Source organism: Babylonia areolata, chromosome 19, assembly GCF_041734735.1.
Source record: "Babylonia areolata isolate BAREFJ2019XMU chromosome 19, ASM4173473v1, whole genome shotgun sequence".
Taxonomy (NCBI): domain Eukaryota; kingdom Metazoa; phylum Mollusca; class Gastropoda; order Neogastropoda; family Buccinidae; genus Babylonia; species Babylonia areolata.
This window is the reverse complement of record NC_134894.1, coordinates 43,099,722-43,164,721: the sequence shown is the minus strand read 5'-3', so window position 1 is coordinate 43,164,721 and position 65,000 is coordinate 43,099,722. Positions and strand designations below refer to the sequence as shown.

Genomic DNA, 65,000 nt, shown 5'->3' with positions numbered 1-65,000 from the left:
ACTTTATTATCTCCAACTGGAGAAATTTGGTCAGGTGCATTATCACAACATAGACAAGTAAACAACATGGAGACCATAACTAAAAGCCAACAACAGCCCCTACAAATATTACGAAGATACAAATGTAAAAAAAATATATATATATATATCACATACATCGTTTCATACATACATCCACACACAATGCAGGCAATAACTAGTATTCTTAATGTAAAAACAGAAAGAATTAAGAAACATTATTTGAATATAATTATAAACATAGCCTACTATACTGCACATTGATTATAATAGACAGATAAGATAAGAATAAAGATAAATTGCGGAAAACCACAACCAGATAATCAGCACACACCCGCACCCCCCCCCCACACACACACACACACACACACACACATACACACACACGCGGATAACCTGATTAAACAAGAGTAATAAACATATGTTCTCAAATAAAAGTATTTCACATATTCGCTTTTAAAAACATTGCAAATAATTATTACATCGTAATTATTAAACAAATATATTTAGAATATGAACGTTAGCATTAGACATATTCCACTGTACATTCATCCTGCATATTGCACATTATTCTTCCTACATATTGCACATTCATTATAACCAATTGTCACGTTTTAAGCTCAGTAAAACACACACACACACACACACACACACACACACACACACACACACCACAATTAGAACAAGGTACAGCCTATCATGCACGGACTTTCACACGTCTCACATGAGAGTGCGCGCGCGCATACACACACACACACACACACACACACAGTTCTCAAGAATTTAAAAGGTGGATTGAACGTGGAATAAAAGTCTTCAGAGCTCTGGATTTCAACTTAAAAGTTCTGTAGCTTTGTCCTGATGGCAACAGCTCATAATACTTTGCTAAAATATGGGTGTCGTCAGTTGCTATCTGCCTGCTTTTTTTTAACCACTCGACTTTCATACAGCTCTTGCATACTAGCTTGTTTCACTCCCACAATTTTACTGCATACACTCATGACATCGTTCAAAACACACTTACTCCTCACTCCCAAACTTCCATACCAGCACATAAATGAAACTGTGAGCACGGACTCGATACAACATCGATAATAACTTTGAAGAATATTTGAATTTATACCAACATTTCTAAGCTTCTGTAAACAAAAAAATTATAGACTGACATTTCTTATGAATGGAATCAACATTTCTGTCAAAAGTCAGCTTATTGTCTAAGATGGTCCCTAAATATCTATATTCATTGACCCTCCCCACTGTTTGACCATCAATAACAAGGTTAGCTACAGGCAGGGGGTCTTTCCGAAAATCAATTAACATTTCTTTTGTTTTCAATACGTTGAGATCCAGATAGTTTTTCTCACACCATGAACAGAACTTTTTAATTTCACTGAAATAAATAGCATCAGAGTTGGACAGATCTTCAATTGCTGAATCATCGGAATATTTTATGACAGGAGTTTCCTCCGTGCCTCTGCAGTCATTTGTGTACAGTGTAAAAAGAACAGGGAACAGCACTGAACCTTGGGGTGCACCAGTAGAAGTAGATTTTAGAGAAGAGTGGGCAGAATGAAAGCGGACGGACTGAGTTCTATTGAGAAGAAAACTTACTATCCAAAGAGTAAGCTTCGGATCAACATCCATGCCTAGCAGTTTGAGGGCAAGGAGATGAGGTTGTATTGTGTTAAAAGCAGAAGAGAAGTCAACAAAAAGGATACGAACAAAAGATCCCGTGTTATTCAAATGAAGGAAAGCATTATGAAGGAGAGTTATGTCTGTAAGTGTGTGCAAGTGTGTAGATGTAAAAAGCAAACATACACTCTGTGCAGCAGTGGGTGTATCTTAGTGTGCACATGCATGCAAGTACACACATGTGCATGTGTGCTTGTGTGTGTGTGTGGGGACGGCGGGGGCGTGGGGGTGGTGGAGGCGGAGGGGGGACATCATGTGATGTACATTTTTTAGCTATAATGTGTGAATATCTGTGCGCATGTGCATGCAAATGAATTCAAGCGTATGCATATGAAAATGTATGAGTGTGCACCCACAAACACACCTTTTTGTCACATGACACAAATGAACTGGTACAGCTTTTATTCATAAAACAGTGGAAAAAGAAAAGAAATAGAGAAGGGCATGATCTGAAATATAAAAAAAAAATCTGATAGTCACACACACACACACACACACAAACACACACACCACACACACACACACACACACACACACACACACACAAATGCCCATGCTCTGGCAGATACACAAGCAAACAAGCATCTGCGCAGCTGATTTTAAAGTACTCAATTATGTAAAGCTCTAACAAAAAAAAAAAAAAAAAAAAAAAAAAAAAAAAAAAATGACATGCAAGCAATACCCTGTTGGAGCGATCATCATGAAAACTGAATGGTTCTGGGGTACAGGTGTGAAGTCATTTGGAAAAAAAAAAACAAAAAAAAACAAACATAATGAAGTACAGTATCTAGGCAATGACATAATCAATGGAACATTTTTCGAATCATTGAAACTGTTCGTTTATGTTTTAATTCAGAGAATGAGTGAATCAGCTATAGGGTTTGATTCCCTCTTCCACCCCTCACCCCCTTACCCTTCCAACTGGCAAAAGTCACACTTGCGTAATCAGGCAGGTGAGCAAAATAAAGAAATAAACAGGTAAATGGATAGATGATGAATAAACATATAATGATATAGGCGAGTAAATAATGTTTTGATGAAACGAATCAAGAGAGGAATGAAGCTTGTAAAAAGATGTAGAGATCAGAGGGTAGGAATTATGGACATGATCGGTCTCTCTCTCTCTCTCTCTCAATCAAGAGAGAGAGACACACACTCACACACACACACACACTCTCTCTCTCTCTCACGTACTAAAAGAAAAGCAGAAAAAAGCAAAGACAGAAAAAGAAAAAAAAAAGATTAAAAGAAGAGCAACACCAAGGGGACACAAAATCAGTAATCATGTTCCTAACCAGAACATAAGTGGGTCTATATGTGAAAGTAAATAAAAATGGGGGAAAAAAAAAAAAGTGTTCCAAACCAGTGTATTAAAGGGTCCATATCCGAGCATTGAAACAATCATATTAGTACATCCATTTCATGCAGCACTGCCATTAATACCATGTTGGGAGCTTGCCCATCAGTTAAGGCAGTGAAGGTGGTGTGCAAGCACTTTGTGTCACTTCATTTTTTTTCTCTGCCTGCCTCTCTCTCTCTCTATCTCTCTCTCTCCTCTCTCTTCATCTAATCTACAATCTGACAAACAAACAAACAAAAAACAAAACAAACAAAAAAAACCCAACAAAAACCAAAACCAAAAACCCATCTTCAGAAACATGTGGGCAGAAATCATATCAATATATTACCTGGTAAGTGGTTTTTGCAAACCAAATCTAGTTCAAGATGAATGTATAGCTTCCAAGTAGGACAAAATGTGAAGCGTTAAAACAAAACACCAATCCTAAATCGTCATATACTCAAAAAGATTGGGGTGGGTTTTTTTTTGGTTTTTTAAAAAAGTTTTTGGAAAAATTAATAAAATCAAAGCAGAAGCTGAGCAAGAATGGTTTGTCACAAAGCGTCATCATATGCTAATATGAATTCAGGAATGTTTGCAATCTGAGTGATGATGACAACAATTGAGCAATATTGCTGACATCCATACCTGGATCATACCCCCAAAATGTATGAATCAAATCAAAATGATTGCTTTAAAATTCAGAAATGGACCACCATGATTGTGTGCATGTACATATGTGTGTGTGTGTGTGTGCGCGCGCGCATGCGTGCGGACTTACAAAAGCACCCTGTAATTATTTTCTACACACCTGGAAGCACTACGACTGTATTGAGGACCTACAGCATACAGCTGACTTCATTGCAGAAACTGGAGTGTCCATATAATGAACGAGTAGAAGATTTTCCACACTTGCTCCACATACTCAACCCAAAGCCTTCATGTCTATGCAATTATCGTATAAATTTTGCGTCCTACTTATGTCTCACTCCCTGTGTGCCCGCTCATGGACCCAGCAAATCTTTCTACCCACCAAATATTAACAGAGAAATCTTTCAGTGCTGCACAGTTAAAATCAGGAAAGGCTTCTGGAAGATTTAAAGAGCAAAAGTGTAAGTTCTGATTGTGATGAGGAGGAAAGAGGACTGGGATAAACTTTATTTCATTTTGATTTTATGTAAAACAAAGAAAAACCAAAACAAAACAAAACAAAAAAAAAATAACACCAACAACAAAAAACAACAACCAACCAACCAATAAACATACAAAAAAACAACCAACCAACCAATCCCCCCCCCCCCCCCACTACCCCCACCCCCACCCCGCCAAACTGATCATAACAAAACCGAGAAGCAATTAAGGTCTTTTGTTTCGTGTTCATGTTGTAAGTATGGGGGGTGGGGGTGGGGAGGATGTACATACATGATAAAGCGATAAGAAAAGGAAAGAAGATCAACAGTATGCAACGCTGCCATAAATTCCTACACATTATGTGGAAAGGTCAGGGGTGGGCGCAGTGGCAGCAGATTTCACTGACAAGAATATGGAGTTACTTCCCATGTGTCATGACAAGAGTGAATGAAATGCCAGCACTTACCGAGCTCTGAATCATACTTTGCCTCACCCACAGTTTGATTTCAAACATAGTCTACTCACAGACAGAAATATGAAGTGACAGAATGAATGAAATGTCAACATTTACCAAGTTCTGAATCACATATAGCCTCACCCACACTTTGATTTCAAACATGGCCTGTCCAGACAGAAATATGGAGTTACTTCGCATGTGTCATGACAGAATGAATAATAAAAAATCATAGCAACGCTTACCACACTCTGAATCATATCCTTACTCACAGTTTGATTTCAAACACAGCCTATTCATTGACAGAAATATAGAGTTACTTCCCATGTGTCAAAGACAAAATGAATCAAATGCCAACATTTACCAAGCTCTCAATCTCAAAAACACAGCCTGCATGCACGCCCAACTCTTTTCTTCTTCTTTTTTTTCTGATTGTGGGGGAAAAACAATAACAGTGGCTTGGCAGAGTTAACAGTTCACAAATAACAGGCCCAGTTAACTATAGGAAAGTAATTGTATTGCATCAACAGTAATCAGAAGGAATCATAGATGGAAGAAAACAATTCAATAACATACATGGGTGGCAGCAGGGGTGAGGGGGGAGGTATACATGGGAGGTATATCAAATACCAGACACTGAGCTGAGACAGACTGACATACAGTTGCACCTGTACTGGTACCATACAACAGCACAACAACTGGAAAGACAAAGGAATCCGCAGTTCAATTACATACACTAGATTTACACTCTTTGTTGCAGTGGTTTCGTTGTCTGAGCATTATTTACACACAAACAGATGTTATTTTACAACACGACTTTTCTTTTAGACCGAGGACACAGGATGAGACGATGAATTTACAGCACATAACATTAAAAATCAGAATGTGTACGTACCCTACGCATTTCAGGGACTATCGTTCGTTTCAAGCAATCTTCATTTTTCACAGATTTGCTGGGTAACCGGTGCATACATAGAATAACAAAGTTACAAGTAATTTACTTAACGAAGGCACACAACTTTTTTTTTTTTTTTTGTCTCTCTCAAAAAATTGTACTCTGAGTAGAATATTAATTCAAAAGAATAGAAATAATGTGACATTCGCAGGTAAAAAAAATTAGTCACACATAGACACACGCTGTCTTGAATGTACACACAAACACACACACACATACAGTCATTCATCATATTGGTATATGTACATACATACATACATACATACACACATACTGCTCTATGATACCATGGTCTTTATACTTTCCTCCATACATTAAGAATCATCAGAAAAAAAGCAACAACAGAAGACAGGTCATATTTGTGATTTGTGTCTGTTGTCATGGTAATAAATGAAACAGTTTCAAATTCAGTTTTCTCACTGGGGTATCACTGGAAAACACATGCCCTTAAGATAAAAACATGAACACACTGGGACCAGCAAGTCACGACAAAACCACACCAAACCAAACACCTTTACAAAATGAGCACACCAACCACCTGCACAACAATCCATCCAAGATGTACAATTCCGCATAGATACCCAGCATTACATATATTTGTATTTGTATTTCCTTTTATCACAACAGATTTCTCTGTGTGAAATTTGGGCTGCTTTCCCCAGGGAGAGCGCATTGCTATACTACAGCGCCACCCATTTTTTTGTATTTTTTCCTGCTTGCAGTTTTATTTGTTTTTCTATCGAAGTGGATTTTCCTTCAGAATTTTGCCAGGAACAACTCTTTTCTTGCCGTGGGTTCTCTTACGTGTGCTAAGTGCATGTTACACATGGGACCTCAGTTCATCGTCTCATCCGAATGACTAGCACTATGGTCCAGTGGAGGGAGAGAAAATATTGGCGGCTGAGCCGTGATTCGAACCAGCGCGCTCAGATTCTCTCGCTTCCTAGGCAGACGCGTTACCTCTAGGCCATCACTCCATATAAAAATATAATAAAAAAAGGGGATAAAAAAAAGTGAAGGTATCAAAGCATCAAACAATACTCTCCTATAATATAAAACACACTGAAACTGCAAAAGTGTATAAATTCTTGTCTAATCGTAGATCAAACCACCACCTGTGACAAAGGGCTGAAGAAAAATGTCAATATTGATCCCGTAAAAACAACACACACACACACACACACACAAGGGAACAAAATTAGGCACAAGTACACTCATATTCATGCACAAAAACCAAGGACAAGCGTCTGACATTGATCATTCGTCAGTTTTGTATCAGAGGATGAAACAAACACACAAAATACTCTTTGCTCTTCAGATTTCTTTTTCTTTTTTTTCTGTGTGAGTTTTACAAACCATGAGACAAAGTTTTTAGTTGCTGTCATAATATGCACAGCATGTGACATAACCTAACTTTGAAAAATTAAATGCATTTGAAAAGTTACCCCCCCCCCCCACACACACACACACTTTTATTTTATGGTTAACACATTAATTTTTGTCATTTTGAACATGCTATAATAATTCCACAAAACATAACTTTCCCCACAAAATTATACAACCCCACAACTCCCAGTTTCTTTAGCATGTACAACAATGTTCATATCTAAAAAGATGACTTTTTCATTTTTTGGCAAACTGAGTACAAGCCATATCTTTTCATTAACCATTAGGCCCCATGTCACTGACTTTTCAGTCCATGGAAACCAAAGAATGCATTCCCTACCACCAGATCAAATCACTTCTGTCATTCTCTACACTCATGTAAATATAGGATGGGGTGAGGCACTGAGCTATAAACACTTTGCTGATTTATCTGTGACACCTGGTTGCTTCTCTTGGACAATGTATTATTGGATATATTGGATATTTCCAAACTGCTGTGGGCACATTTCAGTTTCGCTTTCTCAGTCAGTAATCTTCTTGCTTGTTTCTTTTAGCTTGCGGGCTTTTGCCTCTGCAATGTTCGCCAGTGTTCTCAAGGGGGTTGAGCGTGTTTTTGGTGATGCTGTGCATGTTTTGTGTACAAAGTATGGCGGTGACAGGTCAATCAGCTGTTGCATGGCATGGCTGGTCAACAGAAACAGCAGTACAGCTGCACTGATGGGGTAGAAAGCGTTAATGTTGCTGAACAAGGCCCAACCAACCCAAGAGTTAGGCACTGGAGATAAAACCATGGACAGCAAAGCACACCACAATGTCCTGCGTCCTGTCTCACCCTTACGAGAACTTGGAGGAAACAGAGGGGGTGAACATCATCAAGATAATCCTTCATTAACTTTGCTCCTGCCAGAGGTAAACCCAAGAAGACTACCGCAAAAAAAAAAAAAAAAAGAACATGGCATTGACAATTTCCAAAAAGAAAGAGAAAGAAAAAAAGAAAAAGAAAAGAGAAAGGGTAAAAGCTGAAGTACACTGCGCCACACTTGTGGAGCTAAAGTTCTAGTTCTTAGGCTGAGTAACAAGGTGCATGATAGCGCTCACACTCTGGTTTCCAGTCCAAATTGCTGTTGGAACAGTCAAAAACACAAAGAACTGGAAACTGATCCTTCCAGGATTCACCCCCCTAAACCATGCAACCTTCATCGAACCAAGACATTAGCCCTGAAAAATGTGACATTCAGGACATCAGCCAGTAAGTCATTAAAATTTTTCAGAAATTGATTCCCTGAACTCAGTGAGCACACTGTCAAGACAGCTCACTCCTAGTGGCTTTAAGAAGGAAGTTACATCCCTTGCCACTTCTGTTGTTTGGTAGTGTCTTTTTTTTTGTTTATTTGTTTTTTTTAAAATTTCCTCTGGTCCTGTTCTGGCAATTTTAGCCACATAATTGCATTTGCTGGGGAGAGGAACATTTCTGTGTTTAAGCTGAAGTAAAATATTTCCATGTTCCAAGAGACAAAAAAACAACAACTTCTTGTTATCAAGGAAAGAGAAAAGAAGCATTCTCATGTCCAGAAAGAAAATGAACATTTCCACATTCAGAGAAGGAAAAACAACAAAAACCACTGCCTCAGTTAAGAGATGTGAGACACATGTTCATGTTCAGAGAGAAATGAAACATTTTTGCATTCAAAGTGATGAGACACATCTTCCACATCCAGAGAAGAAGAAAAAAAACAATGTCACAGTCAGAGATGTCAGACACATTTCTATGATCAGAGAGAACAGAAACATCTTTTGTGTTCAAAGCGATGAGACACACCTCCATGTTTTAACAAATCTGCATAGCAGATACTCTGTACTGGTGAAACAAACGTTCTGGTTATGGGTATATAGGTAAAGGAAGTCAATGCTGGGCCACATTCAACATGAATGCTCTAATATCTGGGCAATTACAAACTAATAACAAAGCAAAATGAGTACATGGGCAAAAATATTCATTCACACTTACACATGTAAATACAGAGAGTTATTTCTAGAAGAAAAAAAAAGATAATGACAGTGATTGGAAACAGAGCAGTACACACAGCAGCTCTCTCTCTCACACTTGTACACATACGCACACACAAACACACACAGAACAAACCAATATGTGTTTGGCACATGACTGTGACATGTGACTTATTCATCTTGTCTTTACACAAAAGTCCGCAAAGGTAAAGCAAGCACCCCACCAAGGACCAGCAGGATTACAAGACATGCTCATAGGACTCTAGTTTAAAAAAGAGAAAAAAAGAAGAAAAAAAAAAAGCTTCCATCGCTTAACAACTAGAGTTCTGATAGGCATGACATCCATGCTGACAGGTGGGGTCAACTTCCATCCTGAGGGTCCTGTGGTTCGGATCCTGTCCAATCCTTGTGGGTTCAGAACACAGATTTTCCCCACATCCTAAACCAACAGTTCTGCTGGCTGGCATCTGAATCCCCTTCAAAGGTCTATGTATACAGATGAGCTATGTACTTGAAACTCCCTGTATGCCATTGTGAAACTTCTTCTTCTTCTTCTTCTGCGTTCACTCGTATGCACACGAGTGGGCTTTTACGTGTATGACCGTTTTTACCCCGCCATGTAGGCAGCCATACTCCGTTTTCGGGGGTGTGCATGCTGGATATGTTCTTGTTTCCACAACCCACTGAACGCTGACATGGATTACAGGATCTTTAACGTGCATATTTGATCTTCTGCTTGCATATACACACGAAGGGGGTTCAGGCACTAGCAGGTCTGCACATATGTTGACCTGGGAGATCATAAAAATCTCCACCCTTTACCCACCAGGCGCCGTCACCGTGATTCGAACCCGGGACCTTCAGATTGACAGTCCAATGCTTTAACCACTCGGCTATTGCGCCCGTCCATTGTAAAACATTCTGTGGGTAGTGGAAACAGAAGTGTACACACCCAGAGTGTTCCTTCCCAGAGAATGACACACAACTGATCAAACGTCAGGTGTAACAAGTGATGTACATGACAACAGTTCACTTGCACAAACAGGTGACAGGTGCTGGCAGCTCACAAACTCAGAAGGAGAATCAACAGTTTCGGCTGACCCAATCTTGCTCCTCTACGAAAAGCGAACGATGTTGTTTTCTGTTCCAGCTCAGTTAGCTGGTCACTGTTTTGACGTGCTTAGCAGAAAAAGGGTCAAAACATTCCATGGGTGGGCTGGAATATCCCTGAATGCATGCTCAGAAATCATGCTGATAATCCTTGAAGCTAAATCTCCCTCCCATCATATTCTAAAAAAAAAAAAAAATTTAAGTGCAACAAGAAAGGAAGAAGAAAAAAAAACCCACTATGGTGGCAAATGGTCATCCCGGTGTTTACAACGTCCCTACCCTGGATACCAGAACACAGTGGCCCTATTATAGAGTGCACATGGGTAGAAACAAAAGAAAGAGAATCTGAATGCAGAATACAGCTGCCTGTCACAGACTGCAAAGAAAGAAAAAAGGGAACTAACTCTCTCAAAAATATACAGACAAACGGACCAGAGGGCACAAAAGGAAAATGCGTGATTAAAAGAAAACAAGAAAAAAAATGTTGAGGGGATACCATCTGTGTTTCTGTTTGTGTGTGATTCAGTGAGCATGTATACTGGTGTCTACGGAAACATGCATTTAAAACACACACACACACACACACAAACACACATATACATATACACACACACATTTAACAGAGCAAGATATGGCAGAACTCACACATATGTAAGCATCAGAACAGAAGAGAACAAATTATGCTAAAATTCAACAGTGGATACTGAAACGTTAAGAGTTAAGAAGAAAGCAAAACCAGACAAACAAAAATGCAAAGAAACCCCCATCTTGACAAAACCAGACAAACAAAAATGCAAAGAAACCCCCATCTTGACAAAACCCCCATCTTGACAAAACCAGACAAACGAAAATGCAAAGAAACCCCCATCTTGACAAAAACAAAGAAGGTCTTAACTGTACAATAATAATTTAAAAAAACAAAAAACACAACCTGAATAAGCAGTTGCAGAGTTTCAGAACAGGGCAGAACACAGTGGAACAAGTTCTCAATAATGGGATCTTCTCTGAAAAAACATCCACAATGTCAGTGAGACCTGTTTGACAATGTCATTGAATTCAAGAATGCCTCTGATAGGATGTGGCATGACGGCTCTGGCATGTGTTCAGAGGATTTAACATCAAAGAAGGGCTTGTCCACATCATCAAGGCCCACTATCAACACTCCAGCAAAGTTCTCCTAAACAACAAACAGTGTTTTTTCCAGATGTGCTGGTGTCAGACAGGGGTGCCTACTTTCACCAGTACTCTTGTGGAGAATCATGCAAGAGACTCTCCATGATCACCACTCTTCCATCAGTTAACAGGCCAATCTGCAACCTCTGCTTTGCCGACAATATTGATCTAATGGGGGACAGCAACAAAAAGCTCCAAGATCTGTCCAACTATCATGCTGCTAAAGTCTGTGCATCTGGCATGGAAGTCAGCATGCAGAAGTCAAACTTCGTGATGAACAGCACAAGCAACAACAGCCCCAACATCACCATGCATGGTGAGCCACTAGCAGAAGTGCCTGGTTTCAAGAACATGAATGTGACCCTGTAAAAAGATGGCATCTGCCCAGCAGGAATATGCTTTCAGATTGCCGTAGCAACTGCAGCTATGATGGCCAGACTCAACAGGGTATGGAAAAGCAGCATCAGCTTCCCCAAGTACAAGCTCTCAAAGCTGTGGTGCTCTCCATACCACGAACACCAAAGGTGTGAGACCTGGATACTAACAGCAGAGACCAATTCAGGATTTAAAGTCAAATACCCAAGGAAGTAGCTCGGCATCTCCTACAAACAGCACAAATGACTATTTGCAGAGCAAGGTCACAAGCCTTGAGGGCCCCCAAGAACTTCTCCTCACCACCAATCAAATGGAAAGTATTGTGGTTTGGCCATGTCACACATCATGACAACCTATGAAAAACCATCATGCAAGGCACTGTCAAAAGCAGATGCAGTCAAGGGTGGAAACAAAAGAGCTGGTCAGACAATGTTGTTCTTCTTCTTCTTCGTTCGTGGGCTGCAGCTCCCACATTCATTCGTATGTACATGAGTGGGCTTTTACGTGTATGACCGTTTTTACCCCACCATGTAGGCAACCATACTCCGTTTTCGGGGGTGTGCATGCTGGGTATATTGTTTCCATAACCCACCGAATGCTGACATGGATTACAGGATCTTTAACGTGCGCATTTGATCTCCCGCTTGCGTATACACATGAAGGGGGTTCAGGCACTAAGCAGGTCTGCACATATGTTGACCTGGGAGATCGTAAAAATCTCCACCCTTTACCCACCAGGCGCCGTTACCGAGATTCGAACCCAAGACCCTCAGATTGAAAGTCCAACGCTTTAACCACTCGGCTATTGAGCCCGTCGGTCAGACAATGTGAAGGACTGGACAGACATGACCATGCCAGACACCCAGTCACCAGCCGACACCTATCCACCTTGGGGGATGTCAGCCTCTTCTGTCCTCTAGGTCCTCCCCTCCCCTCTCTCTGATGCCAGCAAAAGTCATGGTACTGATGATGTTGATGATGAAACCTAGCACTTACTACTATGAACTGTAATAACTGTTCATCTGTTGTTCTGTGCATATCAACACTATTTCCTCTCAAAATGGATAAACAATAATGATTTTGATTTTTTAAAAAGAGATCTTTTTTTCAAATCACACACAAAAAATGGTATCATGTATCCAATCATGTTGGTTTTTCTAAATCAACAATAACAAGCAAATCAAAACAATGGATGAAAATGCAAAACAAACAAACAAAATATTCCCCCCAAAAAAACAACAAACAAATAAAAAGCTTGAAAGCAAAAGAAACAAACCAATTTCTTGTACAGTCTGTTCCAGAAATATACACCCTATGTCATCTCAACCTCCAAGCTTGTTCAGGCAGTTTAATACATTTCTGATTAAGCAAAATCTGCTAAGTTGCTGCCCTTGGACCAAGCAATTTGGACTGCATCAGTTAATGCTAGACGTTCAGCGGTGTATAAAAAGTTCATTTGCCATAATTTCAAATAAATTTTCAAACATGGCACCCAAATTTAGTTCACAGAGTAATTTTTCCTGACACTCTTGCATGGTGAGGTCTTACTTTTGTCTGCTGTCTACAGCAACAGTTGACACGAAAGTAGTAGTCACGGCCAGCAATTTGTCAGCTGCATTCCACAAACGGAATTCAGTTGCAGTCAGAAACGTGTGAAACCAAGAATGACAGTGAAAGGACATGGAAACCCAAATCATAAAAGAGACACAAGACTACAATCTAAGCAGTTACAATGGTGCTCAGTTGTGCTGATAGCTGGTGAAAAATTACTGGAACAGACTTTGAAAAAACATATTCAACAGTATACAAGGAATTTAAATTAGCACATATACAGACAAAAAGAACAACAGCATAAAAAAAACCAACAAAAAACCCCCAAAAAACCCTATAAGAAAACAATGAGAACAAAAATCAAAATTACAAGGTGACATAAAACTACAATTCTCTTTACACAATTATGTCATTTAAATAAATGATCACGTTTCAAAGAGCCATACTTTCAACCCAGAATGTGTCAATACTGAAATAAGCACCGTCATTCCATACAAAACATCAGTCTAAAATTCTGGAATCAGCACTAAGAGCTGTGTTAATATGTATGGTGTTTCCAGTTAAAGGTCTAGGCATGGTAACCATTGTTTTTCCTTCAAGCTGTTTCCCAATACATTGTATTATTTCATTTTATAGCTACAACAGTCTTTGTGCAGGAGACTACTTTCTTCTGTTTGGCAGAGACAGAAAACAAACACATCCAAAAATAAACGTACACCCACATAATTATAAAGGAATGTTGGAGGGGAGGGGGAGTGAACAAAACAAAATTAAAAAAAAAAAAGAAGAAGAGATTTTGCTGTCTTTTTTTGTCTTTGTGACACAATGAAGCAGCTGTCTATATTTGTCTGAGTGGCACAATAAAACAGCTGACTATCTTTTGTCTCAGAGAGATATTAAAGCATCTGTCTACATTTGTCTGAGTAACACAACGAAGCAGCTGTCTATATTTGTGTGAATGGCACAATAAAACAGCTGTCGGTTTTTGTCTCAAAGAGACATTAAAACATCTGTCTACATTTGTCTCTGTGACACAAGTAAGGCCAAACAGTATAATAAAGCCAGCGATAAAATAAGAACGTCGGCCAAATATATCAGTGCTTCAAAGTAAAATGAGGATGTGTGACCACCACTTACTCTCCGTGTATCAACATGAAGCACAGTCTAAATAACTTGACACTGATGTTCAAAATCATTTCTGCCTTATACAAAATAGAAACCAAAACAGACTTTTGTTTTGTTTCATAACATATATTAGCTTAGAATTTGCGTAGTAGAATACAGAAAACGGAAAGAGGTTTCATAATCTCTGCTCAAAACTCACAAATCTTTTACAAGACCTGAAAGAGTTTCAGTATAATGGCTTCAGATCCTATCATTTCACCAACTCTTTCAAAGCTATTACTTGCAACTTTGAAAATTACAGTGGATGTCATGCTTTTAACATTGCAAAACTTACCCCGTCCAAACTTAGACAGTGATCATAAGTTTTTTGCAAAAAGATATGTGACATTAAAAATGAAAGCCAAAAAAGAGAAAATTAGCGTGTTCACAGGCTTATAAACTTCTTTTAGGATCTCAAGCACAACAAACCCCTCTGATTTCTGAAATCCATTATTTGTTTATAAAACTCATAAATGCTATTCATCATGGCAAATATGATACGGCTATGCACAGCCGAAAATTGATAAAGTATTTGTTCATTGACGCTATTCCTCTTGGCAAGCTTCATATATATAGCTTCACATATACAGAAAAGAAGCGATAAAATATGACTAAGTAACATTCGCAATTTCAAGTAGCTGAAACTGTTCCCATTCCAATCTCCCTCTCCTTCTGTCAGAAATTTGTTTCTGTTTTTCAAGCGCGGAGCATGCTGTATCGTCTTCATGAGCATCAGTCCTGTCACACTTCCGCCCTGGGTTACCACACATGAGACCAAACAAAATTCCATACCTTTTTTCCTGACCTTTTCCTGACCAGAATGAAAATTGTCTGTCCACACACAAAAGCCAAACTGAATAAAAAAAAAAAAAACAAAAAAAACAACTCATCTACAACACCCGCTGACATAAAGAGATTGATGGATATACTGGTATTGATTTTCAATTGACGGGCGCAATAGCCGAATGGTTAAAGCACTGGACTTTCAATCTAAGGGTCCTGGGTTCGAATCATGGTGACGGCGCCTGGTGGGTAAAGGGTGGAGATTTTTACGATCTCCAGGTCAACATATGTGCAGACCTGCCAGTGCCTGAACCCCCTTTGTGTGTATACACAAGCAGAAGATCAAATACGCACGTTAAAGATCCTGTAATCCATGTCAGCATTCGGTGGGTTATTGAAACAAGAACATACCCAGCATGCACATCCCCGAAAATGGAGTATGGCTGCCTACATGGCGGGATAGAAACGGTTATACACGTAAAAACCCACTTGCGTATATACGAGTGAACGTGGGAGTTGCAGCCCACAAACGGAGAAGAAGAAGAAGATTTTCAATTGTCATTTCCTCTTTGTATAGAATTTTGTGTTTTCAAATGATTGTAAACGCATTAAACTCATTGTTCAAGACTGAAGGGTTTTATCAAACTTTCAAGACTTTTCCAGACCTGAAAAGAAAAAAAAAAAAAAAAAAAAAGGTGGTAGAAGTGTGGGGAATGGTGGGGGGAGAAGTGGTTGGGGGAAGGTGGGGGGGAGGAGTGGTGGGGCAAGGATGTAGTGGTTGGTTGAAGAGGGAAGAAAGAAAGACACTTACGAACCTCAACAAAAATGAGAACTGAATGAGAATTACTGGATTATTTTGTTGTTGCTTTTTTTTTTTTTTTAATTCATTTTTTAAATTTTCAATCTCTCCGTTTCCACCCATCCTTGACCTACCATTCTGCTAGTAATGATTCTCCAAAACTGTGCCAACTCGATGTTCCGAAGTCAGTTTTCAAAAACTTGAATTAACACATACACTAATGTCAAATCAATTCAAATCAAACAGAGGAAAAAAAAGAAAAAAGAAAAAAAAGTAAACTTCCTTTGGCTGATCAGCTGGCCGGCCAGCAAAATGACTCCAGTGAGGAACATAATGTTACATGATTCATAATCTGTGGAGATAAGGCATACATTGTCAGCAATCATTTACATGCATGTATCAATGTACATATATATCAGCTTAGCAGATGCCATCTATCTACTTATACACACATCCGCTATCCCTCATCCCCCCTCCCCACCCCTTGCAGTATACATTAATTACTGTCAACAACATCAGAAGTTGTAATAATACACAGACAATGCTCTAGTCTGCGCCAAAAGGGAATTCAAATGTATTTTCAATAATAACATAGTTATGTTTTCAAGCTGTTTTATGGTCCTTGTGAAAAACTGTTCCACATCACATGTGATATACTCACGCCCCATTCTAACAATCTTCATTTTGTGTGGCATGTGGTCCTTGCATAAAGTGGTCCATTGTCACAAGATACAGTCATAACACATCCCCCTGTTCCCCTCCCACCCCCCAGACCCACCCCCACAAGCCTACACATGCTCTGCATGTAAAACAGTTCTGTATCACATGTCATCTTTTGAGCGATTTCTCTTCTTGAACAGCCTTTGTGTTGAAACGTTTTACACAACTGCAATCGTCATCACTGCACTATGTAGTTTTTATAGTTCTTGATCTTTTTTAATTGTTTTTTCAGTTCTGTGATGTAGTCAGATGGCTGCACGACAATGGTGATTTCTCGACCCACCGCGTTCAGGCGATGCTCGATCTGGAAACAGAAATAATACTGTTGGCTTTAGTTCTATTGTCTGCCAAGCATTTACACACATAGTAATATTCTGCATGCATGATGCATACACGCTTGCAAATTATACAACTCAGACAGAACAAACAAACAAACAAACAATCTTTAGTGCTATAAAACTGCTCAGCCCATTCAGCAATGCATTGTAAATGAACAACTGAGAGAGCGAGAGACAGAGAAAGACAGACAAAGAGAATGAAAGAGACATACACCATAAGATGCAACATACAATAAAAGATAAAAGGTCTCAGACTTTTACGTTCATTGGGCAATGAATTCATGTCCATCGTGTCTTGGGGTCCACATAGGAAGGCAGGGCCAATTCCTTTCCTTTTGCTGTTTTTACTTCTCCCAAGTCAGATACCCAATGACACCTGGGTGGAGTGGGGAAGGTTGGTGTAAAGTGCCTTCCAAAGACACAACACCTACCGAAATGGGGCTTTGAACCCTGAAAACTGGTGAACATTGCATCAGAAGTCCAATGCCTAACCAATTCTGCCATGCATTTCTAACATACACAAGAGCAACAGAGAAAAAAAAAAGAGAAAAGAAACAAAAACAAAATACAAGAGCAATCAAAAAAAAAAAAAAAAAAAGGAAGAAAATATATATATGTGCCAATCATTTGAAGATCACATAACGCTAATTTGTCCATCTTTATAAATAACACACAGACAAGGGATTGTGCATGAATGGCCTATTTATGTTTTTGTCTTTTGTTGTTGTTTTTTTACTTTTTTTTGGCCACTGAAAAAAGATATGTGTAGAGCACCTAAAAAACAAACAAACAAAAAACAATCTCTATTAGCTTCAGTTCTGTCATTTGAAATAAAATCAACAGTCAGACTTCATTTTGCCATCAACAGACAAAGTACTACTTTGTCAGCTTTGGTCATGTTACCTGGAGATATGTATTTGTCATTCAGCATTAAAACTTTTTTTTTTTTCTTCAGTAGAATGTTACCAAGGACTACTCTCCCACATCAGCTCACCACTGACCTCATTATCTTTGAAAAACAGGTTGAGGTGTCGACTGTTGATTTCCGTCAGGACCCAGTTGACACGGCTCGGAGAGCTTTGAACCCCTGCAGCGTGAAGGGGCAGACCGTTCTCTGCTGCTAACCCATTGGGATCCACATACAGAATCTGAAAGAAAGAAAGAAGAATCTACAACTTACCAGCACATCTTCCCAAAGAAAATGGAAGAAAAAATAAGTTGTATGGAAATACGTTTTGTCAAACACAACACTGTTACTCTCCAGGAGTGGTGTTCTATGGATCAACGTACAGAATCTGAAAGGAAAGTAGAGGAATCTACAACTTACCACCATGTCTTCCAAAGAAAAAACAGAAGGTGTAAGAAATATGGTTTTTGTCAAATGCAATACTGTTCTCTTCACAACTGGTGTTCTATGGATCAAAGTACATAATGAGAAAGGAAAGTAGAAGAATCTACAACTTACCACCACATCTCCCAAAGAAAACAAAATGAAAAAAAAAAAAGTTGTAAGGAATACTGTCCACCTGACAAATGAGAATGAAAAGTAAGGAATGTTTTTTTGTCAAATGCAACACTGTTCTCTCCAGAACTGGTGTTCTATGGATCCATGAACAGAATCTGAAAGGAAAAAAGAAGAATATACAACTTACCACAATGTCTTCCAAAGAAAATTAGGAAAAAAAAAAAAGTTGTGAGGAATATGTTTTTTGTCAAATGCAACACTGTTCTCTTCACAACTGGTGTTCTATGGATCAAAGTACATAATGAGAAAGGAAAGTAGAAGAATCTACAACTTAGCACCACATCTCCCAAAGAAAACAAAATGATAAAAAAAAAAAAGTTGTAAGGAATACTGTCCACCTGACAAATGAGAATGAAAAGTAAGGAATGTTTTTTTGTCAAATGCAACACTGTTCTCTCCAGAACTGGTGTTCTATGGATCCATGAACAGAATCTGAAAGGAAAAAAGAAGAATATACAACTTACCACAATGTCTTCCAAAGAAAATTAAGAAAAAAAAAAAGTTGTGAGGAATATGTTTTTTGTCAAATGCAACACTGTTCTCTTCACAACTGCTGTTCTATGGATCAAAGTACATAATCAGGAAGGAAAGTAGAAGAATCTACAACTTACCACCACATCTCCCAAAGAAAACAAAATGAAAAAAAAAAAGAAGTTGTAAGGAATACTGTCAACCTGACAAATGAGAATGAAAAGTAAGGAATGTTTTTTTGTCAAATGCAACACTGTTCTCTCCAGAACTGGTGTTCTATGGATCCATGAACAGAATCTGAAAGGAAAAAAGAAGAATATACAACTTACCACAATGTCTTCCAAAGAAAATTAAGAAAAAAAAAAAGTTGTGAGGAATATGTTTTTTGTCAAATGCAACACTGTTCTCTTCACAACTGCTGTTCTATGGATCAAAGTACATAATCAGGAAGGAAAGTAGAAGAATCTACAACTTACCACCACATCTCCCAAAGAAAACAAAATGAAAAAAAAAAAAGAAGTTGTAAGGAATACTGTCAACCTGACAAATGAGAATGAAAAGTAAGGAATGTTTTTTTGTCAAATGCAACACTGTTCTCTCCAGAACTGGTGTTCTATGGATCCATGAACAGAATCTGAAAGGAAAGAAGAAGAATATACAACTTACCACAATGTCTTCCAAAGAAAAATAAGAAAAAGTTGTGACAAATATGTTTTGTCAAACGCAACACTGTTCACTCCAGGATTTTTGTTCATTGTATTTGTCAATAAAGACATACACAGTGAACAATACGATTAAACTTTATAAACAACTGTTAAGATAAAGAAGTAATAAAGAAAAGGATACAAAACAAAATCATCACTAAACAGAATGAAAAAAAAAAGAAAAAAAAAAGACGTAATGATTAAACAGATAATAAAAGACCAAAATGAATCTACAACTCAAAAAGACCTATCACACTAAAACCAAAGCAAATCTACATACAGTTACAATGAAGGAAACAGACAAAAAGATATCTATTGTATTGTGTGCATTATATTTTTGTCACAACAGATTTCTCTGTGTGACATTCAGGCTGACTCTTACCCAGGGCGAAACGAACTGCCACAGTGCAGAACCACCCAATTTCCCCCCCCCCCCCCCTTTTTTTTTTCCTGTCTGCAGTTGTATTTGTTTTACTATCAAAGTGGAATTTTTCTGTAGAATTTTTCCAGGGACAACTCATTGATTCCAGCACCTGAGCATTGCTCCCGAGTCAAGATCTGTCTCATTAAAACGAGTTTCATGTTCCTACATATGAAAAAAAAAAAATCGCAAAGGAAGGGAACTAACTCTTGCAGTGTTTCCAAGACTTATGGAAACGTAATTTGTATGAAAAACAGTGTATTTTCTGCATTTTTCCCCACATCAGTATGGCATGGAAGCCACCTGAGGCTGTAAACTCCCCTGGGGTGAAAGGGTTAACAGATATTAACACAAGTGGATACCTTTAGTCAGAGACCAAACTCAAACCACTTGAGTAACAGTCATTGGCGATTCATTGGGGCTGTTGTTTGGGGTGGTCTCCACTCTTGGAGGGACGCTCACTCAGTCTGGCTCCACGACTTCGCCATTATTGTCGTTAGTAAGGGGCTTAGTAGGTGGTGTCCTAAGTACGTTAAATCAGAACAGCATCACTGAACACCACCAAAGTGACTCAGCTGCAGTGCAGGGTCTCCTCTGGTGTGTGGCCTCCTGGTGACCTAACATCGATGGTTCCCTGTGAACTGCCAACGCTGGAACTGGGGCGGACGAACCTGGTGTGGCCGTGTATGGGGGAATCTAAATGAGCGGCGTGGGAGTAATGCCATTGAAACGGTGCAGATGATGGGGCAGCAAAGAACAAAACAAAACAAAAAAAACCCAACAGTCACTGGCACAACACCCTGCCTGCCTGGGTAGGGACAACTGAGAGCTGTGTTTAGGAACTTTCTTCTTCTTCTGCGTTCACTCGTATGCACACGAGTGGGCTTTTACGTGTATGACCGTTCTTTACCCCGCCATGTAGGCAGCCATACTCCGTTTTTCGGGGGTGTGCATGCTGGGTATGTTCTTGTTTCCATAACCCACCGAACGCTGACATGGATTACAGGATCTTTAACGTGCGTATTTGATCTTCTGCTTGCATATACACACGAAGGCGGTTCAGGCACTAGCAGGTCTGCACATATGTTGACCTGGGAGATCGTAAAAATCTCAACCCTTTACCCACCAGGCGCCGCCACCGTGATTCAAACCCGGGACCCTCAGATTGACAGTCCAACGCTTTAACCACTCGGCTATTGCGCCGGTCATTTTTAGGAACTCATCACTTTGTTTCCTGTGTCATTCAGTTAGGCTTCTGTCATGTGCATGCACACACATGAATGTTAAGAGTGGATTTTTCTTTTGAATACTGCCACGGACAGCCCTTTTGTTGGGGGTTCATTTTGGCAAACGCTAGGTGTACTTAACTATGTCTCACTAGTTCTAGCGCTAAGCGCATGCTGTACACAGGACCTCTGTCTACTGTCTCATCTGAATGACTAGTGTCTGGACTACCACTCAAAGTCTAGTGGAGGGGGGGAAATTCTGGCGAATGTGGGATCCTGTGCGTTCGTATTCTCTTGCTTCCTAGGATAGGTGCGTAAACCGTAGGCCAGTACTCCACTCTGCTCAACTCACAATTCCCCCCATCCCCCAGGACTTGCTTCAGTGGTTCCCTCATTACACTCAATGCCAGTGGTCTACACCTGTGCCACGAGTCCGACAGCAAGCATTATTATTAACATCATTGTCATTATTATATACAACCCCCCCCCCCCCGCCCCCCCCCAATGCTTACGTCAGTGGTCCATATCTACTGTTGAATGTGCATTGAAGCATAGGATAAGCGCTGTGTAAAAGCCCATTTCTGTTATCATTATTATCATCATTAATATTTTTCACTACTATTAGTACAATCATCATTATTATTCTTAGCATTACTAATATTACTGTTATCGTAACATCATCATCATAAGTACTGCTATCATTATACTCGTAATTATCATCATTACTGTTTTTACTATTATCATATATATCATAGTATTATGTACATTGCCCCTTACTGGTATTATTATACTCATAATCATTATCATTACTGTAATCACTATTATTTTGATATTATATTATCATGTACACCACCCCATGGCAAGCATTATCATTATTATCATCATTATCATTAGTGTTATAAGTATTATCCACATCATTCTTATCAGTCTTATTATTATTCTTATTAACATTACCATTATCATTATTATTACCATTACTTTTATTATCATTTTCACCCCCCGAAAGGCTTGCTTCAGCTGTTCTAGTCTTATTACATTTCTTTTTATCATTACCATTATTATTCTTATTACTTTTATAATATACACCCCTCAAGGCTTACTTCAGCTGTTCTAGTCTTATTCTTCTTTTTATCATTACCATTATGATCATTCTTTTCATCATATACACCCCACAAGGCTTACAAAACTGCCCCTTCCTATCTCTGCGGCTGCCTTCACCTCTACACTCCATCTCGCTCACTATGATCGGCTTCGGATCCACTCTGTTTACGCATACCCAGATTCAAACACTCGACTGCTGGCCGCCGTTCTTTCTCTGTCTCTGGCCCTTGCAATTGGAATGAACTTCCTCTTTTGCTTCGTCAAGTCTCCACACTCAGCTCTTTCAAGTCTGGCCTTAAAACCCACCTCTTCCCAAAATAGCCTCCCTTCCCTGCCTCTTCCTTGTCTTCAGTTTCTCCAGTTTTAGAGTTATGCATTCGTGTGACTGACTGGTGCGAAAGCGCTTTGATTTGTCTCTGCACAAGATTCAGCGCTATATAAATACCATTATTATTATTATTATTACTTCAGCGGTTCCGCCGTTGCGCTTGATGCCGATGCTCTGTCCCTCTGCCACGCGTCGGATGGCGAGCACCCGGGCGTGAGGTGTGCGCTTCACCAGCATCTCCACCAGGTCCACCGGTGGGTGCTTCAGCATCTTCTGGGCCATGGTCGCCGATGTGATCTTGACATTGCACACCGAGATCAGCTGGTCGCCAATGTGGAACTTGCCGTGCAGGCTGGGGAAGTCCTTCTGATTCCAGCCCACGATGCTGAAGCATGAAAAGACGAGTCTTCATTTTTGTTGTTGTTGTTGTTGTTGTTTTTTTTCAGTTCAAAGCCTAAGATATAACATGGTAAGCAGTCACAGTCACTTGCTTAATTTTTGGATATGTTTTGGAAACAGAAAAGATGTTTAGCAGGTCAGACAAAGCCAACTCTTCCTTGAAAGGGGGAGAAGGGTGGGGGGATCAGACAGAAAGAATGGGAAGCAGAAAGCCTTACTGCTGTGCTGTTGTTCCCCAGTTATGTGGTCTCATTTGAAAATGTTCTCACTAGGTCTAGCTTCCAGACTTTGTGATTATTTAGAAGAAAATAAAGAATAAAGTCTGCAGCCTCAAGAGAACCACCAAAATCCTGCCACCTAATATCAAGAAAAATGAAAACAAACACAAAATACAGTTCTTTAAAAATACAACTGATTAAAATCACTCCTGCTGCTTGTCTAATATAGGTTTGTGATTGCCCGTTCCTAAACTTTCATCTCATTTGTAACAAAGAAGAATTGCTTTTCAATGAATTCTCACAAAACTTATCGACCCATAACTTGTCCTAAGTTCTTTTAACCCATTTAACACTGGGGAGTTTTACAGATCTGGCAGGCTTCCATGCCACCCCAGAAAATATACTGTTTTTTCTCCAAATTATGTGTGGACACATCCGGAAATACTGCCCTGTGAGGCACAGAGGCAATCTTTAGACACTATGTAGTTATTTAGCTTCTTATACCTGCTACGCATGTTGCTAGGTATGTAGTTTTTACTTGGTGGAATGACAAACAGACGCTTCAAAGGGGTGTCAATCATCATAAAAGTCAAATCAAATCAATACCCGAGAATAAGCAATCTAAAGACTCCACATAGTTATTCAGCTTCTTATGTCTGCCACGCATATTTGTAAGTATGTAATTTTTACTTGGTGGAATGACAAACAGGCCCTTCAGAGGGGCCTCAAAAATCATATAAGTCAATTCAAATCAGGTCAATACCCAAGAATCTAGTCATATAGCTTCTTATGTCTGCCATTCATATTGTTAAGTATATAGTTTTTACCTGATGGAATGACTAACACTTGAACAAGCCCTTTAGAGGGGCCTTAAACATCATACAAGTCAATTCAAGTCAAGTCAATACCCAAGAATAAGCAATCTATAGACTCTACATAGTCATTTAGCTTCTTATGTCTGCCAGACATGTTGCTAAGTACATAGTTGTACCTGATGGAATGACAAACAGGCCCTTCAGAGGGGCCTCAAACATCATACAAGTCAAATCAAGTCAAGTCAATACCCAAGAATAAGCAATCTATAGACCGCACATAGTCATTTAGCTTCTCATTTCTGCCATGCATATTGCTATGTATATAGTTTTTACTTGGTGGAATGACAACAGGCCTCAGAGGGGCCTCAAAACATCATACAAGTCGAATCAAGTCAAATCACATCAATACCCAAGAATAAGCAATCTATAGACCCCACATAGTCATTTAGCTTCTCCTTTCTGCCATGCATATTGCTATGTATATAGTTTTTACTTGGTGGAAAGACAAACAGGTCCTTCAGAGGGGCCTCAAACGTTGTACAAGTCAAGCCAAAAATCAAGTCAACACAATGCAAAACACCTACCACACGGCATCAGCGCAGTCGACCAGAGCGATGCCCTGCGAGGCACGGAGACTGACAGTGACCGTGACGCCCGGAAGATCCATCTCCTGGCGAAGGATGTCTGCCTGACTCTTCTTCAGCGAGATCACCGACTGCATGCTATGCGTCCGGTCCAGCCGCATGCGCTGACGCAGGTGGTTCTCGGTAGCCGAGCTGTCCCCGTTGCCAAAGCTCTGTGACAGGAGTGTGGAGAGGAGTTTTGTTATTGTATTGTATTGTATTGTATTGTACTGTATTGTATTACTCATTTTTGTCACAACAGGTTTCTCTGTGTGAAATTCGGGCTGCTCTCCCCAGGAAGAGCGCGTTGCTACATTGAGAGCGTCACCCATTTTCTTTTTCTTTTTTCCTGCACGCAGTTTTTTTTTCAATATTTTGTTTTCCTTTCCAAGGGGATTTTTCAACAGAATTTTGCCAGGGACAACGCTTTTGTTGCCATGGGTTCATTTGCATGCGCTAAGTGCATGCTGCACATGGGACCTCGGTTTATTGTCTCATCTGAATGACTAGCATCCAGACCACCACCCAAGGTCTAGTGGAGGGGGAGAAAATACTGGCGACTCTGTCGGGATTTGAACCAGTGTGCTCAGATTTTCTCGCTTCCTAGGCGGACGCAATACCTCTAGGCCATCACTCCACATGTTAATTGCCCTCTTACACATACTGGTGACTGTAAACATTTTTGAGGGTAAAGTGTCAGTTTCACATCTGAATGTTATGAAATGAATGCTGATTACCTAAAGGCAGCTGTCAGTCATTGGCTCTACCCAGGTAGGCAGCCTGTTGTGAAAATGACTCATGTGTTTGTAAAGCACTTAGAGTTCGGTCTCTGACCGAAGACAGGCACTGTTGTAAGTCAGTAATACTAATACTAATAATGATAATAATAACAACGATAATAATGATAATAATAATAATAACAGTAATGAGTGTGTGTTTGCACATCTGTTTGTATGTATATGAGTGTATGTTTATGTGTGTGTGTGTGTGTGTGTGTGTGTGTGTGTGTGTGTGCAAACATCTGTGTGCAAGTGTGTGTATGTGTACAACCAATGAGATCTGATCTAAACTGCCTGCTTAATATTCCCAGACCAATATCTTCAAAACAAAGCGGAATGGTCAATCAGCTTTCACATCTGTCACTCCTTCTCTCCAGAATTCAATGCCAGGGAATGGAAAAAGAGATGCAGAACCCTACTCTCCCTTTACACTCTTTTTTCAGAAACATCCACATGATTCACATCATCACATCACCTCAACAAGCTTTGGCATCACTCAGTGGACACCAGCGCCTACCTGTTGCCGTGTAAGAGAGGTGGAACCGCAGAAGCTCTCAGACATGCTGGCTGGGAGAGGGTCCTCAGACTCTGTGGCTGACGTAAACGACGCCACCATACTCATGGGCCTCTGCCCTCGCACGCTCTGCGTCATGCGGGCTGGCAAGGGTGGGGGCTGGCTGATGCTGTCCGTGGTCTGTGACTGACCACCCCGGCGTGGAGGAGGCAGCGGCGGAATATCTGGCAACATCACTGAGTTTGGGAACTGCTCGTCCTGCTCTGCCTTGGTGACCGGCTGGGAGGTCCTGACAGTCCTGCGTCGCGGGATGGGTCGGTACGTGCTGTTTTCTGTGACAGGGGAGGCTGCTGCCGCTGTGTGGTTTGGGGATCCTTCGCCAGAGCTGTCCCCCTTCCACTGGGACAGAGAGTCCTGCCTCGGGGGCAGTGGGGGCACAGAGTCTGTGGCGAAGAGTGTGGATGCATCTGCGGCGCTGGCATACATGCAGTCCATAACCGCATCATTGCTATCATCTGGAACAGGGGGTAGTTCAGCTGCAGGGCGATTCTGGCCAGAAGTGGAGGTGATTTTGATCACGGTAACGTCATGCAATAAGTCTTTATCACCATCATCATCACCGTCACAGTTTTCACTCTCTTTCGATGAGGTCATGGCATCGTCAGCACTGTGGGCTGGGAAAGGGGCATAGAAATTGCCTGCATCTTCAATTCCATCTTGATCATTTTCCGATGCTGTGGAGCTGCTCACTGCTTCAGGGCCACCAAGGTCTGAATGGTGAAGGCCACTCACAGACAGGGGGGTGAGGTCAGACTCCCCCCCACTGAGGGGAGTGGACGGTCCTGAGCTGCCTGTGGACTCTGCCACACTGTCTTTGCCAGCAGCTGGTGTCAAGGCCACCCTAGGGACAGACTTCTTGTTCACCTTGGTGTACTCTGTGTTCTCAGCATTCTCATTCTGCTGTGGTCGATCTGCTGTTTTCCTCGCAGACCAGACAGTGTTCAGGTCTGAGTAACCATCATCCAGCTCCACAGAAATGTCCCCTCCCATCTCCCTAGACACCCCTGCACCACCCGAGGCACCGGATGAAGACACACCTGATTTAGGTGGCAACACCGCAAACCGGGCTGAGGGGACCGGCGTTTTCCGGTTGATGTCCCAGAATGCACCGCTGATGAAATCTGAGGAATAGGAATCCTCATCTTCACTGTCACTGCTGTTGTTGCGGGTGGCTTCTGTTGTTGCGCTGGAAGCGTCAGTCGGAGGAGACAGTGGAGGCACCGGGGGAAGACTTCTCTCCTGCACGCTGCTGCTGCCAATGGCCACCGCCCCAGGCCGTCCGGGGGGCAAGGGGGGTGGCTTGTCTGCTGCAGAAGCGTTTCTGTTAGGCGGACGCCATCGTGGCAGCGGCGGAGGGATGCTGGAAGGGCGTGGGCCTGAGGCAGGAGGGGGAGAGAGGGGCACGGACACGTGAGGGCTAGGGGGCGCACTACTGCAGGACCCCATCTCCGAGGGAGACTTTGACCTTCCACCCCCTTTCTGGAGGGGGGGTGGGAGAGTGGGTGGCACGGAGCCAGCGGCAGGTTCGGACAGCATCCTAGGAACAGGGACTGGTGGGAGGGATGCTGGGAGGGGTGGGGGGACCTGTGGACGAGGGGGGAGGGGGACGGGAGGTGCCTGGAAGGCAGGTGCTCCTCCGACAGCCCCGAGTTCCTCCTCGTCGGGCAGTTGGTTGTTTTCCTCACTGTCATCCTCGTCCATCCTGATCGTTGACCGCCCCACGACGTTGACCACCGCTGGGCAGACAGTGTAGATGTGTTCCGACTGTTCGTTCTGGAATCAGTGACAGTTTTGGTTGATGTTAGTTTGTTCTGGTAAAGTGAGTGACACTTGTTATCTTTTGTTGTTGTTGTTGCAATTTTACTTTGTTTTGGTAAAGTGACATATGCTTGTAATCTTTTTTTGTTGTTGTTGTTATTGCAGTGTTACTTTGTTTTGGTAAGTTAGTGACATACGCTTGTAATCTTTTCACTCTGAAAACAATGACAGCCTTTTTTCTTTTGTTGTTGTTGTTGCAGTGTTACTTTGTTTTTGGTCAAGTGAGGGGCATACACTTGCAGACCCCCTAAACCCTCTTTTTACGATCTGCTTGTAAAGTGAGTGGCATATGCTTAACATGTCCCCTTCTTTTCAAAATCTTTTAGTTTTTTTGGTAAAGGGAGCAACAGACACTTGTAAACCCCCACCCCTCTTTTTGGTAAAGGGAGTGACTTTCACTCGTCAACCCCCACCCCTCTTTCTACAATCTTTTGGGAAAAGTGAAAGGCATACGCTTGCACAGCCCTCTTTCACCATCTTTTTGGTAAAGCCAGAGACATTTGCTTGTAAGCCCCTCACACCCACTTCCCCTTTCACAATGCATCAGTGTTTATCATAAGAATAAAGCAAAAGATACCAAAAAATGTACTGTGTAACGTGTGATTTACTTACTGATCCACTCTTGTGTCTGCTGTTATTTCAAGAGGGCCTGACCATCATGAGTTCATTTATCAATTCTCTTGAGAAAATTCTTATTAGTGTTCTTCAAGTTACCTCCTCAGTAACAACTGTTTTCAGTTTTGTTTCGTCTATCACAGGCAGTCAAAACAAAGTTTACACATTTACACATGCATACACACACACACATGCAAACCAACACAAATATATATACCTACAAAAACACCCACCCACACACATGTACGCACACTCACACCCACCCACCCACCCACCCACACACACATGTACAAACATACAGACACACACGTATACACGCACATGCACAAACACACACACACACATGCATACACACAAACACACTCACACACACACACACACACATGCACACACACACTCACACACGCGCACACACACACAAAAACACATCTGACGAAAAAAATGATCAATTCCTGACCCTCAAAATACCAAGGCTGTTGAGTGTGCGTTCCAACGTATTGCACCAATCCACCATATGCTCCCTGCACAGAAAAAGAAAAAAAAATGAAAGTAGCAGAAAACAATAAATGCCCCTATTGTAAAGATTTGGTAGATTACATTGACAACTTCTGGAAGTATACTGAACAAAAACTACTAACAGAAACAAGTGTCCACTTGAAACTGTCAGCATCAGATATCCTGTTTGCGATTGAAAATTCACCACATCTAAAAGGAAATTATGCATATATCAATAATATAATCTTAGTGAGTAAAATGTGTGTAAGTATCTATAAAAAGACCAAATCAGTCTTTCCCTTACAGGTTATTTTTTAACAAGAATTTGAAACAAGACGAATTCATGCGGAAAAAAAACAACCCACCTCCATCTACAAAAAACGTCAAATGATCGAATGAGAAGTGAGAAAGAGACAAACATGCACACAGAAAGCATAGCAGAGCATGAACTCCCACCCCCCCACCCTCTCAACCCCTCCCCCACCCCCCAGACAAACCAAACAATCTTCCAACACTTAAGTTTTGCAACATGATTGTCCATATACAAAGAAACAGACAGACATAGAATTGTGTATGAATAAGGTGAAAAAAACAACAACACTGATTCCAAGTTTTGTACACTTAATTGTATGACTTGTACATTTTCCTTCCATATTATTATAACAAGCCCAAAATCAGTAAATGAAAAGTCGTATTTACTCCATAAATGCTATTGATTACTTTGACATTGTGTGATTTATATACAAAATAAAACGGTGGTCGACCCAAGAAAGTCCGGGTAAAAAAAAATATTAAAAAAAAGCAAGCATGAAAATCCATGTTTACATCCACTTGCGCTACAGTCAGACAACACCGACATACACAAACCTACAGCAAAACAAATAGATAAATAGATAAAAAAAATAAAATAAAGAACAAAGGTCCCATAGCCTTTATTGGCCACTGGGACAGTGAATCCATATTCACTGTCTACGGCTCACCATGGGAAGATGAGTATTATTAGTATTAGTATTTCTTTTTATCACAACAGATTCCTCTGTGTGAAATTCGGGCTGCTCTCCCCACGGAGAGCGCGTCGCTACACTACAGCGCCACCCATTTTTTTGTATTTTTTCCTGCGTGCAGTTTTATTTGTTTTTTCTATCGAAGTGGATTTTTCTACAGAATTTTGCCAGGAACAACTCTTTTGTTGCCGTGGGTTCTTTTACGTGCGCTAAATGCATGCTACACACGGGACCTCAGTTTATTGTCTCATCCAAATGACTAGCGTCCAGACCACCACTCAAGGTCTAGTGGAGGGGGAGGAAATATCGGCAGCTGAGCCGTGATTCAAACCAGCACGCTCAGATTCTCTCGCTTCCTAGGCGGACGCGTTACCTCTAGGCCATCACTCCACTGTGAGGCCCAATCCGCTCCTTCCGCTACTTTAACCGTCCCCAGCCAGTCAGGTAATCACTCATACCTGGAAGGAGTGGGGGAAATCAAAGTTAAAGTGCCTTTTCCCAAGGACACAGCGCCATACCGAAACGGCGGGGCTTTGACACCTCGATCACTGGTGAATACCGGATCAAAAGTCCAATGCCTGCCTGAATGATTCTGCCACACAAACCCCGGCAGTAAGGCTCACAACAATCAGTTACACACCTGACAGGTTGTGGCAAAAAAAAAACGCCAAGTGATGGTCGTCTGTGTCTGTGATTCAAGGTTCAAATCTCTTGGTCCCTTTTTTTTAATTTTTCTTCCTTTTTTTTTTCTTCTTCTTTTTTTTTTTTGATGAGGGAAGATGTGATAAAAGTGAAAATATCATGCATACACACTGATGTGTAAACTGATGGTAAAGTGATGTGCAAATTCATTCTATTTTCATGCGTTTGTTTTGTTGTCTGGTTTTAAAGTGTTATATCTTTGTACTCCCCCCCCCCCCATGGTGATGAAAAACAAAAACAAAAAAAAACACCCTACTATCACCACCCCCTTTATTATGTGCATGTTAAAAACTCTGCACTCCATATCTGCTTTTGGTGAATTATGGGACATAAATACAGACCCTGTTTGGGGAAAAAAAATTTTTCTTTTTCGTTTCACCATTTTTCAGTAGCGTTTCCCTCCCACCATTCATCCCATGTCAGACGGGTGCAATAGCCGAGTGGTTAAAGCGTTGGACTGTCAATCTGAGGGTCCCGGGTTCGAATCACGGTGACGGCGCCTGGTGGGTAAAGGGTGGAGATTTTTACGATCTCCCAGGTCAACATGTGTGCAGACCTGCTAGAGCCTGAACCCCCTTCGTGTATATATGCAAGCAGAAGATCAAATACGCACGTTAAAGATCCTGTAATCCATGTCAGCGTTCGGTGGATTATGGAAACAAGAACATACCCAGCATGCACACCCCCGAAAACGGAGTATGGCTGCCTACATGGCGGGGTAAAAACGGTCATACACGTAAAAGCCCACTGGTGTGCATACGAGTGAACGCGGAAGAAGAAGAAGAGGATCCCATGTCCCCTCTACACGGCCACACCCAGGTTTGTTTGTAAAGGAAACTGGCTGCCTGAGTCAATATGAATACTGTGTACATGTACACGCTTGAATGTGCGTTGTTTTGAGCTAGTGTGTGGACATGAAGTTTCACTTTCAGTTTCAGTAGCTCAAGGAGGTGTCACTGCATTTGGACAAATCCATATGCACTACACCACATCTGCCAAACAGATGCCTGATCAGCAGCGTAACCCGACGCGCTTAGTCAGGCCTTGAGAAAAAAAAAAGATAAATACTTAAAAAAAGAACTACTACTACTAATAATAATATGTATAAGGCACAAAAACTTGATGAAGTCAACTATAAGTGTACAAAAAAACCCCCAAAAAACATGAAGATGAGTGTGCATGTGAGTGTGTGTGTGTGTGTGTGTGTGTGTGTGTGTGTGTATACGTGCGTGCGTGCTAGCGTTAACACACACACACCCCCAAAAAAATAAGGTCGGTAATTGTGGGGCGCTGAGATTGAGAACCAGAAAACCTCCCTCATCAAAACTCCGCATTCATATAGCTGTGGTGAAAAGAAAAAAACAACAACAACAAAACAAACAAAAAAAAAGACAAAAAAAAAAAAAAAAAAATCAACAATACCAAAGAACCGAAGCAGAACTGGAAGGGATACATACATATATATATACATATATCTATCTATGAAAATGTTTTCCCTCGCTTGTCAGATTACACTACAAGTACGGCCTGCTCACATTCACATCAGCAGGCTTATCATTCTCAAACACACCACAGCATAAAGTTTTATCTGCGGGGCTGAACAAGAGCAAGAGCACTGTGACACAACTTAAAGCAAATACTTAAAGAATTTCCTTCCCTCTTCACATCCCACCATACACATCTTTCTTGAGTTTGGCGATACAACCACCTTTGGCAATTGCTAGGGGTTGATCCTATTTCAAGGCTATTTCTCTGACAGTGGCACTGAAAGCTGGCCACCTTGTGTGCAAAACTCAGGCCTGCGGTGAGGAAAACTTTGTGCACAGCTTATCTAATTAGTAGGCAAGCAGTAGGAAGTGTGTCAGAAACTTTCTGAAAAGATTTTTTTTTTCCTTGCTGGTATGTTTTGCTTCAAGCTGTTCAACAAACAGCAGGATATACCAGGATGTGTGTACGTGTGTGTGTGTGTGTGATAGAGAGAGTGAAAGAGAGTGTGTGTGTAAGCATCTGTTGTGTGCTGTGTGTGTGTGTGTGTGTGTGTGCAGTGTTCTGTATGCAGGTGTGCTCTCTGTGCATGTGCAGGCCTCTGTGTGTGTGTGTGTGTGTGTGTGTGTGTGTGTGTGTGTCTGTGTGTGTATCTGTGTGATGAGTGTGTGTTTATGTGTGTGCATGTGTGTAAGACAGCATGCATCTGTTTATATGCACATTCAGAGAAATGAGCATTCCACTGATATTTCATTCTTTCTGGCTACAGTTCAGAAGATATCAGTAAGATCCAGTGGGAAGATGGTGAACAAAAATGATGCACATACAACACACACACACACACACACACAGAGACACACACATACATATTTCCTCTCTCTCTTTTACTCTCTCTCATACCGCAAACACACATAAATACACACACATTCATACCAACACACACACACACACACACATTCATACCAACACACACACACACTCTCTCTCTCTTTCTCACTTCTCCCACTCTCTCTCTGTCATACCAACACACGCACACACACACACATGCACACACAAACACACACACTCTCTCTCTCTTTCTCATACCGCACTCACTCACTCACACACACATACGCACACACACACACACACACACACACACACACACACACATACACACACACACACACACACACACACTCTCTCTCTCCTTCTCATACCACACACACACACACACACACACACACACACACACACACACACACACACAAATACGAACACACACATGCACATGCACTCATACCAACACACACACATACACACACAGACACACACACACACTCACACACACACAAGCACGCACAAACACAAACAATACCAACCTAACATAACACGGCCATGCCCAGTTTGGAGGTTTTTCAACTGACAAACAACTTCAAAGATTTCCAGTGATGAGGTTTACACAAACAGCCACACCAACACTTCCCCTCCCAATGCCCACAAATGCATCACATGAACCGGCAAAGCTGCCCTCATGACTAATGTGTCCCTTTCCCCTCATCGGTCATACATGTAAAGTCTGCTGGACTTTGCCATAGATCAAAGGTGACATCCAGTGCAGACAGTAGCCTGCACATCGGTCTTCTCTACTCTACAGATGGGGGCATCGACAGCGTGCATGGTTTCATCTGTAACCAGCACGCTAGCTCTCTCACACACACACACACACACACACATAAATGTGTACAGACCTACAGGGACAGGATGACTGTGAGAATGCACACCACAGTATATACATGTATGCACAGACATGAGACACACACACACAGAAATACACTTACAGCGCAAACACACACACACACACACACACACACACACATGAACACACTCACATACACAATGGAGTTCACAAATACATGTAAACACACACACACACACACACACATGTACACACACACACACACACACAAGGAAAATAATAATAAACTGCACAGGAAGGTACACAGAAAAATAGCACAGTTTCTTATTCACGCAGCATAAAAGTCGACACATGACACACACACATATCACCACCATCACCACCACCACCACTACTGCCACACTCAGACATACTGGCATTCATAACTCACACATACACACCCCTCCCTCCCGCCCCCACTCAACCAGCTTATCAGGGCAGACGTGACAGAGGTGAAGGTGTTTTCAGTGGCCGACACCAACCCCAACAACCCCCGCCCCCCCCCCAACCACACCCACACACATACAGAACACCTGGTCATGGTGATCAATTCTATTGCCCCTCCCCCTTTCCTTCCACTGTCCCCCCTTCACACACAGATAGAATACTTGGTAGTGGAAATCAGTTCTACATACATCCCCCCTCTCCCCGCACACACACACACACACACACACCCAAACCCACTCATACACGGACAGGATACCTCGTCAAGACAATCAGTTTTATTCAACCACTTCACCCTAACCCTCCCCTACCCACCCACCAACCCCTCTACCACTACCCACATACAGACAGCTACACATCCATACACACACACACACACACACACACACATACATACATATCCACAACCATAAACACACACACACACACATATCCACACCCATACCCACACACACCCATACATATCCATACCCATACACACCCACACACAAGACACCCACACACCCACACACTCCCCACAGCCTTACACCAACACAGATTCCCCCACCCACACACACACAAACACCCATACACACCCACACACAGACACCCATACATACCCACACTCATACCCATACACCACCCACCACACAGACACCCACACACTCCCACATCCTTACACCAACACATCCTTCCCCAAACCCATCCACACACCAACACCCCCCACACACACACCCACGCCACAACACACCCAACCCAAACACAATACCTGTCAGGGGGGATCAGCTCTATCAGCTCGTCGGGGCAGACGATGGTGAAGGGGAAGTTCTTGGCCTTGGTGGACATGGTGCGGCTGATGGAGGTGCAGACGGAGAGGTCATAGGACACAGAGGAGCCGCCGGAGAACACGTCCACATCGCGCTCATACTGCTCCAGGAAGGGGACACGATTGCGCACCACCAGCACGTACCACTTTCGGGGCGTGATTTTCTGAGAGGGTAATTGTACCTCTATATTCACCTTTCAGGGTAGTTGTACTCCTATTCACTTCAGATATTTACCTTTCGTTCTCCACCCTCCATCTATGCTGCCCCTCCACCCCCCCCCCCCCCCCATTCCCCAGAACTCATCATTCAACTCCATCCTCCTCTCCTCCATTTTAAATCAAAACACACAACTATGAACTATGATAATTTGTACTTTCAACAAAATGTCTACAACCACCAGTATTTGTGATGGGACAGTGAACAAAATTATTTCTCTTCCTCCTTCATAGGAGGAGAATGGTGCAGCGAAGCATAGGGGGGTCTGGAGTAAGTAGAGCAAAGTTCTGGAGCAAACGCTGAGAGAGAGAGAGAGAGAGAGAGAGAGAGAGAGAGAGAGAGAGAGAGAGAGATTAAAGAAAACATTTTTGTGTGTGTGTTAAAGTGTGTAAAAATTAAATGTTTTACTATCAAAGATTCTTTACTTGAATTTTGCCAGGGTCAGCTCTTCTGTTTCTGTTGGCTCTTTCATGTGTCAGCTTTACATTCAAACTTGGTTTATCATCTCTTCCGAATGACTAACAAGCACCCAGACCATCACTTAGGATCTGATGGAGGAAAATCTTGATCCGTATAAGGGATCTGAACTTAGGCAATTTACCACTTCGCCACTGGCATCACACTGTACTGTACTGATGTACTCTCTTCCTGGGGACAGCAGCATGAATTTCAATAAGTACAAAGAAATCTGTCGCAACAAAAACTAATACAATTTGAAACAATAAAATGCAATGTAATACAGTACAATACAACATAATACAATACAATACAACACAATACAATGTAACAACATATAACACAAAAAAATACAGTATCATAACACTTTTTCTTCGTTCGTGGGCTGCAACTCCCACATTCACTCATATACATGTACATGAGTGGGCTTTTACATGTATGACCGTTTTAACCCCGCCATGTAGGCAGCCATACTCCGTTTTTTGGGGGGTGCATGCTGGGTATATTCTTGTTTCCATAACCCACTGAACGCTGACATGGATTACAGGATCTTTAACATCCGTTGATCTTCTGCTTGCATATACACATGAAGGGGGTTCAGGCACTAGCAGGTCTGCACATATGTTGACCTGGGAGATCGGAAAAATCTCCATCTTTTACCCACCAGGCGCAATTACCGATATTCGAACCTGGGACCCTCAGATTGAAACTCCAATGCTTTAACCACTCAGGTACTGTGCCAGTCTATATCATAATACAACTCAATACAAACATAATCTGACCTCAATAATGCCTGAGAACACCCCTCCCTCGACGGAATTGCCCTTCTTCAGGTAGCCTTGTTTGATCACATTCTCCATGGTCGCTCAGCGGTGCTCACGGCCCTGAAGGAGGGTGATGATGACAGCAACCCTTCTGGCGTTAGACTAAAGACAGCACTTTGTTCCGTTCACTTCTCGCCTGGTTCTGCAGGCACCATGTCCATTCCTGCCACGACACATCGATAGATGATGAATTATCGTTATTGCTGTTGTTGTTCATCATGGCCCAGTCAACTGCAATGGGGCCACTTCAGGGCTGAAAACACTTGTCAGTTGGTATATACATATGTGTGCGTGTGTGTGTGTGTGTGTGTGTGTGTTGTGTGTGTGTGTGTGTGTGTGTGTGTGTGTGTGTGTTGACAGAGAAAGAGAGAGAGAGAGAGATGGATATACAGATATATACAGATCTTTGTGTGTGTGTGTGTGTGTGTGTGTGTGTGTGTGTGTGTGTGTGTGTGTTTGTGTGAGTGTGTGTGTGGTTGTATTATGCTATACCATTTTATATTGTATTACCGGTATATCATACAGCATTGTATCTCTCTCTCTGTTTCTTTCTTTTTTTTTTCTTTTTTTTTTTTGAAATATCACCACACATAGAATATAGTATGTAATCAGAATATATATATATTTATATCTACATGAACACACATACATGGGTCAGTCTGTTCATAGTGATACATACAACCCATCTCAGTTAAAATTGTGGTGGCTCACAGTATCATATGCATCTGGCTCCTCACTGCGCACATTTGTGGCCAGGAAGTTGGCGATTAGCCTGGTGATGACAGCACAAGCGACAGTCACTGATACTACAGTGACATTTTTTCTGGCTTGAGTGTGAGTGTGTGTGTGTGTGTGTGTGTGTGTGTGTGTGTTTGTGTGTGAGTGTGTGTGTCTGTCTGTGTGTGTGTGTGTGTGTGTGTGTGTGTGTGTGTGTGTGTGTGTGTGTGTGTGTGTGTGTGTGTGTGTGTGTGTGATCTATAACGTCACTATCAGTTTTGATGGCTGGAGTTTAAAACTGTGTGGCCAGCCACTTAATTGGAGAACTCTGGACTTGTCACTAACAAGTGAGAGTGTGGAGCCTGTGCTTCATATTCTAAATGCCTTTAGATATATGATTGTATACATACATGCATGGGGCAAAACTGCTGATTGATGTACATCTCTCATCAGGACCAATATTTGAAACAATAAGCCAACATTCCGAAACAACCCGGGCCCAGGAAGTAATTTACCACTGCATGGGGGCAAGTGTCCTTAGTTAACACATCAGTGAAAGGCTTTCTCTGTGTGTGTGTGTGTGTGTGTGTGTATGTGTGTGCGTGTGTGTGTGTTTGTGTGTGCATGTGTGTGTGTTTGTGTGCGTGCGTGCGTGTGTGTGTGTGTGTGTGTGTGTGTGTGTGTGTGTGTGTGTGTGTGTGTGTGTGTGTGTGTGTGTGTGTGTGTGTGCGCGCGCGTGTGTGCGTGTGTGTGTGCATGTGTGTGTGTGTGTTTGCGTGTGTGTGTGTGTGTGTGTGTGTGTGTGTGTGTGTGTGTGTGTGTGTGTGTGTATGTGTGTGTGGGGGGGGGTGGAGGGGTGGGGTGGGGGGGTGTCTGTCTGTCTGTCTGTGTGCATGATTCAAGTTTGAAATGGAATCCAACTGTTTGACTTCCCTTTCACCTATTAGAGAGAGACACTTTGACACTCTGACTCTTTACTGTCATTATGTCATTAGCTTAACAACCCATGCGACAGGGGTGGGGTGGGGTGGGGGGGTTACAGGGGGAAGTTACAATGTCGTTTCATCCAATCAATTGAAAAGTAAAACAAAACAAAAACAAAACTGATGCACCTAATATTACAAAGGTTATATTAATAAACAACAGCCAACAACTTACACACACACAAAAATAACAACATCAACATCATCATCAGACTGACCATCCAAATACCAATTCTGTCTGCTTCTATTTTGACCCTCAAAATAATCATTTTGGAAACCATTAATGTTTTCACATGTTTTGTATTAACAGGCATTTTGATCATTTATTTTCTTTTTCAGATTATCTACTGCCTCTGAGAAATATTTTGCAACTGAGAGGATAATATTTTCGTCATTTGATGTTAAGACACTGACTAGGTCTTTCCTCTTTGCTGCAGCTGTTTTAAAGAGTGTACAGTTTTCCCGAACCTCCTCATATCCTTTGCAACTGAACATGAAATGTATCTCATCTTCTTTACCTTCACCACACATTGGACAAGGAGATGTTGTTAATCCACCTGTCTCAAATCATCTTTTATTAGCATTCAGCCTGACTGTTCTCAATCTAAATCTAGCAAGATTGACTCTGTGCCACCTGTTTGTTATGACTGAAATATATCTTTCTGTCTGAAATGCTGCCTTGAAAGAAAAGAACCAGCTATATTTATCATTACTTTGCATTTTTCCATGCCAATTTTGTTTATAGCACGCTATCAATCTATCTTTAAATTCTGAGTGAGAGAGAGAAAAAGAGAGAGAGAAAGAGAGAGAGAGAGAGAGACAGAGAGAGACACAGAGAGAATTAACTCTTTTTCCTTATTCATGGTGCAGATGAGCAAAATCCAGAAATGCAGTTCTTCATGGAAATTTCTGTTAGTTAAACTGACTGGCATAATTCAATAATTTTCCTGTTGTTAGTAATGCCAATGGCCCTCTGTGTGATGCACATAAATAGCATGACCTCAGAAGTTAACATCAATAACGATGTTATTCATACATTTGTCATTTTGTGAGTGTTAGCCATGTGGTTAGAACACTAGACTTTCAGTCTACAGGTCATACGTTTGACCCCAGCAGTGCCTACATGGTGGGTTTAAACTAAGAGTGGACATTTTTCTGATCTCCCGTGCCAACAAATGTGCAATTCTGCCAGCCAGTGCCTGACCCCCCTTCATGAGTACACATATATGCAGAAGATAAAATAAACATAAGTATATTAGAAATCCTGTGAATCATCTCATCTCAAGACTTGTTTATTGTCTATACAGCTACACAGACCTGTACAAAAATTCACTGTTTGACATAAACAAAAATATTATAAAATACACATTAACTGAAGCTGAGTCAGTATCTAAATGAAGACAAAATAACACACACACACACACACACACACACACACACACACAACCACCACACACACACACACACACACACACACACACACACACACACACACACACTCACTCACTCACTCACACTATTCTCCTCCTCCAATCTCTAATCCAAATGTCAGAGTTCTGTGAACTATGGAACCACAGGTATACCCAAAATACTTTTTATGCACCCCAACTACAGCATGAAACATAGGCAAGCTGATGTTGTTCAAGTAATAGAAGGACCTATTCTTCTTCAACTAAGCAAACAACATCAATATTCTGATAATTCTGTTGTAATTGTGAGGTTGAGAAGCAGCTCACTATGGGGTAAAATGGAGATAGAGACAAGTGAATTAGGGACAGGAGGTCAGAGATGGTGTAGGGTAGTAGAATGTTTTTTTTCCAGCAATTCTGAAAATGACAGGGAAAATACCCTTGTGTTAAGAGAGCAGGGTGGGAAAGAGAGAATGTAGGTAAAGCGGGGAGGGAAATGAGCAGTGATGTGGTTGGAGAAAGTCCAGGGCCTCAACCCTCACTGCAAACCTGCCTTCTGGGCTACAATGCGTTGTGACACATGGGAAAATGCACCCTTATATATTTCTCTACTCAATCCTGTTGTTGGATAATGTACTATTTGGGTTATATGTCATGATAGATGTTCTGCAAAGCTTATGTTGATTCTCACAATAAATCAAGGGTGCATCCTACAAGTCTAAGTCCATGGGACTTCTGCAAAGAACTTCTCCAGCAGTGTTTGTTAAGACATGAAATTTATACAAATGTGTCTGATGGACAGAAAACATAGTCTACTACTCATACCGTTGATAATCACTGTGTGTTGTGTGTTCAAACTCCCTATTAGTATTACAGGTGAAATCAAATCATGTTAATTTCTGCTAGCCAAACTGAAATGGGGCCATTTCAGGGCCGTTACAGTGAAGGGTTCAAATCTACATCTCATCAAAACATATCGCAGTTTAAAAAAATAATAATAATAAAACAGAGCACCAGGAACATCACTAATCGTATCCCCTAGTTATCCCTGGTTTGCTTTCTAAATTAAATTTTACCAGCTGTGTTGCACAGCAGATCGAAAATGTAAACAGACACTGCAAAAACAAACTGTTTGTCTCAGTGTGTGCTGTCTCTAACCAGGAAGTTTAACAAAACACGGGATCCATGCTAGTCCACGTTGTCAAAAACTGTCAGGGTTTAGTGTTGACCAGATCACGTCTTCTGCAAGCTCTTGACTTTGGTTACCTACCGTTTCTGAACATGCGATTGGAAACGAGTTGACCTGTTGAATCAATGACTTGCCGTCTCAAAAGCAAACCAGTTCACCTCTAAGTCGGTTGAACACACAGCTGCTCCAGTCCCGAATGCACATACAACACACGACACTCGTATTTCACTATCAACTATTTTTGTGCAGATTATTGTCCTCAAATCCTGGTTCTATTTACTTCCGCATGGAAAGTGCCCTTTCACCACAATAACAGGCACACCATTTTGGAATAATTCCATTCTCGTTTAGAACTTGGGCGTCTGGTCATACGCCTGTGAAGGAAATTGTAGTAAAACGCCAGCTGTTTGCTCAGCCCTTTTAGTCAAAACAAACCCTTCCGAGGCAACAGGAGTCAACCGAAAGATTCTGTGTAGGATATTTCGTCTTCTTTCTTACTGTTCAGTAATATGGCATCGTTGACACTGGAGACCAACTCAGCTGATTTACAAACCAGTATGACAAAGTGCCGAAATTGCAAAACCAGTTATCATGTGTGCAACCCATATTATGATTGAAGCCATGGGAAGTAACTCTTAAAAACACGTATTCTGCAACACATAAATGCAGTTCCCTCTCATCGTGTTGATTGGAGGAGTCTCCCTCGATCTTGTTTTTGGCTCCGAATCACGTATTAATCCATGTAATAACACCGTCTTTTTTTTTCTTGTGTGTGTGTGTGTGTGTGTGTGTGTGTGTGTGTGTGTGTGTGTGTGTTAAGTTTCAATTTCATTTTATTCAATACATTTTAAATGAGCCGGCATTACATGTTATGTGTGATGAGGAACAACGACACAGGGATGAGAAAAAACAAACAAAAACCTTACAAACAGTACCAAAGTGCCATTGAGGATAAAAAACGAACAAAAAAAAAAAACCAAACAAACAAAAAACAAACAAACAACAACAACAACAAAACAAACAAACAAAAACAAACAAACAAAAGCAAACAAAACAAAACAAAACAACAAGAACAAATGAATAAATAAATGAGGACCAACGTAGTTATATTACTGTTTCAGCCTAGGTGAGGAAGACTGTTAAAAAAAATCCCGGCAGTGAACTGAACTGACGTTAACAATGATAATATAATGATAATAATAAACGATGATGATGATGATACTAATAATAACAATTATCATAATAATAATAATAATAATTATCATCATCATCATGCTAATATTATCTGGCCTGTTACACTCGGGTTCTCATCCGATAACCGAAGTTAAGCAACGTCGGGCCCGGTTAGTATCCTTGGATGGGCGACTGCCTGGAAACACCGGGTGCTGTTGGCATTCCATTATATATATATATTTTTTTTTTTTCCAACTTTATTTTTTCTCTCCCGGACTGTTCTTTTCTCTTTCTTTTCCTAGATTATTGCTCTCATTCATTTTCCTTTCCTTTTTTCAAGTCATTCATTTCTACATGCCAAATATACTTGTGTATATCAGTTAGCTGTTGTCATATTTGACTGCGCATTTCTTTCCTGCTTGCTTTTTTCTTTTAAGTTTACGTACGCCGTACGTTGTGGTCATTGTACATTCACACTCAGTTCATCAATCTTTTTATCAATTAATCAATTGATTATTTGTGACGCAGCACGCGAAAACCCGGCTGAAGTCGCAATTTATCTTCTTCTTTTTTATTTATTTTTTTACATTTGCATACCTTCTACAAGTATAAAAATTACTGGTCAAAATTAAAACAACAGAATGGATCTATTTGTCATAGTTTTTTTTTTTTTATCTATGATTTTTTCTAAGTTCGTGTGCCTGAGGTTGGAGAAATCGGCTCATGAAAAAAAAAACCCACTGATATTTGTGTGCCTGTGACTAAAAAAAAAAAAAAAAAATTATCCTGAATATTATGTGGTGCCAAAAGATTCAGTACTGAATAAACTTGAAATTTCCATATGAAAAAGGCACAGGAAAATTCGTATTTTCTCTCTGCACTACTCAAACGAAGACAAGTATGACAAGTGGGGGAGTGACGTCATGCAATGCAGATTATTCAGCCACATGGAAAAGCCCCCATATCTGTCTGCCTGTAACTTTAAAACATGAATTTTCCTGAACATATCGGATATGTGGTGTCAGACGATTCAGAATTAAGTAAACGTTAGATTTCCATGTGACAAAGGCATAGGAAAATTCGTATTCTCTCTGTACTCAAATACAAAAATGGTAAGTGGAGGAGTGACGTCATGCAATACAGCCGATGGCGACAGTGAATGTTCAAATATTTCACGCCCATAATATGGGCCATATTATGCCCATATTATGCTGATGCATGAATCTTTGGAACTTCGGTTTAGATCCAGATCAAACTAACGTTCAGATACAGATACAGAAGTTGGGACTGTAATAACCCTCACGGCTTTTCCACGTCCCTTCTTGAAATATGTATGTTGGGGTTTGCATTTGCATGCTAATTTGTCTAACAATTAATTGTCAAAATCATGTTTCTGAGCTAATGATCTGGGGTCGTTATCCAGAAGATTTTTGAAGTGGGTTATAGTGTCTGCTGATTTTGTTTCATTTGATAGTGCATTCCATCTTTAACAGATCTGATGCTGAAGGATGATTTGCGAACATTTGTCCTACAAAATTGTGTATAAAAATTAGTATTTGCACTTCTGGTTATATCAGATTTGTTAGTTGAGTAAAAAGTGTTAGTGTCAATGTCATCAATTTTGTTTATGATCTTGAAAATTTCTGGCACCATTCTTGTTGCTCTCTTTTGAACCCGTTCAATTGCCTCAGATTGCCTTTTTAATCTGCAACCATGATTTGTATTGCCACATAATCAGCTGATGTAAAATCAATAGACTCAATAATTAGTATCTATGGTCTGGAAGCCCAAATCCACTGAATGTTACAAGTGAAGTGACGATTGTGTCGTTTGTATGCAGCATTACCAATTGCTCCAGCGTTTTGACAAGGATGGAGATCGTGTGTGAAAGTGGTTAAGGGAGTGAGAGTGGGTGCGTGGATGCGTGTGTGTGTGTGTATGTGTGTGCGCGCGCATGTACATGACTGATTCAGGTGTGCGTGTTTGTGTGCTCTGTGCATGCTCGCACGTGTACGTGTGTGTATGTGCCCGTGTGTATAATTATACGTGTGTGCCAACGTGTACGTGTGCTGTTTATGAACGTTTGTGTGCGTATGTTGTGTGTATGAGTGATGGTTAAGTGTGTGTGTGTGTGTGTGTGTGTGTGTGTGTGTGTGCGCTCGCGAGCGCACGAGTTTTCCCTGTGTCAGTGAAAAACATGATGAGTGCACACACACACACACACACACACACACAGGGCCGTCGGCAAATCCGCACGCTCCCGAACACATGAAAATGTTGTACTGTTCGGAGTGGAAATGCGCGTTTGATCCGCCAGTCACAAATTGTCGAATGGACTTGCCCGGAGTGACTGTCGAAAATATTTCACTAGAAATTGCTTTTGGCATTTTTGTTACAAGTTTGTAAAGCCAGAAAGTTGTAACAAACATGGAGGAAGTCTGAAACTTTGACAGATCTGAAATAATGATTTTAAAACAATGAAATAAAGATGGATGTGAGCAGCACACAACTTAGGTTCGAAAAAACACTAGTATCAGATGGTGATAAAAAATATCATTTGTATCAGATTCATATTAGTACTGTTAACTCTCCCCTCCCTTCCCTTTGTCACTTTTGATTTTGTTATTGTTCAGCAGGAATCGCGCATAAACCATGGCTTTGTTTGTTGCGGCAAAAGCAAAAGAAAAGCATGGGGCAGATGGACTGTGTAAGCAAACGACTAATGTTTTACTGATGACGATGGATAACAGACTAAGTCCTTGAGTACATCGTTGAGCAGTTTGTTGCCCTGTTGTTTGATTGTCTGAGCAATCTGCGTGTCGCCAGCACGGTCAGACAGCCTCTCCTCGCTAAAGAAAAAAAAAAAAAACTTTGGAAAATACTCCACCCACATCAGCAGCTCTTGAACGGCACACAAAGAGAGCAGTTTATCTGTATTCTGTATTATCTCAACGTAGCTCCAGTCCCCCTCTTTTTCTTCCTTTCTCTCTTTTTATATATTTTTTCCCTTCTTTCTTGTCAGTCTCCTTCTGTTCATTTCTTCTTCTTGATCCCAAGTTTCGTACTTTATTTGAAATGACATTCCGTGATGGACACTGACAAACAGACGGACTGAGAGGCAGACAGACAAGCTCTGAGACAGACACAGACAGTGATACCAACAAACACACAAACAGACAGACAGACAGAGGGCAGAGACAAAGACTGCTCGACTTAATGCATACACATACCCATGCACTTTGTGCGCGAGCCTTTTATTTCAAGGGCATCAAATATGGAGTTACGGGACGCGAACGGCTGCATTTATTACCTCCCCTCAGACTCATAAAACAACTTAATTCGCTTGTTTCCCTCGGTGCACCATCAATTTTTAAAGTTTAGGGAGTTTTCATTCCTGTACTCTCTCTGTCTCTGTCTCTCTGCCTGTCTCTCTCTCTCTCTCTCTCTCTCTCTCTGTGCCGGTGTGTGTGTGTGTGTGTGTGTGTGTGTGTGTGTGTGTCTGTGTTCTGATGTCAAGATGCTGACATTGCAGATCTCCCGCTCTCGTCTCCTGCCCCCTTCCTCTCCTCCCTCCCTCCCTCCCTTTCTCTTCATTTTCATCATTGTCCACACCTACATACATCCGACTCAGTAGTCGAAAGGAGACTTTATTAATGTGTGTGTGTGTGTGTGTGTGTGTGTGTGTGTGTGTGTGTGTGTGTGTGTGTGTGTGTGAAAATTTAGTTAATTATGATTTTCTATGTTTCTCTCTGCCTTCCTCCAATCCCACCCCTTCCCCGTGTCTCTAGATCTTGTCTCATTACCTTCGCCCTCTGTGTTCTATGAGCTTTAAAAGTTATTTTACTAAATTTACAAATGATAATCGGTTATATGATTATTTGTTCATGCTAATTTACTGAATCTGTGTGTTTGGTTTATCTTTCTATTCGGGTTTTTTTTTTTAATTTTAAATCGTTGTTCCATTTTTCTTTAACCCCGCCACAACCTCTCCCTTTCATCCCTTCATCTTCTGTGCCCTTTTCAGGATCGGATGATAACCGCCACACCAGCATTATTTTACTATATTATGTACTGTTTGTTTATTTGTTTTATTTCATTATTTTCATTACTTACTGTTTATGAATGTTATTTGATACAATTGATAATAATGGTTCATCAGCCGTCATGATAAAATTGAAGTGCAACGTTGTGAGCACAGTATAAGCTTTAAGCTTGTTGATGCTCTTTTGTCATTCACTGCATTGTAATCATGTGTATTGTTGAATAATTAAAGATTATTTAAACCACCAGACCCCCCCCCCCCCCCAGGGCCAATTCTCCCCCCCTCTCCTCACCCCCAATACACGTTCTGTGTCAAGTCACAGGGCCAGCAGGACCCGGGGAGCGAGACCTGCCAGTGATGATGATTATCACCTGCTGGGGGAGTCTTCCACTCGTACTGATCGAGTCGCTGTCAGAGGTCTTCAGCAGTGCCTGTATTCCAATATCAACAAATGGGACACCAGCTGCTTGTCCGCTTCTATCCCCGCCGCCCCACCCCCCAACACGTAATGACGACAGTAAGTAACTGCAGAGTCAACGCCCCCTTTCACTGAGTTGCCAGGTGGAGACCGCCTCCAAATCAATCCCAAGCTCCAAAGAGAGTCCCCGTGAATCTGCTGAAACTGAAGGGTGTCACACGAATTCATCACCAAAGGCATGGAAGTGGATGTAGACCGCCGTTTTGGTATCCGTAATACTTTTTGGTGTCCAGATATCAAAATGGCTACGGATACCTTACAGGGGAACCACAATTGGTCACTGCCACCTTATCTGGATACCAAAATTGTCACATATACTTCATCTGGGTACCAATATTAGTTACGTATAACTTATCTGGGTACCAAAATCGGTTACTGACACCTCATCAGGATGCCACGGCCACCTTATTTGGATACCAGCGTTAGTCACTGATACCTCATCTGGATACCAAAATGGTCACGGAAATGTCATTGGGGTTCCAAATTTGGTCACTGATACCTTAACTGGATACTAAAATTATTACACGTGCCTTATCTGGATACTAAAACTGGTTATGGACACATTACATGGATTCCAAAAGTGGTCACGGATACATTATCTGAATACCAAAATGATTGCGAACGCCTCATCTGAATACCAAAATTGTGACGAATGCCTTGTCTGGATACCAAGAAATGGTCTCGGATACCAAAAATGGCTGTCAGCAGTGGATATGAAATACAATAGTGGTCACAATAATAGCAGAGCATGAAGGGTTAGGGAAAACCAGAAAAAAAGAAAGAAAGAGAGAGAGAGAGAGAGAGAGAGAGAGAGAGCAACAAAACTTTATTATTCTGTGATGGTTGGTGAGGGTGAGGGTGAGGATTAAGATGACAATGTTGCTATGGCGACTCAGGAGTGAGTGTAATTGGAAGAGTTACGCTTACTTTCAGTAATGGTGATCATATTCAGCGTCAACCAGGCCAGAAAGACACAGACTCCCGCAGTATTATTATATGACACTAGAGCAATGTTTAAAGACGCATCCATGAAATGGATGACACTCTACAATTTAATCATGTATGCATGCAACCTCCCATCCACCCACACCCCTCTAACACCCCCCCTCCCCTGGTCCTCACCCCTCCCCCCCCATCCCCGGCCACCCCACATCCCCCACCACTACCACCACCTTCACTCCTATCCCTGTCTCCCTATCTCACATGCACGGTTCTTGCTGTCGCAATTTTTTTCCCCCGCAAAGCCTTGCAGCCATAGGAACGGAAAATATTAAAGTGGTGTGGCGCCAAGGGAAACAATTCGCTTTTATGGCTCTCGTGAGCTGGAGACAGGGAAACAGAAAGAAAAAAAAAAAAGAGTTGCAACTCACGTCTCGGCTCCCCGACTTTGTTGCAGGAGAGAAAGAAGAAGAAGAAAAAAAAAAGAGGGATGGGGTTTGGAGGGTGAAGCAGTGGTGAGTGTGTTTCTGTGTAGAGGAGGGGTGGGGGTGGGGGGGGGGGAGCTCTGTGTGTGTGATTTGTTCTTCAGCTTAACGCCTCTTCATTAAAAATGATAACAGACAATGTGTGTGTGTGTGTGTGTGTGTGATTTTTTCTTCAATTAAAGGTCTCTTCAGTAAAAGGGATACCAGCCTGTGTGTGTGTGTGTGCGTGTGCGCGCGTGCATGAGTGTGTGCGTATGTATTTGTGCCCGTTTGAATGCACGTGTGAGTGGGGCATTTGTTCAAGTGTTTTATTTTTTGTTTTTATTTTTTCATTTTATTTTCAATGTTGTTGATATTAATCTATAAAGTGCATTAAACCAACAGCTTCAACAACAACATCAACAACACCAATATGGGGGGAAGGGGAGGGGGAGAGAAAGAATGGAGGAAAAAGAAGCAAACTTACTTCTCCCTCCTGTGAAGATAAACGCGAAGCCATTTTTGTTTTGGTATCATTATTTGTATATGGGATATTTTGTATTGATTGGTAGATTGAATGACTGACTAAAGTTATGTTTTTCATTTCTTGTTTGTTTTCTATGGATTGAATGACTAAATGATTGATTAATTAATTCATTCATTCATCCACTTATCATTATTCAATAACAGTGAATTGTTACTGGTAACCATGCCTCCCCCCCCCTACCTCCCTGAAAAAAGAAAACAATAAATAAATAGATAGATAAAAAGTTTAAAGGATAAAAACACTCAAAATAAAAAAAAAAAAAACAAGAAAAAAACAGCAGCAGCAACACGACTGACAGCAACATTTTCCTGTGAACGTAAAGTTCAATTGTCGTATTTACTCTTAAGGACCATTAATTTTATGTGAGTGTCCATTGGAATAATCCTAATGGCGTCTGAAATATGATCGTAACGTTTGCCAAGTATTTTACCAGTATACATTGTGTATGTGTACACGTGTGTTGTATTATTCACTCGACTGGTGTGTCTGCTCGATCAGCTACAAGGATCAAAGAACTCTCTTCACCCTCCCACATTAAGTATGGTAATAATGAAGACTCCTTCTCCGCTTTTTACAAAAGAAAAAACAACAACAACAAAACAACAACAACATGGATGCGTTTGGTGCCTCACAGTCTCTCGGTGGTCTTACAACAAAGAAGGGCGGCCTGCGTGCGATACTCTCCTGTCATTCACACCCAGGTGTCAGGTTCCTGATAGTTGTGCAGGCGAGCGATCTCGTGTCCCTGCGTCATTGGTGATGCCTTTGTTCTTGCCGCCGAGGGATGACAGCCGCGTTTTTGTCATTAGTAGTCTTTTCCGTGCGCTTTCAACCCTTTCTGTTACGGGGCGAACGGTGTCTGGTGGTGTATTCTGATACACTGTGCTTGGGGATTAGTTTATGTAGATGTGTGGGGGCGTGGGGAATGGTGGGTGGGGGTGGGGTTGGGGTCGAGGGATTAGTTTATGTAGATGTGTGGGGGCGTGGGGAATGGTGGGTGGGTGTGGGGTTGGGGTTGGGGTCGAGGTATGGTTGGGGGAATGGTGAGGCTTGTAGTGGTGGTGGTGGTGGTGGTGGTGTATGTGTGTGTGTGGAATGAGTGTGTGTGTGTGTGTGTGTGTGTGTGTCTGTGTCTGTGTATGTGTGTCTGTGCAGACACATGACTGAGAGACAAATGAATATACAGACAGACAGACAGACAGATAAAGAGAGAGAGAGAGAGAGAGAGAGAGAGAGAGAGAGAGAGGATGGGTTAATGAATCAGATTTGGGAAGCAGCACTAAGTTTTGCTTATCGTTAAGAATGTCCCTAACTCCATGGCAAGTTCCATATACATTCTAATCTCCAAGCAAACTTAGCATTATGAAGATCGCCCAGTGCAATTCGGCCCAGGGCCCTAGTCCACTTTCACTAGGAATATGACCATCAAACAGCAGGAAACAATCACAAAATATCATAACGAACCTGTCTATCTATCTATCTATCTATCTGTCTGTCTGTCTGTCTGTCTCTCAGATACACTCACACATGCAGACACACACACACATGAATGCACACACACATACACCGCCATCACAAGCTTCCTCCCCATTTCTCTAATTACCACCCCCCCCCCCACACACACACACATCCCCACGCACATACGTAACTAATCCACAAGAACAGTTTATCAGAGTACATCACCAGACATCTATCTACAGAGACAGAAAAAGAGAGACTGAGAACTTGCTTGGTGTCAGACAATTCACCCCCCCCCCCCCCCCCACCCCCACCCCCCCCACACACACATACACACACCTTCCACCACACGTCTCTCTGTTGTTAACCCCCTCACCCACCCACCCACCCCCCTTCCCCCCCTCTCGTCCCTCATAAAATAAAGAAAGGAACGGAAAAAAGTCAATGCATTCGGTGCCTCACGGTCTGTCGGTGGTCTTACAACAAAAGGAGGGCGGCCTGCGTGCGATACTCTCCTGTCATTCACACCCAGGTGTCAGGTTCCTGATAGTTGTGCAGGCGAGCGATCTCGTGTCCCTGCGTCATTGGTGATGCCTTTGTTCTTGCCGCCGAGGGATGACAGCTTGTGTTTTTGTCATTAGTAGTAGTCCTTTGGATGCGTGGTGTGTGTGTGTGTGTGTGTGTGTGTGTGTGTGTGTGTGTGTGAATGTGTGTTTGCGCGCGCGCGTGCGTGTTTGTGTTTGCGTGTGTGTTTTATATGTGACAGTTTTATGTGTGCTGGGGGGGTCGAGGAGAGGGTGGAGGAGGAGGGCGGGGGGCACTTAACACGCTTTTTCCGATCACATCATAAAAGACAGCAGACATCTGACAGTCCATTACAAAATGACAATATATGTGGTCGCGTGTTCGTTCATGCATATTATTCTCACTCTCTCTGTCTGTCTGGCACCCTCCCATCTGTCTGGTGCATCTGTCATTTTCTTGCTGTCAGCTAATGGTATTTATAACATGTTACATACACTGCTAAATAAACTCCATGAAATATTCTACGAATTAGTCACGTGTTCTAAGAATCAATCATGTGCCTCTCTCTCTCTCTCACTCCGTCTCTCAGTCTGTCTCTGTCTGTCTGTCTGTCTGTCTCTGTCTCTCTCTGTCTCTGTCTCTCTCTGTCAGCGCCTTAAACTGTTTGCAAGTCTGTCTCTGTCTGTCTGTCTGTCTGTCTGTCTGTCTCTCTCTCTCTGTATATATGTGTGTGTGTGTGTGTGTGTGTGTGTGTGTGTGTGTGTGTAGATAGATAGATTGATAGATAGCTATGAGTGTGTGTGTGTGTGTGTGTGTAGGTATATATGTATTTCGATAGACAGACAGATAGATAGATAGATAGATAGATAGATAGATAGATATCTGTCTGTGTGCGCGTGTGTGTGTGTGTGTGTGTGTGTGTGTGTGTGTGTGTGTGTGGCTTTGAAGTTGTAATTTGTTGTTGGATTGTTGTATGTGAACGTAGTCTTTTACATGCTTTTCGTTTGAAGTTGGCAGCATTGCAGAGAATGACTTGTCACAATCGAAGGTTTAGGGGTTTACAGAACCTTTTGTAAAGTGCATTTAGAAACAGTATGTGTGTGTTCATGTTTGTGTGTGTGTGTGTGTGTGTGTGTGTGTGTGTGTGTGTGTGTGTGTGTGTGTGTGTGTGTGTGTGTGTTTATGCGTTTGCGTGCGTGAATGTCCGCATGCTTGTGAACGCTCGCATATGCATACTCACTGATATTTTGTTCTTTTCTCTTTCTCATCTCTTGGCCTCCCATCGGTCTGACTCGTCTGCGTGCCCCTTCCTCCACCCGTAATCCGTATTCCCCATCTAACTTTTCACACACACATAAAAGAAAACCCCGAAGAAAACAAAGTAACACACACACACACACACACACACACACACACACACACACACACACACACACACACACACATACACACACACACAGTGTCTGCCATGATCCTTGCACTGCACGTCAGCATCAAATGAACGTGGTGCCTCCCACTTCCGTTTCCTTTTCCGTTTGTTTGCAGCAAATGGGGAACGGGAGGAGGAGGAGGGATTGATGGGGGTCTGGAGGGTGGGGGTGGGGGTTGGGGGTGGGGGTGAGGATGGTAGAACGCAGCAGAGAGAAGTGCAGTGAAAGGAAAAAAAAAAAAAAAAAAAAGAGATCCAGCCATTGGCTAAATCAGTCTCGGAAATGAGCCAATCAGTTCTCGACGAGGACAGTCAATCAGGATGGAGCCATGATGGTAGGATAAAAGATGCAGTCAAGCCACAGACATTTTTTTTTTTTTTTTAATTTTTTTTAGAATTTATTTCCCCGGTCCATTCGTTATTGAACTGTGTGGAAGTAGTAGTAGTAGTAGTAGCAGCAGCAGCAGCAGCAGCAGTAGTAGTAGAAACAGCAACAACAGCAACAGCCACTACAACAACAACTATAATGATAGTAATAATAACAATGATGATGATAACAATGTTAATGATAATAATAGTTATGTTGTTGTTGTTGTTGTTGTTGTCCATTTCATCATTTGGAGAGGAGAGGTGCTTATATTCAAGTTGACATTCGAACAGTTGCAAGAGGACAATCCTATTGGTTATATTAAGGTTTAACATCGATATCAGTCTCCGGTGATGTGGTCGATGCGATTAACAGGGCCATCCGAAGGACGGTAGATGGGAGGAGACCTATATAGCCCACCTGAACGATAATGATCACGTTAAGAGGGGAGGTGAAAATGCCGCAACATACACTTGACCACTAAAAACCCAGATGAATGTAAGTAATTGTATGAGCACTAAGGACCACAAATGAATTGTCCATTTATAGCTAAACAGACGGAGAAAATGTGTGTGTGTGTGTGTGTGTGTGTGTGTGTGTGTGTGTCCCACTCCTTTTTCTTTCCTCTCCAGCCAATGAAATATATATATATATATATATATATATATATATATATATATATATATATATATATAGAGAGAGAGAGAGAGAGAGAGAGAGAGAGGGAATGAACATATAGTGCTCCGTGGACTAACATGCAGCTGAGGGCTAAAAAAGAAAAAAAAAGAAGTCATTTTCATTTTCTCTCTCTCTCTCTCTCTCTCTCTAAAAAAAAAAAAAAAAAAAAAAAAAAAAAAAAAAAAGAAGCAAAAAGAAAAAGGTGGCAAGGTACAGTTTTATCATCATCATTATCACTGACCTTCTTCGCTAACTAAACAACCCATATCGCAGTCTTTTGGATGACAGATGTGTTTGTCTTGTATTTAAAAAAAAAAAAAATGCATATGTGTGTAGGTGTGTGCACATGCTCGAGTATTTATTACTTCTTTTTTTTTTTTTTTGTCCCTTGGCATCCTTTCGTCATTATACACACTTTTTCCTCCACACCCACACACGCAGTCACGGTCTTCCTTTTCACTGTAATGAAAAGAAAAGAGTTAAAAAAAAAGAAAAAAAAAAAGAGTAAAAATAAAACGTCAGCCATGATTTCCACGTCAACATCAAATCAAACAACATGTTACACCCCCCCCCACCCCCCCCCCCGCCCCCCGACATCCCGGCGCTCGCGTGCAGCACATGGGTAGGTAGGGGATCGAGGGAGGGAGGGAGAGAAGGAAGGAGGGAGGGAGGGAGGGAGGGAGGCACGGAAGGTGGGGGTGGGGAGGGGAGGAGGGGGAGCAGAGGAGATCCGCGCTACCGAGAGAGGTAAGCTGCAGTAAACCCAAAATAGAGAAGAGTTGGATCCAGCCATTGGCTAAATCAATCTCAGAAATGAACCAATCAGTTCCTGGCGCCGGCAGCCAGTGGCGATGGAGTCAGAGCGGCGGGCGGGATGAAACACTGATGCAGTGCCAGCCACATGATTTCCCCCCCTTCCCCCGCTCCCCCCCCCCCCCCCGTTCTGTTCATTATTGAAGGTTAATACTATCATAATTATGGTATCATCATCATCGTCCACATCATCATCATCGTCGTCGTCGTCATCATCATCATCATTATTCTTGTAATTATCATAAGCACTTGTTTGTATATCCCCCCCCCCTTTTTTTTTGTATTGAAGTTCATGTTCAGATGACATCTAAAAGAATAGAATGCACCTTCGTAATCACCATCGTCATCACCATCATCCAAACAACAAAAATTAGAAATAATCACACCAAAGAAAAAAAAAGAAAGTTAGAAAGAAAGAAAGAAAGAAAATGAAACAAAAGGAAAATAAGTAAGCAAAGAAACCAATTGAAAAGAAATGAAAAGAAAAGAAAAAGAAGGAAATAATAAAGAAAGAAAGAAAGAAAGAAAACCAGACAATAAATGAAAAAAAAAAAGAAGAAGAAGAGGAACTTAGAAAAGAAAGAACACGAAATAAACAGAACGAAAGCAGGAGAAAACGAACAACAACAAAAAAAAAAAAAAAAAAAAAAAAAAAAGAAGAAAAAAAGAAGAAGGAAAAGACAGAAAGAAACGAGATCGAGAAGAGAAACAATCACGAAGCATTAGATGTTCTTTGTGGGTGCCACATACATAGTTTTCTTCTATTGAATTAGAAAGAAAGCCTGACTGTTAAATTCGTAGAAATTCGGAATAATTGTGCCTGAAGTATTCACAATAATTGAGTCTGAAGTTTTGAACTTTGCTACTCTCAGAACTGATTTGAACAGATAATCAGCACTGACGCCAGGAATGGGAACGGGGGAACTACTGTCAGTGGAACTTTCCAAGACATACAAGACACATTGAAAGATGGCGTATGGAATTTGTTAAAAATTTTAATGAAAGATAAACTTTCCGGAAGTGGAGTTGGTCGTGCACGCGCATAGTGTGTGTGTGTGTGTGTGTGTGTGTGTGTGTGTGTGTGTGTGTGTGTGTGTGTGTGTGTGTGTGTGTGTGTGTGTGTGTGTGTGTGTGTGTGTGTGTGTGTGGTTTATATGTATGCATTCGTGTGTCTGAAACCAAATAAGGCTCGATACCTGCTTTTCCTTCCTTCAGAAACATTAGTTAGAATATGTTAACTCTCATTTCAGTATACTACAAAACCCTCAAAACCCACTTACAATGCAGTGGAGGAATCAAAATGCAATCGTCTTGTATGCGGAAAATCGTGGATATGAAAAGAAGACACCATACGGTTTGCTTCTACTTCTTCTGCGTTCGTGGGCTGCAACTCCCACGTTCACTCGTATGCACACGAGTGGGTTTTTACGTGTATGACCGTTTTTACCCCGCCATGTAGGCAGCCATACTCCGTTTTCGGGGGTGTGCATGCTGGGTATGTTCTTGTTTCCATAACCCACCGAACGCTGACATGGATTACAGGATCTTTAACGTGCGTATTTGATCTTCTGCTTGCATATACACACGAAGGGGGTTCAGGCACTAGCAGGTCTGCACATATGTTGACCTGGGAGATCGTAAAAATTTCCACCCTTTACCCACCAGGCACCGTCACCGTGATTCGAACCCCGGACCCTCAGATTGACAGTCCAACGCTTTAACCACTCGGCTATTGCGCCCGTCACAGTTTGCTTCAATATCAGCTGCAAGATCAGAGACCAACAAAAGAATCGGGGGAAAACGTCCAATACACTCCAGACACCTCCACGATTCAGTCATATCAACAACTTTCAGAAGACATTGTCGGAAATGGCAAGAAAGTAGAACTGGTACAGCAGTCGATGAAGCCATCCAGAAAAAAAGAAAAGAAAAAAAAGAATCATCAAAGAAGAAGATATCGTCAAAGATAAGTCAACAGAGAGATCAACAGTCACGGAAGATCAGTCAGGTTGATAAAACACTGTGAAGCAAAATGGGAAGAAAATAAACCAAAGAAGAGAGTGCTGTATACAAATCGGAATGATGAAATCGTCAGATCTCTGCATTCAGCTCTTTCAAGTCTGGCCTTGAAATCTTATTCTTTCCAAACAGCCTCCCTCTGTTGTTGTTGTTGTTGTTGTTTTCCGTCCATAGTTTCCCCATCCTTCTTCTTCTGCTTTCGTGGGCTGCAACTCCCACGTACACTCGCATGTACACGAGTGGGCTTTTACGTGCATGACCGATTTTACCCCACCATGTAGGCAGCCATGCTCCGTTTTCGGGGGTGTGCATGCTGGGTATGTTTTTGTTTCCATAACCCTCCGAACGCTGACATGGATTACAGGATCTTTAACGTGCGTATTTGATCTTCTGCATGCGTTTACACACGAAGGGGGTTCAGGCACTAGCAGGTCTGCACATATGTTGACCTGGGAGATCGTAAAAATCTCCACCCTTTACCCACCAGGCGCCGTCACCGTGATTCGAACCCGGGACCCTCAGATTGACAGTCCAACGCTTTAACCACTCGGCTGTTGCGCCCGTCACAGTTTGCTTCAATATCAGCTGCAAGATCAAAGACCAACAAAAGAATCGGGGGAAAACGCCCAATACACTCCAGACACCTCCACGATTCAGTCATATCAACAACTTTCAGAAGACATTGTCGGAAATGGCAAGAAAGTAGAACTGGTACAGCAGTCGATGAAGCCACCCAGGAAAAAAAAAAGAAAGAAAAAAGAATCATCAAAGAAGAAGATATCGTCAAAGATAAGTCAACAGAGAGATCAGTAGTCACGGAAGATCAGTCAGGTTGATAAAACACTATGAAGCAAAATAGAAAGAAAATAAACCAAAGAAGAGAGTGCTGTATACAAATCGGAATGATGAAATCGTCAGATCTCTGCATTCAGCTCTTTCAAGTCTGGCCTTAAAATCTTATTCTTTCCAAAACAGCCTCCCTCTGTTGTTGTTGTTGTTGTTGTTTTCCGTCCATAGTTTCCCCATCCTTCTTCTTCTGCTTTCGTGGGCTGCAACTCCCACGTACACTCGCATGTACACGAGTGGGCTTTTACGTGCATGACCGATTTTACCCCACCATGTAGGCAGCCATGCTCCGTTTTCGGGGGTGTGCATGCTGGGTATGTTTTTGTTTCCATAACCCTCCGAACGCTGACATGGATTACAGGATCTTTAACGTGCGTATTTGATCTTCTGCATGCGTTTACACACGAAGGGGGTTCAGGCACTAGCAGGTCTGCACATATGTTGACCTGGGAGATCGTAAAAATCTCCACCCTTTACCCACCAGGCGCCGTCACCGTGATTCGAACCCGGGACCCTCAGACTGACAGCCCAACGCTTTAACCACTCGGCTATTGCGCCCGTCACAGTTTGCTTCAATATCAGCTGCAAGATCAGAGACCAACAAAAGAATCGGGGGAAAACGTCCAATACACTCCAGACACCTCCACGATTCAGTCATATCAACAACTTTCAGAAGACATTGTCGGAAATGGCAAGAAAGTAGAACTGGTACAGCAGTCGATGAAGCCACCCAGGAAAAAAAAAAGAAAAAAAAATCATCAAAGAAGATATCGTCAAAGATAAGTCAACAGAGAGATCAGTAGTCACGGAAGATCAGTCAGGTTGATAAAACACTATGAAGCAAAATAGAAAGAAAATAAACCAAAGAAGAGAGTGCTGTATACAAATCGGAATGATGAAATCGTCAGATCTCTGTTTTTAAGCTCTTTCAAGTCTGGCCTTAAAATCTTATTCTTTCCAAAACAGCCTCCCTCTTGTTGTTGTTGTTGTTGTTGTTGTTGTTGTTTTCCGTCCATAGTTTCCCCATCCTTCTATCTGCGTGCATTTAAACGTTTTGGTTTTCATCCCCTTGAAACAGAGTTATGCGTGCGTGTGATATTTGAAGCACTTTGTGTTCGCACATGATTTGGCAGTTCGTTTTAGATCATTCTTCTTCTTCTTCTTCTTCTTCTTTATTCGAAGCTTCCAAACTAGCAATGGGAAGAGAAGCAATGAATCAAGACGTCCAGTGGTCGGATACATTCTGTTATCTCTCTCCCTCTTCCTTCCTCAGTCCCCCCTCCCTCCCCCTCCCTTCCACCTCAACCGCCCCCTTTTCAGTTGAATAGTTGTTCCCCTGCCCTTGAAATGAAATGAAATGAAATTATGGTGCTTAGAGCCTCGCCGACCACTAAGGCCATCTCAAGGCTATCGCCACGTTACTACCTACTACAAGGGTAAAAAATAAACAATAAAAATGAGTCACCACTTTAAGCATTCCACTCAAAGTTAAAAAAAAACCTTCCATAGTTTAAAACCTTCAAATCTGATTAAAAATGTTCACTTCTTTCAAGAAGTCCATCAGCGCCCACGAAGGGACATCACGAAACAAGGTCTTCAAAGAAACCGCCGTGTAATGTCTGTGTCTAACGTCATAGACATTACACGGCGGCGTTGATTCTCTAAGTAATGATAATAATCATGATGAAAGAAATAATAATAATTATTATTATTATGATAAGAGCAACAACAACAACGATGATGATAATAATGATAATACTGTTATTTATTTTCAGTCTGATAATTATCATCATCTTAGATGAGCAGACTATAAGTAAATAAACGAACGATACAGTGGCTGGCATCCAAACGTATGCCTCCGTTTTCAACATCATAAAAAGGAATGGAGAGACTGCTCCAGCCGCGAATCTAACATGAAAGGAAGAGCAAAAAGCCATTACTTATCAAACAAATAGTGGCACTATCACCACGTCGACAGGACGCACTCTTTTTTTTTATTTTCTTGTTTATTTTCATTTTTTTATGAGCAGACTTTCTGGGCCTTTCCCAAAAGAGTGGACTGAAGAAATATGCTTGCTATTCTTTTTATATCTGAAGGAGGTGGTATGAGATGTTGGCGAATACAATGTGTGTGTGTGTGTGTGTGTGTGTGTGTGTGTGTGTGTGTGTGTGTGTGTGTGTGTTCTTGGCTGTCGTTATTTGCTGGTTCGCATTCTGTAGTTTTCTTGTTGTTGTTGCTGCTGTTGTTGTTGAACATTTTGGTGCTTGTAATAGGTGCTGGAATCCTTTCTTCTTCTTCTTCTCGGCTGCTGCTGTTGCTGCTTCTGCAAGTTCTCTTTCTTGTTCTTGTCCAGAGAGCCAGGCTGCTGCCAGAGTCAATCAGGTGGATCGAATCAAACCAGTCTAGGTGAGGGGTCCGCGCCTTGCTCTGTTTCCCCCCAGACAGCGGCCATTAGGCCACTTTAGCGGCTCAGTCACTCGCCATTTGCCCTCAACTTCAGGCCGTCAGCAGCCGGTGTCGGGTTGAAATAATGGTACCCACTTGTGTGTGGATATATATATATATATATATATATATATATATATATATATATATATATATATATATATATATATATATATAATTTTTCTTTTTTGACTGGATGTGGTGGGGGTGGCGTTGAATTTTGGAAAGTGAGTCAGACTTTTGTCTGTCTGGCTTCATCCTACCCCCCCCCCCCTCCTCTCAGCCCCCCTTTTCTTTCTTGGTTTTGTTTTCTTTTTTCTTTTGTTTTTTTTTCGTTCATTTTATTTTCCTTTACTTTTTGTTTTTGTTGGTGTTTTGTTGTTCTGTATACACGGCTAACACGTAATCTTTAACTATTTTCAAGTTCAGGATGGTCTTCCTTTAGCAGTATATTCAGTCTGTAAAAAGCTTGTTTTTCAGTTCTTTTTGTTTTGTCTTCATCCCCCCCCTACACCTCCCCCGTATACCTATGTTATATATACCACTACATATGTAAAGAAACATATTTTATCTGAACTACTGACGATTCGAAACAGAATCAGGCAAATCCTTGGGCCCTATGAAGACCTGTTGACCTTGGTCAAGAGACGCAAGCTCAAATGGTATGGCCATGTCATGAGATCATCAGGGCTTTCCAAGACATTCCTGCAGGGCACAGTGCAAGGAGGGAGAAGGAGAGGCAGACAGAGGAAGAGATGGGAGGACAACATCCCAGAATGGACGGGCTTGAGGTTGAGCGATACAATCAGGAGGTCAGAAAACCGAAAGGATTGGAGGATGCTGGTTGCCAGATCACCTGTGGCGTCCCAACGGTCCACAAGACTACGGGATAGGTGAAGGTGAAGGTGATAATTATTATTTGTTTAAAGAAAACCCTATCGTGTTATCGGGTAAACCATTAGCGCGCCTTTGCAAGAGCGCCGGCGATTCGTGGATCTGGACACAGCGCTTGACTGTGTGCATGAGGATGGACTCGACCCGTGAGAGACTAAAACTGAGGATGGGGGTGGAGGTGGAGTATGGGGGGCGGGGAGGGGATGAGAGGTGTGTGTGGGAGGAGGGGGGCTGAAAAGCTTCATCTTTCTTTTGCCAGCAGCTCCGCTTCCACATGCACGGGGTCAGTTTTCTTTGTCAATGAGTAGTGGCTGTTTTTTTACAACGCCAACAGCTAATGTTTGTGCTGAACCACTTTGAGGATCTCTTCATTGTGAAATCCAGTTTAACGCTCAGTAGTTTTCTCAGCATCATGTGTGGCGTGAGGAGGAGGAAGAGGAGGAGGAGGAGAAGAAAAAGAAGACGAAGAAGATTGATTGATTAATTGAATCTTTAATGGGTCAAGAATTAGGCTCAGTAAAGGTCCTTTTTTCAGTTCTGCCCATTTAACGAGACAAAACATAAAAATAAAGAAATAAAATGAAATGAAATAAAAACAATAAGAACGACGAATAAGAATAGTAACTGGAATAGTCTATTAAAAGTAACACAGCAATGAAAAGAACAATTTAGTACATTATCACGTTGATACACAGACACACACACACACACACACACACACACACACACACACACACATCATAAAACAAGCAAATAAAGACATACGTACACATTCACGCCCACGCACTCAAACACGCACTTACTGTTCATTTGCTAGCACGATTACACATACATTTAATATTCAATTTTTCATTCATCATGGCGTGGCAGCTGGTGGACTGAGTACAAGCAAGCATTTGCAAAAGACCGCGAGTACGTTAATCAAAAGTATCGAATAGAAATATTTTTATGTTAGACTTAAAGAGAGATATGGCTGGAATTTGACGCCATGTCTGGAAGCATGTTCCATTGTATGCTTCCATTAAATGAGAGACTCATCTTAAATAAATCAATTTTAGGCTTTGGGACAATAGCTCTGTCTGATTTTCGTTGGAACTGGAAACAAAATAATGAATTTGAATATTGTGGGCATGTGTTATGAGCAATCTTATGCATAAGAATCAATGTGTTATATCTAATAAGCAGATGAACAGGTAACATTTTACGTCCTTTGTACATATTGTGCACAGATCCGCCTGTGGTATTTACATGGCTAATCATCTTAATGGCACGTTTTTGTAAAGAGCAAAGTGGCATTAATGTAGAAGGAGGACATTTACCCCAAATAATCGAGCAATAGCTGAGACAAGACTGGATATAGGCAAAGTAAAACACACGTCTGGAATGATTATCAAGAAAGTGTTTTATGTGTGACAATTGGAATACACTAGATAATACTTGTTTTATAAGGCAGTGAATATGTTCCTGCCACGAAAGATTTTGATCAATAGTAAAGCCTAAACTTAGAAACTTGTTTAATGATATTGTCTTTATATTTTATGTTAAGTTGTGTTTCTTTCATGTTCTGTCTTTTCTGACGAGGACAAATTAACATACATTCTGTCTTTTCAGAAGAAGATGAAGACGGACAGACAGACTTCAGACAGGCAGACATGCAGAGAGACAGACAGACATACAGACAGACAGACATACAGACAGACAGAGACAGATAACGATAGTATACGCGCGCACGCATGCACACTTTTTCCGTCCCCAATACAACCAAGACTTTTCGCCGGGTAGGAGTACAATCAAGATGGGTCATTTTGCCTCCCCTTACACCGGCCAAGGGCACCTACTCTTAATGTGGCAGGGCGAGTGGTTGGCTAATTATGCCCCCCTGACTGTTGCCGCCACTGAGGGTCGGAAGTGGAGGATGCCTGCAGTGTTTAGCTGAACATAATGACTTGGGGGGTTCTCAGCCCACCGCGCGCCACCATCTTGCTCTCCCACATGGGGGTCCATCAGTGAGACAGACACAGACAGGCAGGCAGGCAGGCAGGCAGGCAGGCACACACACACACACACACACACACACGCACACACACACACACATACAGACACACACACACACACACACACACACACACACCTACACACACGCACATGCACACGCGCCCATGCAGACAGACAGACAGAAACACACACACGCACACACACACACACACACACATGCACACGCGCACATGCAGACTGACAGACAGAAAGACACACACACACACACACACACACACACACACACACACACACACACACACACACACACACACACTGTTTATCTCTGTATCTTTCTCTCCCTCACCCTATAGCTCTCGACAAAAGAGCAACGAAAATGAGTCTCGGAGCTTTACATACGAAGCAGCAAAGAAACAGATTATTTTTAAATTTCGCACACAACTTCAAGCACTGCCTGCGCGCTTCCCATTACCTTGCACACGGGTAGATAACAAGCACAGATGAACAAATACAGAAACTTCCTTCAGAGGCTACCCACGTCTGGCGTTTAGAACAAGGCATGGGCTGTTCAACTGAGGACTTACAGTGCTGGTGCCAGCGCCTGTCTTTTCGGGCGTTGAATCAATGCTAAAAAGGTTTAACAGGGGCTTCATTGTCTTCTTCAAACAATGATAACAACAACCAGCAAATATAACGAAAACACAAGCGCCTTGATCCATCAACATCGTAGTCGTTGTCGTGGTCGTGGTCATCATCATCATTATCATCATCGTCGTCGTCGTCATCATCATCATCATTTCCACTGACCATCATCATCACCATTTTTATCCAAATTTCCTCGACTAAAATTGGGTTGGAGCCCTTCCAGATTTTTAACAATAATAATAATAATAATGGTATTTATATAGCGCTGAATCTTGTGCAGAGACAAATCAAAGGGCTTTCGCACCAGTCATTCACACGCATGCATAACTTTAAAACTGGAGAAACTGAAGACAAGGAAGAGGCAGGGAAGGGAGGCTATTTTGGGAAGATGTGGGTTTTAAGGCCAGACTTGAAAGAGCTGAGTGTGGAGACTTGACGAAGCGAAAGAGGAAGTTCATTCCAGTTGCAAGGTCCAGAGACAGAGAAAGAACGGCGGCCAACAGTCGAGAGCTTGAATCTGGGTATGCGTAAACAGAGTGGATCCGAAGCTGATCGTAGTGAGCGAGATGGGGTGTAGAGGTGAAGGCAGCCACAGAGATAGGAAGGGGCTGATTTGTGAATGCATTTATAACATAGAGTGCTGATCTTGTACTTTATTCTGTGTGAGACAGGGAGCCAGTGGAGATGTTGCAAAAGAGGAGTGATGTGCTCAGATCTTTTCTTTCTTTTTTCCGTAAACAAGTTGGGGCAGGGCACCTCTCAGATGTCATCAATTAGATTTGGGTAGGGCCACTCGCAGATTTCATCTGTGAAGTTTTGGCCGTGAGGCCCTGGCAGTTTTCATCCATTAGACTTTGATTTAGATAGGGGCCCTTTCATTATATCATCCGTTAAACTTGGATAGGGGTCCTCAAAGATTCCATCCATTAAGTTTGGGTGTGATCCCTCGCATATTTCAGTCCTAAAGTTTGTTCAGGGGCCCTCAGATCTACAACTATATCGTATATCGTCAGAAAAGTACAGCGGAAAAAAAGAGAAAAAAAGAAAAACAAAAGAAAGAAAAAAAAAGAAAAGAAAAAAAAGTATAACTTGCATCTTGATTCAGTAGAGACTACCAGCACCTGAACTCGTCAAGAGAGGGAAAGAGGGTCTAGCAGCATGTTTTGGAAAACAAATTTTCGCAGAGAGCCGCAGCTCACCAAAGAAGCTGAGCCATGTGACAGCAGAGTCTTCAGACAAACGTTTCAAGCAGGAGGCACCGTGGAAAAAATCGGCGTTGAGTTACGTTCATCAATGATTGGGGTTCAATGTCCCGGTACACCACGGTGTTGTTGCCAATGGGAAAGGTGTGTGTGTGTGTGTGTGTGTGTGTGTGTGTGTGTGTGTGTGTGCACGCGCGCGCGCGCGCGCCCAACTCATCATAAGATTTTCTGGTTGTACTGTACAATGAATTGTATTTGTACTGTGATATTACCAAAATAAAACACTATCTTAAACCAACACAACACATCACAAGAACACCACCATCAGTCACACACGACACAAGGCTCCCTTTATAATGAAACAGTGTGACGCCATGTGGTGCTGTGGATGACAAGCACCGAGAGTTGGGCGAGACGTGAAGTCTCTACGCCTGTCTACAAGATAAACGATGCCATCATCATCACCATCATCACGTTTCCTGAAGGTTCTCAAGTGGGCTCCAAGAGTGGTTCGGGTTTACACGGGACAGCTCCATTACCAGGCTGCCTTTGGTTCCAGAATAATGAGGGGAACTTAAAGAAAAGACATAAAATAAAAACAACCACCGCCAAAAAACAAAAACAAATAAACAAAACAAAACAAAACAAAAAACAAAACAAAACAAAAAACAAACAAAAAAACAAACAACAAAAAAACCAACAACAAACAAACAAACAAAACAGAGAGAGAGAGAGAGAGAGATAGAGACAGACAGACAGACAGTCAGAGAGAGAGAGAGAGAGATAGAGACAGACAGACAGACAGACAGTCAGAGAGAGAGAGAGAGAGAGATGATGATGATAATGATGATGGTGATGATGGAAGCGCGGGGAAAAAAAATTAAGGATAAAAATGAAAAGAAAAAGAGGAGCGATAAAGATGTGTCGGTGGAAAACGGAAACAAAAAGGGTGTGTGGTTCGTCCGTCGGGATCAACGAGGA

The 65,000-nt window shown here is 41.8% G+C and overlaps 1 protein-coding gene across 1 annotated transcript; it reads right to left on the bottom strand.

The window, feature by feature from the left end:
* Positions 1 to 15,879: 15,879 nt before the first annotated feature.
* On the bottom strand, positions 15,880 to 41,309 carry LOC143294318 (uncharacterized). The gene is made up of 9 exons (XM_076605764.1): positions 41,141 to 41,309; positions 36,720 to 36,924; positions 35,208 to 35,428; positions 29,070 to 29,133; positions 26,123 to 27,952; positions 24,788 to 24,999; positions 22,910 to 23,156; positions 17,997 to 18,143; positions 15,880 to 16,961 (listed from the first exon to the last, which is right to left on the bottom strand). The coding sequence occupies exons 2-9, from the start codon at positions 36,795 to 36,797 to the stop codon at positions 16,836 to 16,838; spliced, it is 2,925 nt and encodes a 974-aa protein (XP_076461879.1). The 5' UTR covers positions 36,798 to 36,924; positions 41,141 to 41,309; the 3' UTR covers positions 15,880 to 16,835.
* Between the last annotated feature and the right edge of the window lie 23,691 nt (positions 41,310 to 65,000).

Bases quoted from the DNA above. Each gene is read 5' to 3' on its own strand.
- LOC143294318 (XM_076605764.1), bottom strand. From the start codon at position 36,797: ATGGAGAATGTGATCAAACAAGGCTACCTGAAGAAGGGCAATTCCGTC. The intron at 25,000-26,122 runs GTAGGCGCTGGT...CTCCTGTCACAG, and splicing joins CCTCTCTTACACGGCAACAG to AGCTTTGGCAACGGGGACAG. The intron at 16,962-17,996 runs GTCAGTGGTGAG...TTCTGTTTCCAG, and splicing joins TGTTTTTCAAAGATAATGAG to ATCGAGCATCGCCTGAACGC.